This window comes from Nycticebus coucang, chromosome X, assembly GCF_027406575.1.
Source record: "Nycticebus coucang isolate mNycCou1 chromosome X, mNycCou1.pri, whole genome shotgun sequence".
NCBI lineage: Eukaryota > Metazoa > Chordata > Mammalia > Primates > Lorisidae > Nycticebus > Nycticebus coucang.
In genome coordinates this window covers 145135676-145207764 of record NC_069804.1, presented here as the reverse complement: position 1 = coordinate 145207764, position 72089 = coordinate 145135676, and the positions used below count along the sequence as shown (strand labels likewise).

At 41.1% G+C, this 72089-nt stretch overlaps 2 protein-coding genes across 3 annotated transcripts in view; one reads left to right on the top strand and one right to left on the bottom strand.

The window, feature by feature from the left end:
• Positions 1 to 3592, top strand: part of LAMP2 (lysosomal associated membrane protein 2) — a 50828-nt gene extending 47236 nt beyond the window's left edge. Inside the window, exon 9 of the mRNA XM_053580087.1 lies at positions 1 to 3592. This exon is cut by the window's left edge and continues 2654 nt beyond it. The gene's annotated coding sequence lies outside the window, so the exon portion shown is untranslated.
• A 41983-nt stretch (positions 3593 to 45575) lies between these two features.
• Positions 45576 to 65479, bottom strand: ATP1B4 (ATPase Na+/K+ transporting family member beta 4). 2 transcript variants are annotated; one of them, XM_053581074.1, is made up of 8 exons: positions 65240 to 65479; positions 60884 to 61133; positions 56736 to 56864; positions 56369 to 56473; positions 53233 to 53429; positions 52550 to 52606; positions 49800 to 49895; positions 45576 to 49096 (listed from the first exon to the last, which is right to left on the bottom strand). In XM_053581074.1, the coding sequence occupies exons 1-8, from the start codon at positions 65300 to 65302 to the stop codon at positions 48935 to 48937; spliced, it is 1059 nt and encodes a 352-aa protein (XP_053437049.1). In that variant the 5' UTR covers positions 65303 to 65479; the 3' UTR covers positions 45576 to 48934. The 2 variants fall into 2 exon arrangements, with proteins under 2 accessions (XP_053437049.1, XP_053437051.1); XM_053581076.1 differs by having other exon boundaries at positions 60896 to 61133.
• Positions 65480 to 72089: the final 6610 nt, after the last annotated feature.

Sequence of the window (72089 nt, the reverse complement as noted above, 5' to 3'; positions counted from 1 at the left end):
TCAACTAAAAATAGTTATAAACTAATAGCTACCTGATGCCTGTGTGAAAAAAACTGTACCATGGGCGGTGCTGGTGGCTCAAGGAGTAGGGTGCCGGTCCCATATGCCAGAGGTGGCGGGTTCAAACCCAGCCCTGGCCAAAAAAAAAACCGTACCACATTTTCTTGATCCTGAGTCTTTTTTGACTTAAATTTTATTACTTATATAGAATTCTTGTCTATACTTTAATGGTAGATGTGCAAAAGGGGAAACGGAGTGGTGGGGAAATAGGCAGTAGTTTTAAGGGTAGATAACAGCTCCTTGATAACAGCTCCTTTCCCCATGTCATTAGACAATCAAACCTAAAATCTTCCCATTCTGTATTTTGGACCCTTCCTCATTTCACCCTTAACTTCTGCTTTTTGTATTGAGAAATTCAGTGCGATTTTAGATGAGGTGGTAATGAGAGATGTAGGATGATCAGTTTCTTAGGAATATTTAGGTAGATATTGAGAAAATAAGAAAATAGGAGTAATGCTACAAAAGACTAACCTATGTACACTTTCAGAATGCTTGTTTCTTGTTTGCTTATTTCTACTTAATTGCATTCTTTTTGTTTTGTTTTTATTAATATTAAATCATAGCTGTGTACATTAATGCGATCATGGGGCACCATACATTGGTTTTATAAACAGTTTGACACATTTTCATCACACTGGTTAACATAGCCTTCCTGGCATTTTCTTAGTTATTGTGTTAAGACATTTATATTCTACATTTACTAAGTTTCCCATTCTTTACTAATTTCCTTTCCTTGCTCTTTGTCTGTTCTTTTCTAGCAGCTGAAGAATGTTCTGCTGACTCTGACCTCAACTTTCTTATTCCTGTTGCAGTGGGTGTGGCCTTGGGCTTCCTTATAATTGTTGTTTTTATCTCTTACATGATTGGAAGAAGGAAAAGTCGTACCGGTTATCAGTCTGTGTAATCTATTAAATCTAGTGCTTTTTTTTTGCAATCAGAAGTTACGTTTCCATTGGCTAAAAGCCAGGAGATTCTGTGCAATAGATTGTTTGAGATACACAGACTAACCTCAGTGAGTTTGCTAGCTAACTTGGGCATGAGTAGCACTTAATTAAGAAAAAAGAATGTATTAGGACCAATTACATTTTTCCTATTTTTCCTTCTTTGTTAAACTGTAATTAAAGAAAAATTGTGGCTCAGAAGTTTTTTAAGTAAATAATTATTTTAAGCCTCTGGATCCAATTATGAATGCATTTCTACTGAAGTAAAATTTTATATGTTGCAGTTACTCGTATTTTAGTACTTTGATGTTATTTGCAAAATCAAACCTTTTAGTGAATTTAACTTGCTTCAGGAAATAAATTTAAGAACATAATGAATTCATTTTCATTGGTAGCAAACATAAAATTAGGTTCATCATAAGACTTCCTTTACCCACCTACTGATCAGCATTATTTAAATTTGTCTTTTTCTGTTAATTCAAAAAAAGAAAGAAATGGCTTTATGATGTTGTATTTAATAGCAAAAGTCTGACTATTTTCTCCAATATTATTAGTGACTACTGTATTTTTAAAAGGATGTCTTTTTTTTTGGCTTTCTAGAGTCTGGAATATATTGATTATCTTAGACCTGACATTTATGCTGAATGACGAAGTATCAGTTTTTATGTAAAGTGTTGTTGATTTAGAAAGGGTCATTTTTTTTAAAGGTTATGATTTAGAACGTTTTTTATTTTTCTCTCAGAGCCTTAACTTGTTAAGAAAGTTAATTCATCCTGCACTAAAAAGAAAAAAATCTGAGGCCTGGCACGGTGGCTCACGCCTATAATCCTAGCTCTGTGGGAGGCCGAGGAGAGTGGATTGCTTGAGCTCAGGAGTTCTAGACCAGTCTGAGCAAGAGTGAGACCCCATCTCTACTAAAAAATAGTAAAATGAATCGGGCGTTGTGGCAGGCACCTGTAGTCCCAGCTACTCAGGAGGCTGAGGCAAGAGGATCACTGGAGCCCAAGAGTTTGAAGTTGCTGTAAGCTGTGATGGCACAACACTCTAACCAAGGCAACAAAGTGAGACTCTCCCTCACAAAAAAAATAGAAAAATATTTATATACTTTTTGTGCCTCCTGCACTTTCTCATTCCCTGAATTAAGTTCTAATTGATATTTTTAATGTATTGATTTCTTTTTTTTCCCACAGCAGCAAGTCCTAACTCTAAAGGCTTGTGGGCCCTGAGGTGCCATCAGTCAGATGGCTGCCTAGCTGAACCGAGATTATTCTGTAAATTTGTTGATCTTGATATAGACTTACATTTCTTTAGGGACTGTCTGATAGCTCTGGCTTCTGGAGTAAAGTACTAGAGACCACTCATCCCTGTGTCTGCTTGATTGGTTTAGCTGTTGAATTGCCCTTTTATTTGGAAACACACTGTTGTGGTTGTCTAGGGCCTAAATGGCTGCTTTGCACACATATCATTAACATGAGGCAGATGTTTACTTTATCAAGCTATTTTATCTACATGTAACAAAAAACAAAAGTTCCCAAAGATCTGTCTTCACATCATAAATTTTCCGTGGATTAAAAAATTAAGCTCAAACCTTAAATAAGTTAGTTTGTTATTAAATCCAAGGATTAAGTCCCAATCTACCTCTTCACACAATGCAGATGCTCACCACTGTATCGCTGCCATGAACCAATGACAGAACTCTTTGCTAATAACTGGAATTACAAAATTTTGTTAAAAAGAAAGAAAATTCAACATCTTTCTTTACTCTCTTAATCTATATGTCCGTACCAAAAATGTATATTCTAAACTAGAGTAGAATGCGAGGTTACTCAATTGCACCTCCTTTAGATTTCTATAACTCTGACTTGCAGATTCAGGTCAGATTCTCCTCCATCTGCTAAGTATGTTAAAGAATGTTTTCTTTTAAAACGTTCTCCTTTGAGAAAAACTGCTTACTTGTTATTTGATAAAAAGGCATTTGGTGCAAATGATGGTAACATAAAGATTAGTGGCTTCATTTCAATATATATTTTTGAGATGGTTGTCTAAGAGCTAGATTACTTAAGTCAGTGTGTGACCTTCCTAGGTAAATGAATTGGAAATACAGATACATTCAAAATTATAGGTTCCTTTTAAAGTTTTCTACCTTTTGGCGAGGAGATTAATATCACTGATTTTTCATTAGCTATCGTAACTCTATCTTAGATAAGTAGCAAACGTGTTTAATTCTTTGAGAATTAAAATACAAAATATTAACAGAGGGTTAAAAGCTGCTTCAACTCCAGTAAAATATAGGAAGCTGACAATGTAGAAACTGAGTGTTCAATTAGCTTTGCTTACTGAGTTCATTTTTATGTCAATATAAGAGTGGCTCTGACAGTAGGACTTTGAACTCATGAATATAAAGAATTGTTTTTCACCTAATCTACTTTGAAAGAACTGATGCTTGCTGCTACCTAAAGTTTTGGATATATCCATGTAGAGACCTAATTAATACCTGCAAAATAAAGCATACTGTGGTACTGCTGTTTGATCTGATATGTGTGATTTTAGATTGATGGATTAAAAATAATAAAGATCATACATTCTATGCCTTGATGGAGAACTTCATTTTTATTCCATATGCTCAGCCTTAAGAGGTTAGATTGATTCATATAACCTAAGTTCCTTATGTTCTAGTTTCCTGAATCGTCAACACAAAACATAATTTCATAGGTCTGCAACTTAAGTCTCATTATTAGGAAAGCATTAGAACTTTTCGTATAGACACTTCAAATAGGGGGACCTACATAGTTATGAAAATTCCAAGAAAACACTGTAAACAAAATATGGAAATGTAGCAAAAGTAAGAGCATCTTAATAAATATACATCAGCACATGTCTGTCAGTATTAACAGACTGTACTTATTGTTGAAGTTCATCATTGAAGTTCATTCCATTCTGAGCAAGATATACCTCAGGGATATGACAAGGGCAGGGAAGGAGTTATCCACTTTCTGAAAATTCCTTTAATTTCCATTCAACCCAGTTAAATGCTCACTCGTTATATGATTGGATTAAGTGACAACACATACATAAACATACTCCTTTTTACATAAGGGGCATTTTTGGTGGGAAAAGGAGTTGAACATTGGTTTCCTCCATACTTTTTTTTTTTTTTTTTTTGAGACAGCCTCAAGCTGTCGCCCTGGGTAGAGTGCTATAGCATCAAAGCTCACAGCAACCTCCAACTCCTGGGCTCAAGTGATTCTCTTGCCTCAGCCTCCCAAGTAGCTGGGACTACAGGCGCCCACCACAAGGCCCAGCTATTTTTTGGTTGTAGTTATTGTTGTTTGGCAGGCCCAGGCTGGATTCGATCCTGCCAGCTCTGGTGTATGTGGCTGGCACCTTAGCCACTTGAGTTACAGGAGCCAACCCCTGCCATACTTCTTGAATAATAGGATTTCATTTTCTGGTTGTTAGACATTTAATCACTTTTAATTAAGTCCAAAAATGGCCTTGTCTTGTATTTGCAGGACTGATGAGAGGGTCTCAGTAGAACCTCTCTTTCTTGTCTCAGCTCCTTCATTGACTATACTTCACAGCTCTGCACCTCACAAGTCACTTTAAGATTACTGATAGCGGGGCGGTGCCTGTGGCTCAAGGAGTAGGGCACCGGTCCCATATGCCGGAGGTGGCGGGTTCAAACCTAGCCCCAGCCAAAAACCAAAAACAACATAAGATTACTGATAGCGGCTCGGTGCCTATAGCTTAGTGGTTAGGGCGAGAGCCACATACACCAGGGCTGGTGGGCCTGCTAAACAACGACAGCTACAACAACAACAAAAATAGCTGAGCATTGTGGCAGGCTCTTGTAGTCCCAGCTACTTGGGAGGCTGAAACAAGAGAATAGCAAGCTCAAGAATTTGAGGTTGCTGTGAGCTGTGACGGCACAGCACTCTATTGAGGGTGACATAGGGAGATTGTCTCAAAAAAAAGATTACTGATAGCAAGAAGAGTGGCTCTATATGTGTTGCTGTGAGGGTTAGTGTGTATTTAAAAAGTCAATTTGGAAGATCTTTTTTTTTTTTTTTGTAGAGACAGAGTTTCACTTTATCGCCCACAGTAGAGTGCCATGGTGTCACACAGCTCACAGCAACTTCCAACTCCTGGGCTTAGGGGAGTCCCTTGCCTCAGCCTCCAGAGTAGCTGGGACTACAGGCGCCCACAACAACGCCCAGCTATTTTTTTGTTGCAGTTTGGCCGGGGTCGGGTTTGAACCCGCTACCCTCGCTATATGGGGCCGGTGCCCTGCCCACTGAGCCACAGGCACCACCCGGAAGGTCATCTCTTTAAGTTCAGCGTGTATGAATTCTAGAACTGCCTTTAATTCTAAGGAAATGTTTTTCTCTTCCTTTTTTTTTTTTTACTGTCTATGTATTTTGATGCTGGTGTAAATTTGGGTCCCTTAATTTCAAGAGGCATGCATAATAAACAGCAGAAATCTTTGTATAAAATGAATTCTTAGTAGGACAGAGCAGCTATAGTTTTATTGAGCAGTTCCAGTGCTATGCACTTTACACAAGTTATTTTATGTAACACAGCAACTTTCTGAGGTTGAGGGTCTCATTCTCAGTTTACACATGAGGTAACTGATCCTTGAGTTGGTTACTTAACTAAAGGCACACGGGAGTAAATGGCAAAACAAACAGCCCAGTTCTGTCCGCCTCCAAAGACCATGCTCTTAACCAGTACACATCCTGTCCTTCTAAGAAACGATAGATTTTTTTTTTTAAAGCATGCCTTACATTAAGTAGTTGCAGAATTCTGACTTCTGTGTGTAGTTACCTTATAAATGTTCTTCGGTATTCTTAAAGTTAATTTTGAGTTTTGTCCAGCATATTTGAGGGGCAGACAGATGTGGCAGCATGCCTTTTGAAAGATCAAAACCAAGGCCAGTTTGCACTATGTAAGCCCGAATGTCACTTTTTTCAGGGTAGCCTCATCTAGTTATTCTGATCACATGTCATTATCATTCTGACCTCAAACTCTGCTGCACCATGACTGTGCATTAGTGTGTTTAAGAGAAAAAGCAACTTTCTCCTCACTTTCCTTAAATTAATGCCATCTCTCCAACCCTCCATCACTTGACTTTAAGGGTGGTATAGCCATGACAGTCAGCAATTCTTGCTAAGTGGTTTTGAACCCCTATGCACAGTTCATATTCCCAAATCTAAAGCCTTTTGGAAAGGGTTTCAAGAAATCCTTACCCGTATTTAAAGTTTCTAGCCAACACCTTCTATCCCCACCTCATCTATTACTTTCCTGTATTCACTCCACTCCAGCCATACTAGCTATCTTGCTACTCCTCAAACACCCTAAAGGTGCACTTACCAAAAGACCCTTGTATTTGCTCTGCCTTCCACCTGAAAAGCTTAACCCCCAACTATCTCCATGGCTCATACTCTTACCCCAATCACCTTTGTCAGTGAAGCATTCCCTAACCACCTTATTTAATATAGGGTGTTCCAAGGGTCACCATACATACATATATACATACATAGGAAACATGGGAAATTGTAGCTAAATGTACCTTTATTTGCAAAATATTCATTACAGACTGGGCGCCTGTAGCTCAGCGGCTAGGGCACCAGCCACGTACACCAGAACTGGCGGGTTCAAATCCAGCCTGGGCCTGCCAAACAACAGTAACAACTGCAGGCAAAATATAGCCAGACATTGTGGCAGGTGCCTGTAGTCCCAGGTACTAGGGAGGCTGAGGCAAGAGAATCACTTAAGCCCAAGAATTTGAGGTTGTTGTGAGCTGTGATGCCATGGCACTCTACTCAGGAAGAAATGGTGAGAATCTGTCTCAAAAAAAAAAAAATATATATATATATATATTTATTTATTTATTACATAATCTTCCAAAATATTTCCCTATGTGTTTATAAAAATATAAAATATTCAAAATACAAAACATAGAGTTTGTTAATTTGCCTATTTATGGTGAACTTGGGGACACACTGTAGTACCTGCCACCACATTCCATCTCCCTAATCTTATTTCCCTTATTACTTACAATCATCTGAATACTATATATTTCACTTGTTAGTCATGTGTATGTCCCATGAAAGCAGGAATTATTACTGTGTTTACTACTCTGTCCCGATCCCTAGAAGAGTGCCTGGCATGTAATTATTAACATGAAATATATATTTGCTGAATGAATGAGTGGTCATCTTGTGTAATAGCTAAACATTTATTAGGCATTTAAGACTTTATCAAATCTAAGATGCCATCAATTTTAAGATAAATATTGCCAATTAAACTGTGATCATGAATAGCCTACTGATTTCTTTTTCTTTTCTTTCTTTTTTTTTGAGACAGAATCTTACTTTGTTGCCCTCAGTAGAGTGCTGTGGCGTCACAGCTCACAGCAACCTCCAACTCTTGGGCTTAAGCAATTCTCTTGCCTCAGCCTCCCAAGTAGTTGGGACTACATGCACCTGCCGCAACGCCCAGCCATTTTTTGTTACAATTCTCATTGCTCATTGCTGTTTTATACCACCCTCGGTATATGGGGCCAGCGCCCTACCCACTGAGCCACAGGTGCCACCCACAGCCTACTGATTTCAAAGATACTAAAATGAGAAACACAGGCTTGGTGCCTATAGCACAGTGATTGTGGTGCCAGCCACATACACTGAGGGTGGCGGGTTTGAATCCAGCCCGGGCCATCTAAATAACAAGGACAACTGCAAGAAAAAATAGCCAGGCTTTGTGGTGGGTGCCTATAGTCCCAGCTACTTGGGAGACTGAGGCAAGAGAATCACTTAAGCCCAAGAGTTTGAGGTTGCTGTGAGCCGTGATGCCATAGCACTCTACTGAGGGTGACATAGTGAGACTCTGTCTCAAAAAAAAAATAAAAATAAAAAAATAAAGTGAGAAAAACAATACATCTTGGATTGACATGTTAAGGGCATTGTGGAGAGTGCTGTATGTGGATATTATGTAGCCTTAATCATTAATTGCTGATTAATTAACAACTTACCATATTTCATTTAATTTTATCATCTAATGATCTGAGCCAGGTCAGACAGCCAAAAAAAAAAAAGAGAGAGAGAATTAGGTTAGATAATGCCACTAAGTACATAGTAAGCAATAAATGTTAGCTTTTTTATGATGTCAATTTGGACTTTCTAAAGATGATAGATGTCAGATATTCATTTATTTTTTATTTCTGAGACAGAATCTCACTTTGTCCACCTTGGCAGGGTGCTGTGGTGTCATAGCTCACAGCAACCTCAAACTCTTGGGCTCAAGTGATTCTCTTGCCTCAGCCTCCCAAGTAGCTGGGCCTACAGGCGCCTACCACAATTCGCAGTTGTTTTTTAGAGATGGGGACTTGCTCTTGCTCAGGCTGGTCTCGAACTCCTGAGCTTAGGCAGTCCACCCACTTCAGCCTCCCAGAGTGCTAGGATTACAGGCCTGAGCTGCAGCACCAGATAGATGTCAGATAAGATCACAGAAGGAGGAAGTAAAGAGAATAGAGCTGAGAAAAAAACTTATACTCATACTTTAAAAAAAAAAAAAAAACAACTTAAAACTAGGTTAGAAAAAGAATGAATTGTGAAGTTATTCCATAAGTCCCATGGAATCCAATTGAAAGAAGTACGTCTGTGACTCAAAGAAATACAGGATTTTATTATAAAGCTTCAACTGAGAGAATATGCAACAAGTGATGACTACCAAGAAAGTTTAGAAAAATGAATAATGAGCAATAACTTGCATTGCATTTATTAAAATGCTGGAATGAAATATCAGGTGGGTACAAGAACAGTTCAAAGGACAAGACACACTATACGCACATATATACCAGTATGCATGTGTATATATATATATGTACATTATGTATTATGCGTGTATATATAGTGTATGTATATCTGTATATTTGATATTTGATAAAAATGTTCTTTTCAGATGAGTGGGGAAAGAACAGAACATTGGAAAATGATGTCGAGATACGAAGAAGCTAGGTTAATTATTTGGGGGGAGGGAAATATATTTAGATAATTACAACACCAAAATAAATTCAAGAATAATTAGAATTAAATTTTTTAAATTTTAATCTGTGGGATTATGACTGAACGCCTCTAAATCAGAATCCGGCCCAGGTGGAATGATAGGGCAGCGCCTAAGCAGCCTCGGTTTGCCTCGGATAGCTGGTCCCCCGCCGTCCCCGCCGTCCCCGCCCGCGGCCGTCGCGCGCGCCCCTGCGCGCTGGTGGGCCCCCGCCACACACCGCGGACCAGGGTCCGGTGCGGAGCACCCTTCTTCCTGGGAAATGGGGCGCGGCCGGAAAGGCGGCTGCCCCCTCGCCCGTCACACAGCGCACGTGGGGAACCTGGTGCAAAACCATTCGTACACAACCTGCTTCTGGTCCGGGTTTCCTACGTAGCAGAGCAGCTCCCTCGCTGCGATCTATTGAAAGTAAAGCCCTCCACACAAGGGTTTATTTATTTTATGTAAAAAAAAATCAAACACTGGAGCAGGCCATGGGAAAAAAAATTCAAAACTTTAAGTGATTTTTAAAAACCTGTAAAGCTATAGAATCAAATATACATGGCTGTTTACCTTATCTCAAAATAAAGAAGACCTGCCTGGGAATAAAAGAAAAAGAGAGAATGACAGTGGAAAATATTTCAATATATAAAAATTTAATGCTTCTGACCATTAAAATGCAACCAGTCACAAATTTAAACTACAAACAAGGGAAAATACTTTTGACAAATGGTTAAGTTCATATCCTTACTATCGAATAAATACAAAAGTATGACAAATGGTTAAGTTCATATCCTTAGTATCAAATAAATACCAAACAAGGTGACCATCCCATGAGTAAGCCAGAATAAGGCCATAAAGGGTAAATCATGACAGAAGCAATACATATACATAAGCAACTTGAACAAATGTTCCATCTTCCTAGTAAACAAAGAAGTACAAGTTGAGTCTCCCTTATCTGGAATGCTTAGGACCAGAAGTGTTTTGGATTTCAGATTGTTTTCAGACTCTGGAATACTTGCATCATACTTATTAGTTGAGCATTCCTAATCTGAAATACTCATCAGAGCATTCCTTTGAAAATCAAAGGAAAAAAGTTTAGGATTTTGGAACAGTTCGGATTTCAGATTTTTGAATTAGGGATGCTCAACCTGTATAAATGAAAACCAGACGCTTTTCAAACTGGCTAAGATGTTTCTAATGGTAATATTCACTCGGCCAGAGTACAGAAAACTGCACACTAACATTGTTGAGAGTGAGAATAAAAATTTGAAAACATCAGCCCAAAAAGATAGAACTAGTTAAGTATATTGCAAAACACTGGCATGACAGAATGTACAAAGCCATTTAAAAATCACAATCTCAAATAATATGAGGCTATGTTTGTGTCTTACTGTTAAGTGAAAAATGAATGTTGAAAAGAAATATGTACCATTCTGTTTCGGTAAGTAAATCTCACTATGTAACTGCTTCTCTGCCACCTAGAAAGTGCTTTCTATTCCTATAGCCTTCTACATGCTGGGTGCAGAGTCCACCACAAGATTGGAGCCACAACTTCTATATTTGAGGAGGCCACAAAAGAATATGTACTGTATCCTGTCTTGGTGTGTGTGTGAAGTAAATACATCAAATTATAAACGGCAGTCGCCTCCAGATTTGGGGACTATGGAGGTTTTAAATTGCCTTTTATAGATTAGTTTTGGTGAATTCAGTTTACATCAATAATCATAAGGGCCTTAGGAAAACGTTTTCCCAAGAGTGTGGGCTTTGAATCTCCTTGGTTCTTTGTGTGTGTTTCTTGATTTCTAGTATTGCTGCTAGAAAAAAAAGGTGATAGGAGAGGATTGGGGACATGGCTCCTAGGGGTGTTGGCCTGATTCTTTCTTTCATTCTACACATAAGTGAGAGCTGGTCCCATGAGATGATAAAGCCTTCACTTCTACCAGATATCAGGGCACTCTCCTCATTTGAAACATTTTTTAATCAAAAATTCATTTATTTTACATTGTTCATTAGTCCAGTCCCCTGGCCTTGATCATAGGGATACAGAAGCACACTTATTAGTTTCTCCCGTGACATCTGAAAGTTGCCTCTCCCCATTCCTATGTGCTGTCTGCAGAGGTTATCACAGGAAAAGTCCAGGTTGGAGCCACTGCCTGCAGTTGAGTGATATGAATGAGAGTAGAAGTGTTGATGGCAATGGTCTTGTTGGGGATAGAGGTGGAGGACACGCCGACCACTGCATGCTGCTTTGTCCCCTGCATCTCTGACTCCGCAGGTGTCACCAGGCCAACACCCCAGGAGCCATGGCCTCAATTCTCTCCTTCTACCACCTCCCATTTCTAGCACCCACACTAGCCACAGCAGCTAAGCCTGGCTCTTTTGCCATCATCTTCTCACTTTCCTCTCCACCAGACTGCCTCTAGATTCAAATTCCCTCCATTATTGTTCAATGCTATGTGTCAAGGTATTGGTAGATCCTATTAAGTGGTATTAACTGGTAAGGGTAAAAGGTTAAGGCCACTGTGCTATAGTAGAAAGAGCATGGAATGTAGTGCCAAAGTGGGTTTGAACTCTGGCTTCACCAACTCCCACCTTTAGGTGATCGAGTTGCTACATCTATAAAATGGAGTAGAACTATTAACAAGCATATCTATTATACCTATACCTTATAGAGCTATGACAGTCATCAACAGAATAATGGCCAAAAAGTCTCACAAGTAGGCCTATACTCCTTACCACAGCATCATAGAGCAGAACCCCAAGGGTAGGGGAAAGGAGCCAACACATTTTGGAGCTTGGAGTAATTCAGAATCTTGTTCAAGGTCGCACAGCTAGTGAAAAGTAGAGTAGGATTTGAACTCAGTTCTCTCTGGTGCCAAAGCTTAGGCTTTTCCCACAAACACTCCCTTTACCTGCATGTGCCCAGCCCCAAACAAAGGGAGAATTGCCGGCCAACTTCTGTGATTTTAGCCAAAGATTCAGGTAGGTTTCTGTGAAAAAGTCAGGACCAAAATATTGGGTAATCATATTGAGGTATATAAAAACTATGCACACATTCCAATGGACATCAGAGTATTTTATGAAACCCTAAATAAACCAACCATAATGAAATCTAGGGTGATTTGTTCACATTACACAATGGATTAAAACAAAGGTTCTCAAACTTTGGCATGTATCAGAATCATCTGTTAGGCTCCACTTCTAGAAGGGCTGGGGTCAGGCGGTCTGAGGTGTGGCCTGAGAATTTGCATTTGTAACAAGTTTCCATGTGATCCTGCTGCTGGTGGTCCAGAACCACATTGAGTACCACACTAAAATGTGCTATGACACTCCGAAGTCTAATCTGTGTCTCATATTCCTAAAATTCCAAGGAGCTATCAGCACACATATCACAAACCCAGCCCCTAATCCAGAAAACCTAGCTTTGCGTTTGCCACCCCTGATGGATCCCTTCCTCTCCAGGGCTGCCTTCCTAAGTAACCAAAGCTCTCTCAGAAATGACTGAGGGAAGTGAGAATGCTAGCAGACAGGGTCACTTTTGTTTCTGACCCTGTACCAAGCAGGTAGCTGGCCTTCACTCCCCTCCACCTCATGGAACATTTATCTTGTGAGCAAACAGTCCATGACCTGGCTGCTTCCCAGAATCCCTAAGGACCTTGATGGGATTATACATGGGAGGAGGGGATAGTGCCTTGGAAGGAAGAAATGCAGGAGGGAAATGTCTGCTCATAGGATATCAGGGGACCTTAGGGTGACAGGATCTTAGGGAAATGGCTTCTTGGTACACAGAGGGAGCCTGGACCCCAGGCATTAGGTCTCCTAGCCTAGGCAGAAATATCCACTTACACACTTTGTACCCCACCAGCCCTTGAAGGAACCACAGATGTGTCCACCACATGGACTTGGATAGTGAGGATAGCAGGGACAGTCGCCATGGATTGAAGGCCCCACACAGGTTAGGGAACTATGTTTAGGGAACTCAGAAGAGAAGGGAGTTTATGGTAGTGAATGAGATGGAACATTCCTTCACCTCAGTGGGACAGAGAGAAAATGAAGATTGAAGGTACCATCCTGAGCAGACCTGCCCCGAGTTACACACTACACAAAAGACACAGAAGGAAAGTGCACACTCTTTATTACAAGTTAGGAACAGAAAGCCCCTGACAAAGGTTGAGCTTGGCAGTATTCCATGGGAGAACTCAAGGACAAGTTTAGTTCAGCCTGGAGGCAGATAGAACCCCCCACCCCTGGGCCACTCTGGCTCCCTCTTGCCTTTACAGCAGCTTCCTTGGGGGGGAGCAGAGCCTGCAGAGAACACACCAAGAGGAAGAAAAGGGGTCTGAGGCATCCTTAAGAGTTCTCATCCCAAGAGATGAAAGCATGTGGCCACAAGCCAGGGAATGCTGGCACCTACCAGGAATTAGAAGAGGCAGGGCATGGATTCTCCCTTAAACTTCCAGAAAGAGCCAGCCCCTACTGACATTTTGTACTACAGCAACAAATGGAAACTAATACAAAACCCTAGCAAGAATAATTAAGAGAGGAAGAACACATCAATTACCAGTATCAGAATGAAAAGAGGGTTTATGACTACAGATTCTATAGGCACTAACCAAATAAAGGGATATTCAAAATAATTTATACTTATCAACAACTAAGATGAAATGGACAAATTCCTTAAAAATAACAAGTACCAAAACAAACTGCAGAAGGAGAAATAGGAAAGCAGAGCAATCTTATATTTATTATGGTAATTAAAATATTCATTTACAATTTTCATGCCAAGAAAAAAAATAAGGCAAGGATGGCTTTTACCAAACATGAAAGAAAACAAATAAAACATTTTCAGAGAAGAAGAAAGATTGCTTAAATCATGTTATGAGGCCAATAACATCTCGATGAAAATCAAAAAACTATAGGCCAATATCTCTTGAACAACACAAAATTCTTTGTGTTGGCCACTGTTTTGTAAAATTTTGTGATGAACATTTTGCAAATAAAGATACATTTAGGTAAAAAAAAAAAAAAAAAAGAGTTCTCACCCCAGTCCAGTTCTATTTTTTAACCCAATTAGTCCTCCCTAGAGAAGCGCCATCCATTACTCTGGTGGCCCTGATGTTTGTTCCTGAAATCTGCCTGCACTTTTGTGAGGCCACTTTCTCTCAATATTTGCAGTTCAGTTACTCAAGGATTTTCGTGAAAGTCTCTTTGATGTTCACCCCAGAATCACAGAAATGGATCTTAATATTATTTCAATAATTCAGTTGTGTTTATACAAAGGCCACACTACATGCAAGGCTCAGAAGATAACTGCTGATCTATACAGTATTTCAGTATTTACAGTATTTTAGTATTTCGCCTTGTCATCTAACAAAACTCATCCAATTGGATTATAATGTGTGTAGCAGATAATAACATACAATTGTAATTCCTAACACATATTAGGCCATCAATTACTATTAAAATAATAAATGAAATTGAACAAACTTGTTATAATCTCTAAAATTTAACACCACCTTCCCACCCCACCCCCTTTTGAACTCGGCTATGTCAATCCCTTTTTTACAACAGAAGTATTAAGTTCTAACAAAACATGTCTACTTTCCCTTGTTCCAAAATATATGCCAGAATGTCTCTTCCTCCCTGATTTCTTTGCACTCTTTTTAGCTCCAGCCGGTTGAGGTCTCACTGAGGGGAAGTCTGCTAAGATCCAGGATTGTCAGGTTTCACACACCAGGAGCTGGGTCTTCTTCACCCTCCTGCAGTGTTCCTGGAGCTTGGAGACACAAAGAATAGGTTTTCATCTATAAGTGTTATAAAAATAAATCAAGAAACAAACATGAACAGTAGTTTACAGTATAACAATAGCATTCTCAAGGAAAAAGCAGTGCTCCCGAACATAATATATCTTACGTTCTAAAAGCTTTGCTATTCTCAGCCAAAGACCTGGTGTTATGGAAGAGAGGAGGTCAAAGAGAATACAGAAGGAGAAAAAGAATGTTCCATAACATCAGCTTCTCCAGGCTGTTGACCAATTGGTAGCAGCTATCCAGAGTGTACCACTTACGAACTTACATGAAACTGGAGAAATTTTCCTTTTAAAGATTGACATATTCAATACAATCTCATCTTTCTTAAAAACAATATATATACATACATATATATGTATAACATCAAACTGGGGAAAGAGATCCATATGTAGAAACAGATATATTAATATGTTGAAATGGTATTACTGGATGGTGGGATAACGAAAATTTTTGTTTGCTGGGTTTGCAAATTTTCTATAATATAAACAAGTTTTTTCTTAAGAGATGGGGTCTTGCTAAGTTGCCCAGGCTGGAGTGCAGGGGTTATTTACAGGCACCAACATGGAACACTGCAGCCTTGAACTTCTGAGTTCAAATGATCCTTCTGCCTCAGCCAACCAGGCAGGTGGGATTATAGGTGCATGCCATCATGCCAGACTAAGAGGTTTTTTTTTTTTTTTTTTTCCTTCTTACTAGAAAGGAGTCTCCTTTCTTATTAGAATATGTCTCTATTATATTTCTACCTCTCTGAATTTAGTGAGGAACTTATTATTCCCACATCAAGTGGTACCTAGATTTTCTTGCATTTGTAGCAAGTATCAAGAAAAATGAATCACAAAAACCGAATCTCTGAAGCCACACTTTACACCATGGGCAAACTCAGTCTGTCCTTGTGTGATGAGGGGCAAGTTTCTCTTCTTGCTGAGATTCAAAGGCTTTCTTACCTTTTGGCAGGCTGGCCACCTGTCCCTCAGGTTGTTGCTTCCTTGCATCTCCTTGGTTCCAGCTATGCTCAGAGAGGTTTCTGGAACGGGGCTTCACAAGACCTTCCTCCTGGTCTTGGCTCCTGCTGTCACCACTGGTGGCCATCCCCCGAGCCCTCTCAGGACATTGCCCCTGGCTTTGGCTCCTGTGGGCCCACCGGAAGGGTCTTTCACCCTGGGACTCTGCTGCAACCACGTGCATGCCAGCTGGGTAGAAGTGCTCAGGGGGCATCTGGGATGAAACACCAGCCACCATCTCCCTTTCCGAGATTACTCTCGGTGGAGAAGGTGGTAAGTATGGGAATATCATTGGTAATTGTGAGGGTAACGGCATTGATACAGGGGGTTGAACAACCTGCGCCCAGGGACTAGGAGGTACAGGTTGGTACATCACATCTGTCACAGACGCTATCTGGGCCCCTTCCCTCTGAGACTCTACATCCAGCCCACCGTGTGCCCCTGTGGCCCGGGCCTCACTCTGGTCCTCTACACCCAGGCACCATGCCTCAGTCTCGGGCCGCTGGGTTCGAGGCCTAGGTACGACTTCCTGGACCAGCGTGCAGGTCTGAGAGAACCTCTCTGCCTGGAACAGCTGCTGGTACAGCCTGTCACGATGGCTCAGAGCCTGCTGCAGGTCGTTTCGTGAGCAACGCAACTGCCAGAGTAATCCCTCATGCTCCTGGCGCACCAGCTGCACCTCTGAGGCCAAAGCCCGGGTGGCCTCTACTTGTGCCTCCACCTGGCTCTGAAGCCACTGGATCTGGGCCGCCTGCTCCTCAGGCTGCCTCAAGACCTCTCGCGGGCTCAAGGCCAGAGCACTCCAGGCACAGGCCCGCTTGAAGGCACGCGGCACTTGTGAGTCGATTACAATGGTGCGCAAAGAATCCTCTATCTCATGCCAGGGCCGCGAGCAGAAGGACAAATAGAAGTCTGGGCCACCGCCATTACTAACCACCTCTTCATTAATGAACCTGACCACCTCTCTGTGACTGAACCCGCTTCCGGGATCCCCAAAGTTCACAGCCATGGCTGCAGCGGCCTAGTCAGCAGGCCCACAGACGCTACGGTTAGAAACAGTGGGCAGTCGACTAGTCCACCCCTCACCTCCCTCGCTTAGTCCTATTACAATCCTTGCCCAACCTTGGCCTCCACCTCAGTCTCCTTCCCCCCTTGTACCCTTTTCCTCACAAAAACCGAATCTCTGAAGCCGAAGCCTCGCCACAACCAAACTGAGGTATCGCAGCAAAAACCCGCCTCTGAGGTTTGCCGCAAGGCCTGGTGGGACCAACCTTCTACCACAGAGTTCCTGGTGCTAGATGGGCAAGTTGAGCCGCTCTTTGGGCCTTGGGACGTCGTTTCCGTGTCACAGCGCCCCCTACAGGGAAGGCTAACCGGGCGACTTTGCAGAAGACCTCAGTAAACCTACAGAGTTTAGAAGAGGTTTTGAGTGACAACAGGAATTTCTGCTCTGAAGTGAGGTAAGTGGACATAGGAAGGGTTTTTATGGGGGCTCAGCTTCCCCCCTCTCTCATAACTCTCAATCGCTATATCAAACCTTCAGTAGCCTCAAGCTGTCTGCCTTTCCTCCCTTCACCTTAAGCAGATGACCCTGGAGTCCCACTCATCAAGCAAATCAAGTTATTGAGCCATGAAGTCCCTCCGCTTTCCTTGCTAAACCTTATCTTCAAGCTCCAGATTCCAGTACTTCCTATTCCATTTCCTTGAACACTTTGATACATTTTATTACCCCTATCTTTCCTGCGTATCTCCCATCTTCTGTGCTACTGGATATTTTTCTCCCATACAGCAAACCTGTTCACATTCCTTCCATACTTAAAATTTTATTTCCTCCTCTACCCTATGTCTTGCCCTTCTCAACACCATCAAAATAGTCCTACACTATGTTCACTTCTTTGTGCTCCCTTCACCACTCAACCTGCTACGTTTTTGGTTTCACCCCTAAAACTTTAGTGAACATTCTCTGATAAGGTCTCCAGCAGTCCCTGCCTTAGTACAAGAACTAGTGGAGTTTTTGAAAGTTAGTTCTGGGTGGGACGTGGTGTCTGACGACTATAATCCTAGCACTTTGGGAAGCTGAGTTGTTATAATTGGTTGAGGCCACGAGTTTGAGGTTTCAGTGAGCTAGGATGGGATGGCACCATGGCACTCTACCCCATGTGACAGACAAAAGAGTTTTCCTTCCCCACACAAAAGAGTTTCCCCACACAAAAGAGTTTTTTTCACATGGTCTTTCAGTAGGGTTTGATTCTTTTGATTCTGTTGAACATTGTCTCACTGGCACTCCATTTTATCTTAGTTTTTATGACATCAAATTCTACTGATGTTCCTCCTATCTCTTTGGCTTATATTTCTCAGTTTCTTTGAACTGCTTATTCTTCTTCTGCCCAAGGCCCCAAAGTTGATGTTTGCCAAGTTTTTTCCCCCAGAACCCTTCTCTTTTCATTTTATATGCTCTCCTTGGATTTACTTATTTGCTCCATTATTTTGTTTTATTTTATTTTATTTTATTTTATTTTTTGAGACAGAGTCTCCCTATGTCACCCTTGGTAGAGTGCCTTGGCATTACAACTCACTGTAACCTTAAACTCTTGGGTTTAAGAGATTCTCTTGCCTCAAACTCCCAAGTAGGTGGGACTACAGGTGCCTGCCACAACACCCAGCTATTTTTTTTTGTTGTAGTTGTCATTGTTTAGCTGGCCCAGGCCATAACCACTGTACTATAGGCACCGAACCATGCTCTGTAATTTTAAATACTGTCTCTCTATCACAACTCTGTATTTCCAACTTAGACTTCTCTCTTGATTATCAGATCTATAATTTTTTATTCCATTGGCAGATAATATTGACTGCACAGTAAGTTCACTTAACAAAAAAGAGGTGAAAAATATTGAGAAGTTTATGATCTTCATGCTGCTTATACCCCATTGGTGGAATAATAATAAGATGTAAATAAATAAAGGAATTATAATATGTGCTATCAAACTATTTTTTTTTTTTTTTGAGACAGAGTCTCACTGTGTCACTCTGGGTAGAGTGCCGTGGCGTCACAGCTCACAGAAACCTCAAACTCTTGGGCTTAAGTGATTCTCTTGCCTCAGCCTCCCAAGTAGCTGGGACTACAGGCACCCACCACAATGCCGGCTCTTTTTTGGTTGCAGTTGTCATTGTATAGCAGGCCCCGGTCGTGCTCAAACCCACTAGCTTCAGTGTATGTGGCTAGCGCCCTGCTCACTGAGCTACAGGTGCTGAGCCTGTGCTATCAAATTATTAATAATATATAAGTTGTTGTGAGAGATAGGGCTTCTACAAGGGTCTAAGATTGTCCCCTGTATATAAAGAGTTTACAGGGCGAGGGTGGCGCCTGTGGGCTCAAAGGAGTAGGCCGCCGACCCCATATGCCAGAGGTGGTGGGTTCGAACCCAGCCCCGGCCAAAAACTGCAAACAAAAAAAAAGAGTTTAGAGACGGACTCTTTGAGAAGACGACATTTAAGTTGAGATCTAGAATTCCAGTGGCAAAAGTCTTGATGTGGAGAGTTTCAAATTTCCAAAGGATAGAAAAGTGTTTGGTGTGACCAGAGCATGATAAGGGAGAGAGTGGAATGAAATGATGTTGAGAACATAGACAAAGGTGTCACATTGTATGGCCTCAGAGCAATATTAGGAAGATTAAATTTATTCTAGATGTGAAGGGGTGACACTGAAGTGTTGCTAGTGGCAGTATCATTCATCAGATCTAAAATGTTTTACTCTGGATGTTGCATGGAATAGAGATTATAAGAAGATAAAGAATAAAAATATGGATAACAGTTTGGAAGCTGTTGCGATTAACTAAGCAAGAAATGATTGAAACTAATGGCTTAGTCTAAAGTGGTATTACTGGAGATGAACACAAGAGAAGATATTGAGAATATATTTTGAAAATAAAATTTTATAGGTTGTTTGAATAGGGTGTATATTGAGGAAAGAAAGGAAACAAGGATGTCCCTTAGTTTTTAAGTCTGAGGAAGTGAATGAATGGTGGTGCCATTTATGAGGTGGGAAAAAACTTGGGAAAGAATATGTATACCATGGAATACTATTCAGCCATTAAAAAAAATGGAGACTTTACATCCTTCGTATTAACCTGGATGGAAGTGGAAGACATTATTCTTAGTAAAGCATCACAAGAATGGAGAAGCATGAATCCTATGTACTCAATTTTGATATGAGGACAATTAATGACAATTAAGGTTATGGGGGGGAAAGCAGAAAGAGGGACGGAGGGAGGGGGGTGGGGCCTTGGTGTGTGTCACACTTTATGGGGGCAAGACATGATTGCAGGAGGGACTTTGCCTAACAATTGCAATCAGTGTAACCTGGCTTATTGTACCCTCAATGAATCCCCAACAATAAAAAAAAATAAAAAACTTGGGAAAGAAAGGAAAATGCAAGACTGGTAATTTCAGAAATGTGGTTTGTGATGTCTCTTAGCAACCAGAATGTTGGGAGATACCAAGTAAGCCCCCATACAGGGGAGAAATTGAGTTGGAAATATAAATTTGGAAATCAACAGTGAATTTATGGTATTTAACAACCATGGACCTCAACGAGATCCCCTAGGGAGAAAAGACTCATACAGAGATGAATTAAAAAACAGTGGACTGAGTCCTGGGGCATCTCAAAAAATTTTTTTGAGACTGAGTTTCATCATGTCACCCTCAGTAGAGTGTCGTGGCATCATAGGTCACAGTGACCTCAAACTCTTGGGCTTAAGCAATTCTCTTGCCTCAGCCTCCCAAGTAGCAGGGGACTACAGGTGCCTGCCACAATGCCTGGCTATTTTTTGTTGCAGTTGTCATTGTTGTTCAGCTGGCCCAGGCTGGGTTCGAACCTGCCATCCTCGGTGTGTGTGGCTGTTGCCATAACCACTGTGCTACAGGCACCGAGCCTCAGATTTTAACAACATAGTTAGAATATAGTCACTCATTAAAAGTGTGAAAATTAGACCGTCTATCGCAGCTCAATTTAGAATCACCAAATTGTGGAAACAACCTAAATGCCCACCAAACTAGAGATGGATTAACAAGCGGTGGTATATGTATACCATGGAATACTTTTCAGCCATTAAAAAAGATGGAGACTTTACATCTTTTGTATTAACCTGAATGGAAGCGAAACACATTCTTCTTAGTGAAGTATCACAAGAATGGAGAAGCAAGAACCCAATGTACTCAATTCTAATATGAAGGCAGTAGGTGAGCTAATATAAGAAGGTAGGGGAATGAGGAAACGGGTATAGGAAAGGAAGGAGGGGTATGGGGGTCACAGTGTATGGCACACCTCTTGTGGGAGGGACACAATTATAAGAGGGACTTTACCTAACAAAAAAATGTGTGAAAATGATTTCATGTTAATTTCCATTTAACCTTTAAAATTAGATAATTATGAAAAGAAAATAGTGACTAATTCTCACATAAATTGGATTTAATTTTGACCAAAGTACATTACTTAAACGTTAATTTTTAATTCAACGTGTTAATATGTTGTTTAGGATATTGCATCCTCATTTATAAGTGCAATATGTTTGTAATTTCCTTTTATAATAAATTTTTTTTTCCAATTTTAGTATTAGGTGTATCCAGATGAAGTAGAATGATTTTGAAGTATTTCTTCTTTTTCTGTTGTCTATAAGATTTGGCATGATCTGTTTTTTGAAATTATCTTTTATTTTTATTTATAAATTTTAGTTGTCTATTTTTTGAGACTTTGGGAAAAAAATAAGAAGTTAACTGATGACTCCATACTGAACCTCAGAGTCAAAGCATTCTATAATAGACATACTCTTATTTGACAATGTGAAGGTTACTTTTTTTGCATTATTATTATTATTGCTCAATATTTTGTTGCAGCAATCGTCTGATTTCTTTTCTGAATGTATTTATCTTCGTTCGTTCTTTATGAGGTTTTTGTTTCTAGTCCTTGTCTTAAACATTGTTATTGTTATTAAATTTTAGTCCTTTTTAATTTTGTGAAGGCAAAAAGTAGAAACCAAATAAACACATGTATGTGTAAAATAAAATAAAATAAAAATGATGATATATGCTTTTTCAGCTACAGAAAAAATATAAAAAAGATCCCTAGATCATTTTGTGTAGACATCACAATACCCAAAGAGAAAAACAAATTACCAAAAAGAATTCCATTGACCCATATCATTTGTAAATATACCTCTGAAGAGATTGCACCAACATTTTATGTTACTTTTGATTCATATTCCAAGAGCAATTCCTTGTTGTGATATTCTTGCATTATATAGGAAGTAGTAGAACTTATGAAGGTATATTATGACAAGTTAAAGATGCATATTATAAGTTAAAGATGTATATGCCACACCAAAGAAAAAGATGGTGAAATCCCAAATTCATTTTGTGAATCCAACAAAACTTTAATAGCCAATCAGAAAAATAGTGTACAAAATAATACCATTATACTGACATAGCTGCAAAAATTCTACATGAAGTATGTGAAAAGTGACCGTATCAACACTCACGTGGCAGATATTCTTTGTTAATAACCAACAGCAGGCTCGGGCTGGTAACAGTGGTTACGGCGCCAGTCACGTACACGGAGGCTGGTGGATTCGAACCCGGCCCGGGCCAGCTAAACAACAATGATGACAACCTCAACAAAAAATGGCCAAGCATTGTGGCGGGCGTCTGTATTCCCAGCTACTGGGAGGCTGAGGCAAGAGAATGGCTTAAGCTCAAGGTTGCTGTGAGTTGTGATGCTCCTGCACTCTACTGAGGGCGACGAAGTAAGACTCTGTCTCAAAAAAAAAAAAAAAAAATACCGGCAAAGCCCACTCTCTTGCTAACAGAACTTTCCATTGCTCAGACCATGTTTTGGAAAGCCCTGGGTATTCTCATGATTGCTTTCAGCCACTGTTATTCCCTGTTGTTGGTGATTGGTTTGGGGGTGGAAATTGTACTAGTTAATGCGTGATATCAAGAAATTTGTTGGGATTTTCAGGAAAAGGTTGTCCTTTGTGATAAGATAAGAGGACCAAGAAAGCGAAATCCTGTCACCATGAGTCCCCATTTTTTTATGTTTGGGTTGCAGGTATGAGAATTGTTGTTTTGAACTGCAGTGTTTATCTTAAGAACATGAGAAGGGACATGGCACATGTATGTTGAGACCGTCATGCAGAAAGAGGATGAACCCTCACCCATAATTTGGTCCAGAGGTCAAGAAAGATGATACCACACACTCACTTCAAAGGGTATTACAATACTTACCTATGAGCTTTGTGAGGAGAGCAGCTAGGCCTCCCAGGTTGGTCCAAAAATGGCTTGAGAGAGCAAGGAAAAGAGGCTATCTTGGGATTTACTTGTTATTAGGGGATTAGGAGTGAGGCTCAGGTGGGGCTCAGGTGAGGCCGGCCTTCCTTCTTTCCTTCCTTCCTTCCTTCCTTCCTTCCTTCCTTCCTTCCTTCCTTCCTTCCTTCCTTCCTTCCTTCCTTCCTTCCTTCCTTCCTTCCTCCCTTCCCTCCCTCCTTCCCTCCCTCCCTTTTCTTTCTTTCTTTCTTTCTTTCTTTTTTTTTTTTTTTTGCCCAGGGCTAGAGTGCAATGGGGTCAGCCTAGCTCACAGCAACCTCAACTCCTTGGTTCAAGCTATCCTCCTGCCTCAGCCTCCCAAGTAGCTGGGACTATGGGCACGCACCACGGAGGCCAGATAAGTTTTCTATTTTTGGCAGAGATCTTGCTCAGGCTCATCTCAAACTCCTGAGCTCAAGTGATTCTCCTGCCTTGGTCTTGCAGAGAACTAGGATAATAGGTGTGAGCCACTACCCCCAGCCATGGGTGAGGGTTTCTGTATGTGGGCAGGGGCTTGTATAGTTTGAAACTCCCAGCATCAAAGGCAGAAGCATGTGGTTTCTTATCAGCTTGCCCAGATGTGGGACATAAGGGGAGAAGCTTAAAAGGGGGAGGCTTAAAAGCTGTCAGCACTCAAACATCAAAAAATGGCATCAGGCTCTTTATTATAATTCACTCCTGATGTTTGAGTGACAACAAAAATGTGACATGCTTCATTTAATTGACTTTGAACTTGTTTAAATAAGCGATAATGACACTCTATGGAGCCTGAAGCCTGTAGCCTGAAAAAAAAGGTGAAATTTCTTTCTTTTTTTTTTTTTTCCTGCAGTTTTTGGCTGGAGCTGGGTTTGAACCCACCACCTTCGGCATATGGGGCTGGCACAGGCACTGCCCCAGAAAGGTGAAATTTCTATTGAATTTTTTTTTTTTTTTAGACAGAGCCTCAAGCTGTCCCCCTGGGTAGAGTGCTGTTGCATCACAGGTCACAGCAACCTCCAACTCCTGGGCTCAAGCGATTCTCCTGCCTCTGCCTCCCAAGTAGCTGGGACTACAGGCGCCTGCCACAACCCCCGGCTATTTTTTGGTTGCAGTTGTCATTGTTGTTTGACGGGCCTGGGCTGGATTGCCTTAGCCACTTGAGCCACAGATGCCGAGCCGTGAATTTTTTTCTTTTATCTTTTATCTTTTTTTTTGAGACCGAGTCTTACTTTATTACCCTCGGTAGAGTGCCGTGGCGTCACAGCTCACAGCAACCTCCAATTCCTGGGTTTAGGCGATTCTCTTGCCTCAGCCTCCCAAGTAGCTGGGACTACAGGCATCCACCACAATGCCCGGCTATTTTTTTGTTGCAGTTTGACCAGGGCTGGGTTTGAACACACCACCCTCACTATGTGGGGCTGGCGCTCTACTCACTGAGCCACAGGCGCTGCCCGGCTACAGGCGCTGCCCTGTTTTTTTTTTTTTGTAGAGACAGAGTCTCACTTTACTGCCCTCGGTAGAGTGCTGTGGCGTCACACGGCTCACAGCAACCTCCAGCTCTTGAGCTTACGTGATTCTCTTGCCTCAGCCTCCCGAGCAGCTGGGACTACAGGCGCCCACCACAACGCCCGGCTATTTTTTTGTTGCAGTTTGGCCGGGGCTGGGTCTGAACCCGCCACCCTTGGCATATGGGGCTGGCACCCTACTCACTGAGCCACAGGCGCCGCCCTCCTATCCTTTTTTTTTTTTAAGATTGAGTCTCAAGCTGTCACCCTGGGTAGAGTGCCGTGGTGTCAAGCTCACAGCAACCTCAAACTCTTGGGCATAAGCAATTCTCTTGCCTCAGCCTCCCAAGTAGCTGGAACTACAGGTGCCCGCCACAACAGCTGGCTATTTTTTGTTGTTGTTGTTTTGTCGCAGTTGTCATTGTTGTTTTAGCTGGCCTGGGCTGGGTTCGAACCTGCCAGCCTTGGTGTATGTGGCTGTCGCCCTACCCACTGAATGTGTTTTTTGAGCCCAATATTGTGTATCCTAAGAAGTGAAATAAGTGCCTTGGTCACTATCAGTAATGTCTAGAACTCCAAAAGGAGTAAGGAATGTCTTGGTGAGTCCTTATATTTGTATATGTACAGGCATGTGTGACCTTGGTTTTTATTTTGGTATCTATGAGGCAATAGATTACCAGAGTTCTTTAACCCAAAGGAGATCTTGGGTGAAGAATTATTACTGCTGCTATTGGCCAGACCAGAGAGCCAGACCATTGACAATGGCCCAGGAATCTATAAAATGGTGCAGATGGGGCTGATTTTTGGCCAGGGAAAACAGTGCTAAAATGCCTGCTTGAAGTTTGGCCAGTTGTGTTAGCCCTTGGATCCCATCCTGTATCAGGATGTTTTGGTTAAAGGAAGAAAAGCAGTAGCTCTCCAGTGAGCTACAATCTCATGTAATGGTGAAATATGTCATCTCTAAAGTATATGAACTCCCATCACTTTTCAATTAGTTGACCCCAGTGGACTCTCCAGGTAGCCAAGGGGTCTTTTATATGGTGATCTCTTCCAGCACCATGACATCTGTCAAGGAACTGAGGACTGGAGAGGCCACCCCCTTCTGCAGGTAGAATATGCCACAGGGCTGGGGTTGGTTCCATTCTGTAGTAAGGAAGGCTTGGTAGCCATGGCAAACTTGTGGTGTACTATTTCCATGATCCAGTCCATAGTGGGTTTGTGACTATGGAGGGCATGTAGGACCTCTATTTCTATGAAATTCCAGGAAAGTCTAGTATGTAGACATAAATTTCTGCTCTAATGATATACAGTACTGAAAAAGGCAGATTTTTGCATCAGAAGCCCATAGGCAACTTATGGTCATTAGGCTGGTCCAGAGACTCCACGAGGTATAAGAGGGAGTTACTAATACTGCTACCATGACTGATGGAGAGGAACTAAAAGGAGGGGCCATTATATTGCAATTTGAACAGAATGTAGAGCCATTTGTTGGAGGGTAGCTTATTCAAGGTGGGCTGATTTGCGAATAACCACACAATTAGCCTTAAGTGAATTCTGTGAAGAAGAGATGGATATATTGCCTCCTGAACCCAAAAGGTCTAAAAGATTGTGAGCTTGTTTTAACATTGCCAGAGCTCAGAGAGTCAATAGCTATTTCTCAACAGTGTCAGGTTTGAGGCAGCCCATGGTTTGGCAAATAATTTTCATGAATTTACAGAATTGGTGGAGCCTTGCACTTTGAGTAAGGAAATATTGCCCATCCATTCTTTTGAGTTCCTTTGTGAGTATTTATATGTCCTGAATGAGTATGTCAAATTAATATCCTCAAAAGAGGATGTCAAGAATGTATTATCGGGCGGCGCCTGTGGCTCAGTAATATACTGAGGGTGGTGGATTCAAACCCAGCCCTGGCCAAACTGCAACAAAAAATAGCTAGGGGTTGTGGCGGGCGCCTGTGGTCCCAGCTACTTGGGAGGCTGAGGCAAGAGAATTGCCGAAGCCCAAGATCTGGATGTTGCTGTGAGCTGTGACGCTACGGCACTCTACTGAGGGCAACAAAAAAAAAGAAAGAAAAGAAAAAGAATGTATTATCATACTTGTGCCCCGGAAGAAAATTGTCTGCAAAAATAGTTTGTAATGGCAAGTCTGTTGAAGTACTCTATGGATAGCTGGGTAAAAATGTGTCACGTCTCTTAGGAGGTGAGGGAAAACTAGACCAGTCATTGAATGGAGAATATTAGTCAAATCTATGGCAACAAAATATTTATCAGTTGCTGATTGGATTGAGTCAGTAATTTCAATAATTTTGGATATAGGCCCTCAATAGATGGGGCCACAGCATTGAAGTTGAAGGAATCTACTGTGAGGCATCATTCATTCTTTCCAAGTTTAAGAACAGGCCAAATTGTGTGGTTAAATGGAGGAGCAGTGGTGACACCACTCTTTTGGTAAACAGGTCTTGTATAATGGATTTCTGAAAAGCCTATTTTAATTTATATTTGACCTTATTAAATATTTTAGTGTAGGTAGGGGAAGATGGAAAGGTTCATGTGCTCCTGTTTTTTAAAGACAGTTTGTAAGTGCTCAAAACTTTAAATTTATTATTGACTGGGTCAAAGCATCTGTGTTCACTGTGGGATATTTTAGGGCAGTAGGTACTTCTATCATGAAGAATTTAAGCTAGGCAATTATCCTGATGGTTAAAGTGAGGCATAACTGTTTGTCCTCTATTTTGTACTCAGTAACTCCCCTAAGATTATAGGGAGTGTGTTGTTCAAATTTAGGATTCCCCAAGTATTGCTGTAACATGAGCCTAAGTATTGATTAAGGCCATGAAGGTTTGCCAATTGATGCATTTCAGCAGATATTAAAGTTAATCCAGAAGCTGTGTTGTAGAGGTGCAAAAGCAACTTAGCACACATTTATCTTTGTATTTTACATAAATTCTTTAAGCAAATTTTGGATTTCTTTTTTTTTTGGAGAGACTGAGTTTCACTTTATGGCCCTGGGTAGAGTGCCGTGGCATCACACGGCTCACAGCAACCTCCAACTCCTGGGCCAAATTTTGGATTTCTAATTGGGCCAAATTGCGGACCTCTGTTTCAATATTTTGTTTCCTCTCCTGTATCCAGATTCTTTCCTTCCTTCCTTTTTGTCTTCCTGCCTTTCTGTCTTTTCTTACCTTTTCCTGTGACTTCTGAATACACTCCAGGGATGTTCTCTGTGCCTTGATTGTATTTATATACTTTATTTTTCCAGAGAGTCTCAAATAACTATAATTAGTGTTAGGGACTCCCCCATAACAATGTAGCTTAAGGACCTTCGGCTATAATCAGGTTTGAATTTATTCCCTTGCTGTGTCATAGGAGTGCTATGGGTAATTTTCTCAATAACCCTGAGGATCAGGATCTTTGATGTGGCATAGGCACTAGCAGCAATGGCAACAAAGACATTTTGTAGTGTCTTAGTGAGGCCTTTGCCTTCAGGAATGTGGACTCAATACTTAAAATCTTCAAAGAGTAACTGCTCTGCAAACAACAATCCCTCTTTCTCCACATGAACAACCACCCAGTAGATCTGTATATTGCACGGGGTACAGTATTTCCCATGAGCACTCCCTAGAATGGTGGTCAGTGCTCAGTTAAGACACACAACCAGGCTCAGGTTTAGACTGTTGCCATTGAGCCTAGCATCAGTCACAGTTTATGCTAAAATCAAGGCAGATGATTCATTCCAAGACACACAGACAGGACTGGCCCAAGACACACAACCCAGGGTCACTTTAAGGAGATCCCTAACCCCATACTCCTTCCTAAAGTTCAGTTAATGATTGAAACTTTTGACTTAGGTCAGTTAAATCCATAACAGAAGCTCAGTAGAACTCAGCAAATGTAGCACAATTCAGGGCAACTGAAAGTAAGCTGGCTAGGAGGCACTACTCAAAGAGCATGCTTACCATCAGGCAGCAGAGTCAGTTAGCAAGTCAAAGCAAGAGAAGAAAGATACTTGGCAGTGGTGGTCATTGCCTTAGCCTCCTGCTCATAGTACCAATTATGGGACACCTTACAGAAATAGGATAGATTCCCAGCCATAATTTGGTTTTGATGTCAAGACTGATTACACCATAAATACATCAAAAGGATGTAAAAAGTTTATTACTTACGTAATGAGTCTTTCTGGGACAACCAGGGAAGGCATCATGAGACGATACGAAAATGGCTTGTGAGAGTAAGGAAAGGAGACTGGAGGTTAGGGTGTGAGCTGAGGTGAAGTTTCCTATGCATGGGTTAGGGCCTGCATGGTTTGAATCTATGGCTGGTACCAAAGGAAAGAGGTCCAAGGCTTTCTTATCAGTTTGTCAAGATGTGAGGCACAAAGGGAAGAGGTAGGAAAGAGGCTTAATGGAGGTCAGAAATCAAACATTGCAAAATGGAATCAGACATGGTTCTTTTTTTTTTTGAGATAGAGTCTTACTATGTCGCCCTCGGTAGAGTGCTGTGGCGTCACAGCTCACAGCAACCTCAAACTCTTGGGCTTAAGAGATTCTCTTGCCTTAGCCTCCCAAGTAGCTGGGACTACAGGCACCTGCCATAACGCCCGGCTATTTTTTTGTTGTAGTTGTCATTGTTGTTTGGCAGACCTGGGCAGGGTTCGAACCCACCAGCCTCAGTGTATGTGGCCAGCACCCTAGCTGCTGAGCTACAGGCACCGAGCCTACAACATAATTCTGATGACTCTCTCCCAAAAGTAAGAGAGTTTGGGTCCTTGATAATGCTATTCAGCCTCTAAAATGAACTTGGAACCACCTGCTCCAGACTTCTAATGCTCCTGAATATTTCAATGTCTGTATGGTTGAGAATGTTTTTAGCTAGGCTCTCTGTTACTTGCAGCCAAACGAATTCTGAACTGATACAATGTCAAAGATATAATCAATTATTACCATGCTGGATATATTCAGGAATACACAGGTTGTTAAATATAAGTAAATATATTTTCTATCAATGTAATTCAACAAAATTACATAGAATTAAAGAAGAATAAACACAGGGTCATATCAATAACATGCTTGAAAGGCTTTCATAAAATCCACCAACTATCCCTTATAAAAAATATAAGGTGGGCGGCGCCTGTGGCTCAGTGAGTAGGCGCCAGCCCCATATACCCAGGGTGGTGGGTTCAAACCCAGCCTCGGCCAAATTGCAACAAAAAAATAGCTGGGCGTTGCGGCAGGTGCCTGTAGTCCCAGCTACTCAGGAGGCTGAGGCAAGAGAATCGCCTAAACCCAGGAGTTGGAGATTTCTGTGAGCTGTAATGCCATGGCACTCTACCGAGGGTGATAAAGTGAGACTCTGTCTCTAAAAAAAAAAAAAAAAGCATAAGGTAAAAGAAATGTAGAAAGCACCTACCTAAAAATCCCTTACTAAAAACTAACAGAAAATATCATTCTAAAGAGTAAAACACTGAAAATGTTTTCAAGATAATCAAATATTACACAAAAATGCTATTACACTTATTATTACACATATTCTTTGAGATTCCAATAAATACAATAAAGAAAGAAAGTGATATAGCATAATAAATACCATAAAAAGAGTTATAACTCTTTTGGGTGTGAGTCTATACCCAGGAAATGCAAAATACACTACTCAATCCTAATACAGTTAGAATTGTCAAGATTTCTGGACACAAGATAGACATTAAAATGTGTTTTCTGTATAGTAGGAATAAGTGAGGATAAATAAAAGTAGGAGAAATATTTCATTCAGCAAAATGACTTAAATTATAAAATATTTCATGTGGTAGGGTCATCATGGGTAAACTTCTTTAGGTTCAGCTACATTTCCCAGAATTCCCTTTCCTCTATGTTTCCAGTTAGGGCGAGCTACAAAGGAGATTATTGCGGGAAACATGAAGGACAGAAGTGATGGAGTAGCCATTTTGGAGCTCTAACACATTGCCTCTGTTCTGCTGGCTCACCACTGGCACAAGACAGCAGCTAGGTTTGGAACTATTCCACCTTCCTCTGGATCCTCCTTTAGTTTCTCTGACTCCTGGGCCCGGCGTGTGAGTTTAGCTGTGTGTTGAAGTGTCTTGGCTTGTACAGGGTACTCATACCATTAAGATTAGAGGGAACAAGAACTGACATAGGCTTCAGTGCATCCTTGGGGACTGTCAGCTTGTGCTCGTGTTTTCCACTTTGTTCTTGTCCTCTCCCACTTTATGTCTATGTTATCCCGCCTTGTTAACTATCTGCACCTCTGGACTTCAAGTGCCAGCATCATATGCGAAGACAACAACCTTACGGACACTGCTTAACCAGCTTCCATGATTGTAAAGGTAAAATATTTTTACCATTTGTCTTAAAAAGTTAGACACACAAACACACACATATACACAATAATTCTGCTACTCTCATCAAAGCCTAACACACTTGGAAATAAATAAAAAAAGGAAGCTATGATGATGCCATTGCACGCCAGCTATTCTAGCCAGGGAGACAGGGCAAGACTCTGCTTCAAAAAACAAAAAGAAAGGGCGGTGCCTGTAGCTCAGAGACTAGGGCACCAGCCACATACATCAAGGCTGGCAGGTTCGAACCCGGCCCTGGCCAGTTAAGACAACAGTGACAACTGCAACAAAAAAATAGCCAGGCACTGTGGCAGGCACCTGTAGCTACTTGGGAGGCAGAGGCAAGAGAATTGCTTAAGCCCAAGAGTTTGAGGTTGCTGTGAGCTATGATGCCATAGCACTCAACCCAGGGTGACAGCTTGAGACTCTGTCTCAAAAAAAAAAAAAAAAAATAGAAGGCGGCAGGCAAGGCAGGCAGATTTCTACTACTGGCCAACATGATATAGACTGAATTTATTCTCCCACAAGAAAAAAAAAGCCTTTTAAAATGGATAAAAGAGAAAAAAAAATAAAATGGATAAAAGATATGAAATAGTGTCACTGGGCATCAAGTGTGAAGGACAGTGATTCCTGAGAAATGAGAAACAAGTGAGATAAGCCCCATGTTTGCTGAGTATACTGTCTGGAAGGAGTTTTCAGGCCATGGCATAGGGAGAGGAAACCCAAGGCAAAACTGGAAATCTCCATAAGTTGAGGTAGAGTGAAGAATCGGGAGACCAAGGTTGCTAGGAGTTTGCCAGAGTGCCAAAAAGAGGAAGCACATAGATAGGACTTCCGAGACCTGCAGAGGGTCCCCTTGAGTACTGATAATCCCTTTAAGCATTGATGGGCACACATGTAAAAGAAACTACTCAAGGCCAAGGAATCAACCACACAAAAAATTAACACATTTATTATCTGCCTATTCCCTTTAGCCAGACAAGTAAAACTTCATAATTCATGGAACATTGGGTACTGACAAGGCCCTTGCCTCAGTGGTAGAGAATATTTAGGATATTTAAGAGGAAATTCTTTAAAAATAGAGTGTGTTTTGTTTTTTGCAGTTTTTGGCCGGGGCTGGGTTTGAACCCGCCACTTCCGGCATATGGGGCTGGCACCCTACTCTTTTGAACCACAGGTGCCGCCCTGAAAAATAAAGGTTTTCTTATTACTTAAATCTCTTTAAAATATAACCGACTGCTAAAATGTAGCAATAAGGCCTATAATATACGTAAAAGTAAAATTTATGAAAATAATAGGAGAAAATATTTCTGAATCATATGCAGTATCTGATAAGGGGTTAATACATGGAATATATATAACTCAATGACAAAACAAAAAATCCAATTAAAAATCAGCAAAGGCACCTGTAATCCCAGCACTCTGGGAGGCTGAGGTAGGTGGATTGCCTGAGCACGGGCAAGACCCTGTCTCTAAAAATAGTTGGGCATTATCATGGGCATCTGTAGTCCCAGCTACTCAGGAGGCTGAGGCAAGAGGATTGCTTGAGCCAAAGAGTTTGAGGTTGCTATGAGCTATGACACCATGGCACTCTACTGGGGGTAACAAACTGAGACTCTGTCTAAAAATAAATAAATAAAATAAAAATAACATAAAAATCAGTAAAGGACTTAAATAGAATTTCTCCAAATATAGAGAAAGGGCCAACAGGCATACAGAAAGCTGCTCAACATCACTAATCATCAGAGAAATAAACTGAAAATCAAGTCACAGTGAGGTGTTACCTCACACTCACCAGAATAGTTACCATCACAAAAGCAGAAAATAATAGTGATAGTGAGGATGAAGAGAAATTGGAATCCTGGTGCACTGTTGTGTGACTATACAAATGATATAACTGGCTCAGCGCTTGTAGCTCAAGTGGCTAAGGCGCCAGCCACATACCCAAGAGCTGGCGGGTTTGAATCCAGCCCAGGCCTGTCAAACAACAATGACAACTATAACTAAAAAATAGCTGGGCGTTGTGGTGGGCACCTATAGTCCCAGCTACTTGGGAGGCTGAGACAAGAGAATCGCTTAAGCCCAGGAGTTAGAGGTTGCTGTGAGCTGTGATGCCACAGCACTCTACCCAGGGCAATAGCTTGAGGCTCTGTCTCAAAAAAAAAAAAAATGATATAACCATTATGGAAAACAACGTGGATGTCCCTGAAAAAATTAAAAATATAACCACTATATGATCAGCAATTTCACTTCTGGGTGTATACCCAAAAGAATTGAAAGTAGGGATGATAACAGATATCTGCATACTCTTGTTTATAGCAGTGCTATGCACAAGCCAATAGGTGGAAGCAACCTAAATGTTTGTCAATAGATGAATGGATAAATAAAATGTGTTACATACATACAGTGAAATATTATTCAGCCTTAAAAGGAAAGAAATCTTATTACATGCTACAACATAGATGAACTGTAAGGAAATTATGCTAATGAAATAATCTAGTCACAAAAAGCAAACACTATAATGATTACACTTATATTAGGTATCTAAAGTAGTCAAATTAATAGAAACAGAAATTAGAATTGTTGTTACCAGGAGTTGGAAGGAGAGGGAAAGGGAAGTTGTTGTTTAATGGTTTTAGGATTTCAAATTGGCAAATAAGTTTTGGATATCTTACTTCATAACAATGTGAATATATTGAACACTATTTAACTATACACTTGAAATGGTCAAGATGGTAAATTTATGTACAATAAACATGACATAAAGAAATAAACTACAATACATATGACATAAAGAAATAAACAGAAGTATGAACAAAATTTTTGCATGAGAATGTTTATTGCTAAATCATTTGTAATAATAAGGAAAAATAGGCAATAAGTTTAATGTACAATTTGGAATGGGTTAAATAAATTTTGATCATCTATACTTTAAAATCTATGTGTCTATTAAAATTTGTGTAAAAGAAAAAGTATCAGTTAAAGTAAACAGCACGGTATTTATAACATGTAGGAGAAAAATGTATGACAACAGTAGCACAAAGATGAAAATAGAAGTATGTTGTTTTAAAGTTCCTATAGTATACGAGATTTGAATGTAGACAGTGATAAGTTACAGATATCTACTATGAACTTTAGAGTAATGTCTAAAATATACAAAGCAACATAGGTAATATCTCATTATGGGGGATAAAGTCAAATTATTGATTTTTTTATTCAATCCCTCTTGACTCCTCTCTCCTTTCCTTCCTCCCTCTCCCCCCAATTGAATCTACTTGTGTTTTTCTCTCATATGGGTATGTAGTTGTTTTTCTATTGGATTCATATTAGTATTGAGTACATTGGATACTTGCATTTCCATTCTTGTGATCCTTTACTAAGAAGAATGTGTTTTAACTCCATCCAAGTAAATACAAAAGATGTAAGGTCACCATCTTTTTTACAGCTGAATAGTACTCCATGGTATACATATACCACATTCATGGGTTGATAGGCATTTGGCTTATTTCCATATTTTGCCAATTGTGAATTGAGCAGAAATAAACATTCTAATGCAAATGTCCTTGTGCTAAAATGATTTGTTTTCTTCTGGGTAGATGCTTGGTAATGGAATTGTGGGAAAAATTATTAATATTTTATTTATTTATTTATTTATTTATTTAGCAGGGTTTTTTTTTTTTCGTTTGTTTGTTTTTTTGTTTTGTTTTGTTTTGTTTAGCTGGGGCCGGGTTTGAACCCGCCATCTCCAGTATATGGGGCTGGCACCCTACTCCTTGAGCCACAGGCACCGCCCAATATTTTAAAACTCAATTAATTCAATAGAAGTCAGAAAAAGAAGAAAGGGGGACAATGAATAGATGAGACCAACAGAAAACAAATATCAAAATGGTAGATTGAAATAGAACCATATCAATGATCACATTATATGTAAATTATCTAAACAAGTCAAGTAAAAAGTACAGATTGTCAAGATAAAAAAGACAAGACCCAGACCCATGGTTATTTTAGGATATCAATGACACTGATAAATACTCTACCAGATACATTAGGAGAAAAAAGAGAAAAGACACAAATGAACATAGAACCCTACTCCTTGAGCCACAGGCACCGCCCAATTTTTTAAAACTCAATTAATTCAATAGAAGTCAGAAAAAGAAGAAAGGGGGACAATGAACAGATGAGACCAACAGAAAACAAATGGCAAAATGGTAGATTGGAATAGAACCATATCAATGATCACATTATATGTAAATTATCTAAGCAAGTCAAGTAAAAAGTACAGATTGTCAAGATAAAAAAGACAAGACCCAGACCCATGGTTATTTTAGGATATCAATGACACTGATAAATACTCTACCAGATACATTAGGAGAAAAAAGAGAAAAGACACAAATTACCATACAAGGAATGAGAGAAGAGATATAACTACAGATTCATCCTGACATTAAGAGGATTATAAGGGGATATTAAGAACAACTTTATGTCAGTAAAAATTACAGTGTAGAATATAATTTGATATACTAAGGTATACTATTTTCTCTAAATCTGGGTCTGCTATGGTTTGAATTTATGTGTCCTCACAAAATTCATACATCAGCAATTTTTTAAATATGACACCAAAAGCACAAACAATAAAGGAAAAAGGATAATATGAACTACATCCAAATTAAAAACTGTTTTTTGAGATAGAGTCTCAAGCTGTTGTCCTGGGTAGAGTGCTGTAGCATCACAGCTCACAGCAACCTCAAACTCTTGGGCTTAAGTGATTCTCTTGCCTCAGCCCTCCAAGTAGCTGGGACCACAGGTGCCTGCCACAATGCCTGGCTATTTTTTTGTTGTTGTTATTGGAGTTGTCATTGTTGTTTTAGCAGGCCCAAGCCAGGTTAGAACCCGCCAGCCTCAGTGTGTGTGGCTGGTGCCCTAACCCATTGAAACGGGTGCAGCTGAATTAAAAGCGTTTGTGCTTCAGAGGATAATATCAAGAAATAGAAAGGACAACACATAAAATGGTAGAAAATTTTTGCAAATCTTATATTTGACAAGGGTCTAGAACATATAAATAATTCTAACAAGTAAATGGTAAAAAGATAATCCAATTTAAAAATGAGCAGAGGATTTGAATAGACACTTCTCCAAAGAACACACAAATGGCCAATGAAGAAATTTTTTAAATGCTCAACATATTAGTCATTACAGAAACACAAATCAAAAACACAATGAGCCAGGCTTGGCGCCTGTAGCTCAGTGAGTAGGGCGCCAGTCACATACACCAAGGCTGGTGAGTTCGAGCCTGGCCCAGGCGTGCTAAAACAATGATGACAACTGCAACCAAAAAATAGCCAGGCGTTGTGGCTGGCGCCTATAGTCCCAGCTAGTTGGGAGGCTCTTGCTTAAGCTGGAGAGTTGGAGGTTGCTGTGAGCTATGATGCCACAGCACTCTACCGAGGGCAACACAGTGAGACTGTGTCTCAAAAAACAAACAAACCAACAAAAACACACAATGAGCCAGAGATAGTGGTGCATGGCTATTATCCCAGCTAGTTGGGAGGCTGAGGCAAGAGGATCTCTGGAGGCCAGGAGTTTAAGTGCAGCCTGGACAACAGAGCAAGACCCCATTTTGAGTAAACAAAAACATTGAGATGCCACACTACACCCAGTGGCTATAAAAAAAAAAAAAAGAGACTAATAACAAGTGTTGGCAAACATGTGGAAAATTTTGAAACCTCATACAATATTAGTGGGAATGTAAAATGGTATAGCTACTTAAGAAAACAGTTTGGCTCATACAAAAACATGGACGTTAAATAACCTTATGCTGAATGATATCTGGGTCATAGATGAGATTAAGAAGGAAATTGCCAAATTTTTGGAACAAAACAACAATGAAGACATGAATTATCAGAACCTCTGGGACACCGCAAAGGCAGTCCTAAGAGGGAAATTTATAGCACTGCAAGCCTTCCTCAAGAGAATGGAAAGAGAGGAAGTTAACAACTTAATGGGACATCTCAAGCAACTGGAAAAGGAAGAACATTCCAACCCCAAACCCAGTAGAAGAAAAGAAATAACCACAATTAGAGCAGAATTAAATGAAATTGAAAACAAAAGAATTATACAACGGACCAATAAATCAAAAAGTTGGTTTTTTGAAAAGGTCAATAAAATAGATAAACCTTTGGCTAACCTAACAAGGAAAAAAAGAGTAAATCTCTAATTTCATCAATCAGAAATGACAAAGAAATAACAGACTCCTCAGAAATTCAAAAAATCCTTTATGAATATTACAAGAAACTTCATTCTCAGAAATATAAAAATCTGAAGGAAATTGACCAATACTTGGAAGCACGTCACCTTCCAAAACTTAGCCAGAATCAAGTGGAAATGTTGAACAGGCCTATATCAAGCTCTGAAATAGCATCAACCATACAAAATCTCCCTAAAAATAAAAGCATGGGACCAGATGGCTTCACGTCAGAATTCTACCAAACCTTTAAAGAGGAACTAGTACCTATATTACTCAACCTATTCCAAAATATAGAAAAAAAAGGAAGACTACCCAACACGTTCTATGAAGCAAACATCACCCTGATCCCCAAACCAGGAAAAGACCCAACAAGAAAAGAAAATTATAGACCAATATCACTAATGAATATAGATGTAAAAATATTCAACAAGATCCTAACAAACAGGATCCAGCAACACATCAAACAAATTATACATCATGACCAAGTAGGTTTTATCCCAGGGTCTCAAGGCTGGTTCAATATACGTAAATCTATAAGTATAATTCAGCACATAAACAAATTAAAAAACAAAGACCATATGATTCTCTCAATTGATGCAGAAAAAGCTTTTGATAATATCCAGCATCACTTCATGATCAGAACACTTAAGAAAATTGGTATAGAAGGGACATTTCTTAAACTGATAGAGGCCATCTAGAGCAAACCCACAGCCAATATCGTATTGAATGGAGTTAAATTGAAATCATTTCCACTCAGATCAGGAACCAGACAAGGCTGCCCATTATCTCCACTGCTCTTTAACATTGTAATGGAAGTTTTAGCCACTGCAATTAGGGAAGAAAAGGCGATCAAGGGTATCCATATAGGGTTAGAAGAGATCAAACTTTCACTCTTTCACAGATGATATGATTGTATATCTGGAAAACACCAGGGATTCTACTACAAAACTCTTAGAAGTGATCAAGGAATACAGCAGCGTCTCAGGTTACAAAATCAACATTCATAAATCAGTAGCCTTTATATATACCAACAACAGTCAAGTTGAAAAATCAGTTAAGGACTTTATTCCATTCACAGTAGTGCCAAAGAAGATGAAATATTTGGGAATTTATCTAACAAAGGACGTGAAAGATCTCTATAAAGAAAACTATGAAACTCTAGGAAAAGAAATAGCTGAAAATGTTAACAAATGGAAAAACATACCATGCTCATGGCTGGGAAGAATCAACATTGTGAAATTGTCCATATTACCCAAAGCAATATACAATTTTAATGCAATCCCTATTAAAGCTCCACTGTCATACTTTAAAGATTTTGAAAAAAATAATACTTCATTTTATATGGAATCAGAAAAAACCTCAAATAGCCAAGACATTACTCAGAAATAAAAACAAAGCAGGAGGAATCACACTACCAGACCTCAGACTATACTATAAATTGATAGTGATCAAAACAGCATGGTACTGGCACAAAAACAGAGAGGTAGATGTCTGGAACAGAATAGAGAACCAAGAGATGAACCCAGCTACTTACTGTTATTTGATCTTTAACAAGCTAATTAAAAACATTCAGTGGGGAAAAGATTCCCTATTTAACAAATGGTGCTGGGTGAACTGGCTGGCAACCTGTAGAAGATTGAAACTGGACACACACCTTTCACCATTAACTAAGATAGACTCTCACTAGATTAAAGATTTAAACTTAAGACATGAAACCACAAAAATACTAGAAGAGAGTGCAGGGAAAGCTCTTGTAGAAATTGATCTGGGCGAGTATTTTATGAGGAGGACCCCCCGGGAAATTGAAGCAGCTTCAAAAATACACTACTGGGTCCTGATCAAACTAAAAAGCTACTGCACAGCCAAGAACACAGTAAGTAAAGCAAGCAAACAGTCCTCAGAATGGGAGAAGATATTTTCAGGTTATGTCTCTGACAAAGGTTTAATAACCAGAATCCACAGAGAACTCAAACGTATAAGCAAGAAAAGAACAAGTGATCCCATCACAGGCTGGGCAAGGGATTTGAAGAGAAACTTCTCTGAAGAAGACAGGCTCACGGCCCACAGACATATGAAAAAATGCTCATCATCTTTAATCATCAGAGAAATGCAAATCAAAACTACTTTGAGATATCATCTAACTCCAGTAAGATTAGCCCGTATCACAAAATCCCAAGACCAGAAATGTTGGCGTGGATGTCGAGAAAAGGGAACACTTCTGCACTGCTGGTGGGAATGCAAATTAATACATTCCTTTTGGAAAGATGTTTGGAGAACACTTAGAGATCTAAAAATAGATCTGCCATTCAATCCTATAATTCCTCTACTAGGTATATACCCAGAAGACCAAAAATCACATTATAACAAAGATATTTGTGCCAGAATGTTTATTGCAGTCCAATTCATAATTGCTAAGTCATGGAAAAAGCCCAAGTGCCCATCGATCCACAAATGGATTAATAAACCGTGATATATGTACACCATGGAATATTATGCAGCCTTAAAGAAAGATGGAGACTTTACCTCTTTCATGTTTACATGGATGGAGCTGGAACATATTCTTCTTAGTAAAGTATCTCAAGAATGGAAGAAAAAGTATCCAATGTACTCAGCCCTACTGTGAAACTAATTTATGGCTTTCATATGAAAGCTATAACCCAGTTATAACCTAAGAATGGGGGAAGGGGGAAAGGGAGGGGAGGGAGGGGGGAGGATGGGCAGAGGGAGGGTGATTGGTGGGATTCCAAGGGTACATGTGAAGCTTAGTAAATGTAGAATATAAATGTCTTAACACAATAACTAAGAAAATGCCAAGAAGGCTATGTTAACCAGTGTGATGAAAATGTGTCAAATGGTCTATAAAACCAGTGTATGGTGCCCCATAATTGCATTAATGTACACATGTGATTAATTGATTTAATAATAATAAAAAAAGAAAACAGCTTGGCAGTTTCTTAAAAAGTTAAACATAAACTTGCCATATAACTGAGAAATTTCTCTCCCCTTCCCATATTCTCTCTGTCTTAGATCATTTGTGCTGCTATAACAGAATACCACAGACTGGATAATTTATAAAGACTAGAAATGTATTTCTCACAGTTATGGAGGCTGAGAAGCACAAGATCAAAGCATTGGCAACTGGTCTAATGAAGGCCTTCCTGCTGCATCCTCACATGGCAGAAGGCAGAAAGGCAAGCTAACCACATGCTGCAAGGCCTCTGTTGTAAGGGCCTTAATCCCATTAATGAGGGTGCAGCCTTATGGCCTGATGACTTCTTAAAGGCCCCTCCTCTCATATATACATAGTATATAAACCTCCTCCCCATTAGCACTCCCTATTTTCCTCCCTCTAACTCCTGGTAACCACTGATCTACTTTGTGTATTTATGGATTTGCCTATTCTAGACACATAATTTAAATGGAATGCTACAACATGCAGTTTTTGTTCCTGGTTCCTTTTACTTATCATCATGTTTTGAGTTTCATCCATGCTGTAGCATGAATCAGTATTTTATTCCTTTTATTGCTTAATAATAGACTACATTTTGTTTATCCATTCATCAGTTTATGTTTATTTCAGTTGTTTCTACTGTTGGTTATTATGAATGTTGCTGCTGTGAACACAACTACACATGTTTTTGCATGGACATACATTTTCAGTTCTCTTCGATGCACATGTAGGAGTGAAATTGCTGGTTCCTGTGGTAACTCTATGTTTAGCCTTTTGAAGAGATCCCAAACCATTATTTCCAAGTGGCGTCTTCATTTTACATTCCCTCCAGCAGTGTATGAGTTTCTAATTTCTCCGTATCTTCAATAGCATTTGCTATTGTTTTTCATAATAAATTATTGCCATCACAGTGGGTGTGAAATGATATCTTTTTTCTAGTTCTACTGAGGCATGACTGACACATAAAAATGGTATACATTTGCAGTGTACAGTGTAATGTTTTGATATACATATACATTGTGAAATCAAGTTAATTAATATATCTATCACCTCACACCATTACCTTTTGTACGTATGTGTGATGGGAACACTTGAAATCTACTCTATTAGCAAATTTCAAGTATGCAATATATTATTACTAGCTACAGTTGCAATGCTGTACATTTGGTCTCCAGCACTTTCTCATAACCAAAGGTTATATCCTTTCATCTCCTATGCTCTAGCCCTTGGTAACTATCCTTCTACTCTTTGTTACTATGGGTTCAACTTTTTTTTTTAGATTCTGCCTATAATTGTATATTTTGCTTACTATAATGTCCTCAAGATTCATCCATGTTGTTGCAAACGGCAGGAGTTCTTTTTAAAGTCTGAATAATATCCCATTGCATGTGTGTGAGTATTATAGATATACATATATACACACACGTATACATAGATATGACATGTATATATAAAATATTTTTCTTTATTCATTCATCTATTAATGAACACTTAGGTTGTTTCCATATCTTGGCTATTGTAATAATGCTGAAATGAACATGAGAGGGTATATATCTCCTCAAGATAATGATTTTCTTTCCTTTTGATATATATACAGAAGTGGGATTGCTGGATCATGTGGTGATTCTAATTTTAATTTTTTGAGAAACTTCTACACTGTTTTTCGCATTAGTCATACCATCTTACATTCCTACCAATGGTGTACAAGGGTTTCCCTTTCTCCATATCCCTGGAAAAATTTGTTATATTTTGACTTTTTTTTTTTTTTTGAGACAGAGTCTCACTATGTCACCCTCGGTCGAGTGCCGTGGCATCACAACACACAGCAACCTCCAGCTCCTGGGCTTAAGAGATTCTCTTGCCTCAGAGTAGCTGAGACTACAGGCGCCCGTCACAATGCCCGGCTGTTTTCTATTGCAGTTGTCATTTTTGCTGTTGTTTTTAGCTTGCCCAGGCTGGGTTCAAAACCACGACCCTCAGTGTATGTGACTGGAGCCATAACCACTGTGCTACAGGCGCCGAGCCATATTTTGACCTTTTTAATAGAAAAAAAAAATCCTAAAATTTCTGTTAAATTACAAAAGACCCTGAATAGCTAAAGCAATTTTGAGCAATAAGAGCAAAACTGGAAGAATCAAACTTCCTGGTTTCAAACTGTATTACAAAGCTATAGTAATAAAAACAGTGTACTGGCATAAAAACAGACACGTAGACCAATGGAACAGAATAGAGAACCCAGAAATAAACCCACACATATATAGTCGACTAATTTTCAACAGAGCCACCAAGAATATACAATGGGGAACAGACAGGCTCTTCCGTGAATGGCTTTAGGAAAGCTGGATCTCCATATGCAAAAAATAAAGTTGAACCCTTCTCTTACATTATACACAAAAATCAGTTCAATAAGAATTAACGACTTAATGCAAGGCATTTCCCTAAGGCATAATGATGTTCAGCATCTCTTCATGTACTTATGGGCTACTTGTATATATTTTTGGAGAAATATCTATTTATGTTCTTTGCACATCTTAATTGAGTTATTTGTATTTTTATTGTCAGATTGTAAGAATTCTTTATATGTTCTGGATAGTAGTCCCTTAGCAAATATACAATTTGCAAATATTTTTCCCATTCTATAAATTTTATTCTTACTTTTTTGATACATAGTAGTGTCCTTTGAAGCACTAAAGCTTTTAATTTTAATTAAATCCAATTTAATATTTTTTGTCAATTGTGCTTTTGGTGTCATGTTTAAGAAATTGTGGCTTGGTGCTGGTAGCTCAGTGGTTAGGGTGACAGCCATATACACAGAGGCAGATGGGTTTGAACTCGGCTGGGCCTGTTGAACAACAATGACAACTGCAACAAAAAAAAATAGCTGAGTGTTGTGGCGGGTGCCTGTAGTCCCAGCTACTTGGGAGGCTGAGGCAAGAGAATCTCTTAGGTCCAAGAGTTAGAGGTTGCTATGAACTGTGATGGCACAGCACTCTACAGAGGGAGATATAGTGAGACTCTACCTCAAAAAAAAAAAATCAGAAATCGTTGTTTAATCTAAGGTCACAAATACTTTTGTTAATTTTTTTCTCTAAGAGTTTTATAGTTTTAAAAACCTCTCCATTTAGAGCTTTGGTCTATTTTGGGGTTAATTTTTGTATATAGTGAAAGGAAGACATCCAAATTCATTCTTTTGCATGGTGATTGTCCCAGTACCATTTGTTGACGAGACTCTTCTTTGACTATTGAATGGTCTTAGCATCTTTTACAAAAATCAATTTGCCATAGGTATTTGGGTTTATTTCTGGAGTCTCAATTCTATTCCATTGATCTATATGTATCCTATGACAGTACGACAGTGTTTTTATTACTCTAGCTTTAGTAAATTTTTATTTATTTACTTTTTTTTTGAGACAGAGTCTCACTATGTTACCCTCGGTAGAGTACCGTGGTGTCACAGCTCACAGCAACCTCTAATTCTTGGGCTTAAGCGATTCTCTTGCCTCAGCCTCTCAAGTAGCTGGGACTATAGGCGCCTGCCACAATGCCTGGCTGTTTTTTGCTGGAGTTGTCATTGTTGATTAGCTGGCCCAGGGCCGGGTTTGAACCTGCCAGCCTTGGTGTATGTGGCTGGCACCATAACCACTGTGCTACGGGCGCCAAGCCTATAGTAGTTTTCAAATTGGAAATTGTGTCTTCCAGCTTTGTTCTTCTTTTTCAAGATTGTTTTGCTTATTCTTTTCTTTTTTTTTTTTTGGCTGGGGCTGGGTTTGAACCTACCACCTCCAGTATATGGGGCTGGCACCCTACTCCTTGAGCCACAGGCACCGCCCTTTGTTTTGAGACAAAGTCTCACTTTGTTATCCTGGGTGGAGTGTTGTGGTATCATAGTTCACAGCAACCTCAAACTCCTGGGCTCAAGTGATCCTCTTGCCTCAGCCTCCCAAGTAGCTAGGCCTGAAGCAAACTATACCTGAAATTTTCAGTTATGTGATTTTACAAATTCTCTTTTATCCCTAAGTCAATTTGAGTTTTTGTGTTCATTTGTTTGCATGGTCACTTGCAAGCAAAAGAATTCTAAACAATGTACCAAAGGATACCAGATTAAGAAAGTATTTTCTCCCCTTTTCCTCTCCCTACAAGGTCACCTTGGACTAACTTAGTCTTTATCACTCCTCTCAAGTCAGTTAACTGTACATGACTTATTCTTTCTGGGTTCTAGCAACCACTTCTTGCCCCTGAATCTTAGGGTCAATGGATGGTAACAAGTCAGCTCCTACTAGGCTAGGTTACTGTGCTGTTCATGGTCCCCTACATCTATCATTTTATAAGTAATCCCATTGTAAATAAACCCTCCTATAATGATTGTATTTCGCCAAGTGTGCCATCTATTTATGGTGGGACCTTGACTGTTATAGGAGTCTAAGAGCCTTAAGGAAGTTCATTCTGGACAATAATCTGTCAGACTTAGAGAGCCTTTTATACCCTCCTTAAACCTTTCTTGAAACCCTATCATCCCCTTTTTTCTTCTAACCTGCCATTAAGAACTTTGTGAAGTAGTCTTTCAACTTCCTTGCCTCGCCTTTGCCTCCATCAGTCCTTACAAATACCCAAACCTCCATCTTCAGTCTGGATAAAAATCACAATGTAAATAACACTTTTGTATGATTTGCTTAAATTACTCTATTACATATGAATATTTTAAGAGGAAATCAGTAAAAAAAAAATTACTCTGATGAAGATTTTAGATAAGGGGAAATATACTGGGAGCCTTAGGCCAGGACAGCTTCGAAGGAAAAAAAGGGATTCCTGCTGCAGCGTAGCCTCTGAGTTGAATAAGTAACAGAAATATTTTTGTCTTTAATTGCAATGGCCACTAGAGATTTGCTCTGGGAGCTACTTTGTGGCCAGATGTGCCCTAAGGTCACTTAGTCAGATTTACATTAAACATTCGCAGAGTTTCTCTGGATTTGGGTTCCATTCCCCCACCTCAAAGTTTCTCTTAGTGTTCTTTTCCTATACAAACAAACAACAATTTATACCAGGACTCAACCCTGATGAAAAAAGGCTGCTCTGACAAAACAGTCTTCTGAGAAACCAAGCATGGAGACTGGAAAAGGAAAAATACCCAGAAATAAAACAGCTTTTAGTTTCACCTTCCTATGGCTAAACCCCAAGAGTCGAAAACAGTGGGCGTGGGAGAGAGGAAGAAAAACAGTCTTCAACAAATAGGTTGTCAATTGTCAAGTGTTCCACCCACATGGCTGCCCAATATTCCTGTGGGAAAAGAGTGATACAGTCTAGAAGGAGGAAATCATACATTTCTTTTTTATTTCAATTTATTGTTGTCAACAACCCAAGACAATATAAATGTTTTCTACATCCCCAGTAAAAGGTTGCTTAAGAAAGGTAACTTTAGGAAAAAATCTCAAAGGGGTAGAAGGTAAAAAATCATAACCAAATCTAGCATGGACAAAACTATGAAGACATTTGGAAGTAGTATTTCTTATCGACAGTCAAGTAAAACCAAATGCATTGCAACAGATGGTATACAAATCAAATCCTGACACAGCACAGTATGGGTATTATTTAAATTAATCTACTAGAAGTTTATTGAACAGTTAGAATCTAACTTTAACGACTATGTTATATCCAGTTCTGTACAGTAAAGCTATTTTTTCGTGTCCTAGCTGACAACCCAAACTTAGTACTCCTCAATACTGCTTTGAAATTGTGGACACAGTAGATTCCATTGAATGAGAAATATCGTTTCACAAAAGATTCATAATTCCTTGTCTAATAGTCAACACATTTAACAGGATAATGTATTACGTATAAAATATAGCACCAGTAGTTGAATTCCTGTGAAATGTTAACTATTTTAACTCAGATTTGACATATGTTTCAAATGTTTGGGATAACATTCATTGATTTTTAAAAAGATGGTACTTCCTGGTAAGCAGCAGCTCAGAGTAGAAAGAGCACTGGACCTGGAGTCAGATGCAATGCAGGCTGTTTTCTCTAAATGCGCTCTAATATCCTTTCCAGATCTAATGTCCTATTATCATTTACTACTGAATTTTGAAAGTTTGATTGGTTGAGGTAATTAAAATTGTTTAAAAGTTATTGTATTTTTCATTTTGTCCTTTACCTTTTCAAAGGTTAGTTTTAAAATTGAGACAATTTTTTTTTTGAGACAGTGCCTCAAGCTGTTGCCCTGGGTAGAGTGCTGTGGCATCACAGCTCACAGCAACCTCTAACTCCTGGGCTCAAGCAATTCTCCTGCCTCTGCCTCCCAAGTAGCTGGGACTACAGGTGCCCACCACAATGCCCGGCTATTTTTTGGTTGCAGCCGTCATTGTTGTTTGGCGGGCCCAGGCTGGATTCGAACCCGCCAGCTCAGGTGTATGTGGCTGGCGCCTTAGCCGCTTGAGCCACAGGTGCCGAGCCAAAATTGAGACAATTTTTAAATGGATTTAAAGTTGTTGTCTTTTTCATGTTGTTCTTTTTCTTTCTAATGGTTAGTTTTGAAAAGTGAATTTGCTAATAGGCAAGCAGGAGACAGTTTCATTTTTTTATATTTCCCATAGACCTGCTGTCCTATACCTTCTATCACTTGTTAATAGTGGTCAGCCCCCCCTCTACTCTGGTGATAAGACTTGGAAGGTATCTGGGAAGGAGATTCTGAAGAAGAACAGCAGTCCTTTCTGCCACAAAGCCAAGAGAAAAAAAACACTGCTACAGACTAGATTGGTGTAGTGTGTTTACTTAATTGGCTTCAATTCCCAAGATTAAATAGCTTAAAATTTCTTAAGCGAGTTTACATAATCAAATGTGACTTTTGTTTTCATCTGTCCTTCTTCTCAGCCCTACATGTGTTAACATCTCCACATCAATATCTAACCAGTAGAAAATCACAAGCCAAATGTCCAGAACTGATCTCAGCATCTTTTTCAGCAAACCTGCTTTTCTCTTGTATTCCCAGTCTTAATCAACAGTATCACCATCTCACTGGTTCTAGCCAAGCTTAAAACCTTGGAGTTATTCTTGACTCGTCCTTCTTCTTCATTCCCCATTTCTGCAGTCTCGTCTCTCTCCAATCCACTCTTCACACTGTGGTTGCCAAAGTGCTCTTTCTAAGATGCGAATGTGATCACAGGGCTTCCCTGGTTAAAATGTTTTAATGACTTCTTTTCACCTACTGGATAAAACTCAAAGATCTTAAATACCTCTCTTAGCCTAAATCTTTGCCACTCCCTGCCATTCTTCTGAGTCTTTACACTGCAGTTACATGAACAGTTCACAGTTACCCAAACACATAATTGTGGTTTTGCATATGAAATTTCCTCTGCTACTTTCTCAGTTCAAGCTAGTTATTTTTCCTCATGTTCCCATAGCATTTCCACATACTAGTTTTATACCTCACATCACACTATATCAGAGTTACTTCTCCACTTGTTTATCTTCACTACCAGACTGTCAATTCCCTGTTTTAGGAGAAAGTAAACATTGTAGAGGAGATTCAGACTCCGGATGCTTCTAGGTGACATTTAAAGTTGCTGAGGCACTATGCTAGTCCCTGGTGCTTGCCTTTTCTCCTTGTCCCAGCCCTCCCCCTACTGGAGGTGTTAAGAAGCAGCGGAATGATCACATGGCCAAAGGTAAGACAAAGCGACCTGGCTGATCCACAACATGGATAAACATCTGCCTCACATCATTTTGAAAGTAAATGCAAAACTGGCTAATGAGCCTTGGCTTTTACGGTGGCCTGGCAAGAGCTTTCTTTCTTGTCATGCATTAGTTGGCAGACCCTGATTTCAATCCCCAGAGTTGTAGCTGGGGGTCAACACACCCATTCCTGATGGTCTCAAAGAACATCACACTACTGTCAAACAAAGAGCTCAAGAATAATTAGCTGGTGGAGATCTTCTCCCATGGTTTCTTCTCTGCTTGAACCTGTTTTCAGGAATGTTTGCCTTTGGATGATTTTATCATAGAACAAGGGACCAAACACCAATTACATCCATATGATAAGTGGATTCTACCTCTTAAGAAAGTCATAGAATGTGTCTTCATCTCTATCCCAGAACCATATCCAGTGAGCACTGCTTTCTGTCCCAGTTGAAGATAACTTAGTCTTCAGATCGGTATTTAATTGCATGTGGGAGGGAGCCAGTTTCTCAAGCACTCCTGGATATGGAATTCTACAGGTATAGCAGCCCTAAGTGTTGTCTGGATTTTTCTGAGTGGTGATTCCCAGGGAACTACCTTGCCAGGAAGGTTTTGAACAGGGGGGTTAGATTATCAGCCTGGTTGGGAGGAATCGCACCTCTAAAACCCTCACAATTTTAGAGAACATGATGAATTTCTAATCATCATAGAAATTCTTCATGGCCATTGTGAATTTTATGAAATACTATGTTTACACTACAGCGAAATTTCTAGCAGCAAGAATAGGTTTTAGTTTTAAATGGAGGGAAAGGAAATCAATCTGTTTGTCATCAGGAGAGACTACCTTTAAAAAATCAAACAGCTCCCACAATGTCACTTTAGACACATGTCAAAGGCAAGGAAAGATGATTTGCTGTCTTATGTGGCCACCTGGCTGTGTCCGAATTAAAGGAAAAGAATTCAGGTGCTAACAGGGCTAGCGTGAGACAAAACAGAAACAGAACTGGTGGGGTTGGCCACCTGAAGTTCTTACGTTTCTATGTTCAGGGTAAAGATTACCCTACCCACAAAACGATCATTGATGACATCATTTATGATGCCTTTGCCCTTCAGTTGGCACTGCACGGGCACTGCTTGGTTCTTCACCACATCTGTAAAGTGCATTGCCACCAGGGGAGAGGTGTAGTTAACCTGCAGGGGGAAGAACAATGAATTCTAAGAGTGCAGAAATAGCAGGAAGGAAGTGATCAGATAATCAGTGCAGGATGAGATAACCTCCACAGAGGGAACTGAATAAATCCCATGATGCCAAGTCACAAATGGTCAAAGCAACTGACATGCTCTTCCTGCCTTGAGAAAGTGTGCGGAAATCACACATTTTTCTCATAAGTCACTATCAAATATTTGATTGTCCTCTATGGAAAAAGAATTCTGCCTCAGTGTAATATGATTTACTGGATATCAAACCATGAATCAAAATAAAACTATTATCTATCAAGTCTATGCTGGAGATGAAGTCTTCATTGGCCCAAAGCTACAAATGAGGGAAACAGGGAAGTGCAATTATTTGGTATGTTTAAGTGCAATGGTAGTAATTTGCTCCTGACTCGGCCACTGATTAGCTATGTGACCTTGGGTAAGTCATTTCCTCTCTCTGAACCCCAATTTCCCCATCTATAAATGGAAGGGCTTAGACCACACCATATATGAGATTCTTCCAGATGCAGAAAGGAGTGTGGTTGTGATAGGAATTGGTAGAGAAAGCTCCTAGTTGTGGTCAGCAGTTGTTCAGGCCTCTGCTACTACCTACTGCTCCCTAACTCTCATAGATTCCAGCCAGCCCTTCGTCTCTGAACCCTTTCTCACAGCAGTGACTGAAGGGGATACAGCTTACGTGAGTCAGTTTGCCATAGTAAGGATAGTAGCGGAGGTCAAAGGAAGCCGACTCTGGGTAGTAATTGATGGATCGGATGTTGTTCTCATCACCTCTCTGTAAGCAAAAGTAAGTATATGTGGGGTGCTTGGTCATACAGTGAGTTAAAGTGTAAGCTAAACAGACTTGTGCCCCAGGTGAAATCACTGTGTGACCCACAACCAACTGTCCCAGGACAACCACAAAAGCAGAACAGGGCAAAGCTCAGCCTTTACCAATCCCAGGGAAGTGTTTCCAGGGAGTGACTCTTCCTTGGCTTTTTATTTCAAGGAATTCTAAGTAGGCCTGGGCTGAGGAAGCCAAAGGTGCTCCGTATGGCTCTCTGTTGGCTTCTAGAGGACCCAGACAGAAGAGATCCAAAGAGCTTGCAGCACCTGGTGCTGCTCTGGAAAGAGGTCCTACCACTCCCATCCTTTCCCAAAGAATCATACTGGGCCTGGCACCCAGTCTCGGACTTTGAAGCTGAGGCAGGTGTAAGTTAGAACATGTTTAGTAAATCCACTCCACAACTTGCACACTGCAGGCTCGGTTCTATTGGAAGTGAGATCAAGTGCACAGGGACCATATGTATAGACACACAGCCTACAGCTGGATCACCTAAACTCATGTCTCTGACCACATTCTTTGTAGTGCTTGATTACAGTAGGTGGAGTCAGGAGTATATGTAAGTGGAACACAGGTAATGGAAATGATTAAAGTAAACAGGTCTACCCTCATCACATCAATGTTAGGTAGGGGGCTGCCCATTCTGCCTATGGATTAGGCTTGCCCTCAACAGCCAAGGCCTGGGGCTACTAAGGATGAATAGTGTATAGCTACTAGCAAATTATTCACTAGGGTCATGTGACTATTTCCGTCAATACACTATAGTTCTTCTTGCTACAAACTAAGTTCTTAATTTATTTTAGTCATTAACTCATTCTGCACAATTTCTACAAATGGGTGTAGATTTGACCATTTGATTATTTTACAATGTATATAGAGACACTTAATATTTCTTTTTTTAAAAAGAATAGTTCTCAGGCGGCGCCTGTGATTCAATGGGTAGGGCACTGGCCCCATATACCGAGGGTGCTGGGTTCAAACCCGGCCCCGGCCAAACTGCAACAAAAAAATAGCCGGGCGTTGTGGCGGGCGCCTGTAGTCCCAGCTACTCGGGAGACTGAGGCAAGAATCGCCTAAGCCCAGGAGTTGGAGGTTGCTGTGCGCTGTGTGACGCCACCGCCACGGCACTCTACCGAAGGCAATAAAGCAAGACTCTGTATCTACCAAAAAAAGAGATAGTTTTCAGCAAGGTTGATGTAAATTGAAAAAATGAACACCTTCCATTAGGGAACTAAAAGCAGAACTCAGGCCAATTAATATGCTAGTTTAAGACTGAGTTGGTCTTTCTGTTTTATTTATATATTTTAAAAAGCAATGAAATTTTTTTTTTCAAGCGTTCGCTGCTTTTATTTTTTTATTTTTATTTTTGCAGTTTTGGGCCGGGGCTGGGTTTGAACCCACCACCTCCGCCATATGGGGCTGGCGCCCTACTCCTTTGAGTCACAGGCGCCACCCCGAAATTTTTTTTTTTTGAGAATCGCCTGTGGAATCAGTTCTGCTAGTTTGTATCACGTCTCACGTGAGTGAATATTTACACATACACACATGCATGTGAACAGAGTGAATGTCCCTCCTATCTTGTTCACCTGGCAAATACAACCTGACTTTTTTTTTTTTTTACAGCCTGACTTTTTTAAGTTTATTTTCCGTGTCAACACTTCCCACATGGAACCAACCTCTCTCTCTTCAATGTCCCCATTACAGTTTTCATAGCACCTGTAATACTTGATTGGCCTGATTTCAGAGACAGAGTCATATTTATCTCAGCATTCCTACCACCTAGTTAGCAAAGGACCTGGTATGTAGCAAGTGACCAGTAAATGGTTGCTGAATGCGGGATATTGACTGGATAAATGTTGCCTTTTGCTGTCTTCTGATCTGCCACAGCAAAGACTGAAGTTTTCAGCTGTATTTTTAGTACGGACAATGGGATTGCCTGGCCTCCCACCTTTGCAAGACAACCGTCCAGGGGTGGTGTGCACAGTTGATGGTCATCCAACCAGAGGGAGCTACTGCCTGTTTAAGAAGCAAACCCAAGATCTAGGGCTTCCTCCTACAAAGGAACTAATTGGCACAGATGAGACAGGAGTTAATGGCCCCTCAAAGGACAGTTAATTAGCATATTAATGGAGTTCTGTTTATACTTCCCTTGTAGTCATTTGTTATTGCAACACCCGGTGCTACCCGGTCATTGCTGCAAAATGTGAAATTCAGTTTTAAAACTGGGGACTAATGACTCTAATGAAAGCTGTTTGTTTAGTTCAAAGAAACAAGTAATTAGAGCTAAAATCAAAAGTGTAAACAGAATCCCAATTAATGACGTGGCATATCCTTGTTCCCTGCTGTGGCCCTCAGCTGAGGTTCAGTCTTTGGCTTTTGCAGGTATAAATTATGACACACTGACACAATACACACAACTACACACACAAACATGTATGGATGCTTCCTGGAAAGAGGAGGGCCTGAGGCACTGAAGGGAGGTGTAGTTATAAAAAGATTAACCCTTAACCTAACCTATGGTCTGTGTCTAAGTCCTTGGCAAGGATGAACTACCTTTTTGCATGAAACAGATGTGCTAACAATGCTTACTCAAAAGGGCACTTTACCTGAACTTTGCAGGAAACCTTCACAGGATCTCCAAGCTCAGGACGAAAGCCTACAATCTATCAAAAGAAAACCAATGTTGTTGTTGTTAACAAAACAGATTGGACAGTAAAAAATGTGGGTTTTCTACCTCCCCCCACCCCATGAGTTATCCTTCCTGAGGCACAAGCTTCATCTATTTTGCCTTCTCAGAAACATTCCAAACAGCAGATACGAAAAACATCTTCAGAGCTATGCAGCTCAGCTTATTCCTTGTATTCGTGCCTGATTAAGGGAAATTGCAGTAAGATAACCCTAAGGTTGTAAAGAACTTTCTGGTTTCAAGAGGGGTGGGCCTGATCAGGCTCTGCGATACCTAAGTCATGACAGGAGAGAAGAAAAATGCATTTTCCATGATATAAGAACTATCTCCCATCCCACCCTATCCCCTCTTCCAAATAGCTCAGGACCTCATTCTTGACAGAGTCAATCAGGGGGCAAGCCTGGGGGTGGAGGAGAGAATAATAATAGGAAGTGTTCAGGGAGAAAAAGGATTTGATAGGTTTGTCTGGTTGTTTGTATTTCTAATGTTGTCAGTAAAAATGGCCAAACCTGTAGTGTGTGAGGACGGAGTGGCCAGAGCCCTCCTACTCAGCTCATCCACTTTCATCACCAGATATCCACCAGATATCAAGAGCTGATATACCCGGTTCATCTTTAGAAGAATACAGGGCTGTCCTGTAGAATATCCAAAAGTAGGGTCCTCCAGACCAGAGCAGTTCTTCAGGAAGGAACGCTTAAATTGACAGGCCTTCTTGTCCTCCTCTTCATCACCATCTTGGATGAAGTACTGTCCCGGGGGACAATCTACATTCATTTCCTCTTGAAGACTGTCATTATAACCTAAAGCATGTATGGGTGGCAAAGTGTTGTTAGGCAGGTGCTACAGGGGAAGGCCATGTGTTCTGCAGTCCTCCCTCCCACGTTTCCTTTCTCCAGCTTGCTTGTGCTCCTCTGAAAGCCCACGCGATCTACCTGAAGCCCTAGGACCTGGGGTGGCCTTCATCAGCAACATCCCTCCAGAAAGCCTTCCTGGCTCCTCACCTCTGCCCACTTTTATTGCCTATCCCTGCTTATTTCCTCAGAACTTCTGGATATCTGTTTCTGGGTAATATGTTTTTCACTTTATAACTTCTCTTTTCCCATTATATCTTTTTAGATATGGTAAACTGTAAACTTGGAGAGCTTCCTCTTCTGCTTCTGGAAGAGGAATAGGCAGACAGTTGGTAGATTTTGGAAGAGGGACTGACTGAATCATGTTGAGGCATGAGGAGGCTAAGTTCCTAGATTAAATCTCTTTAAGTTCATTTTAGGAAATGTCTCCCTTCGAGTTCAATGAAAGGCACGTGATTGTAAGAGGGTGTGAAGTATGTGTTGTGGAACAGAAGGAAAGTGGAAGAAGAGGAAGAGGAGAAGAGGGAGGAGGAGGAGGGAATAAACCAATTCCTCATCTTTTCTAGAGGGAAGTTAGCACTACCGCAAAATAGAAGCTTAGGTTAAAAGATAGAAACCAAGGACAATCAACCACAGGGTAGCCGCTTAGAGGGTGATATCTTGTCTACTCAGGCCTAAACCATTTGGGGATTAGCGTCCTTTTACATTGGATGGAATGTAACATGTGTCCAGGGTACACATATCAGGGAGAGATCGGAAAGGTGAGGTGACTCTTTGGGCTACCAGAGTAGCCCATAAAACTGGCTTTGGAAATAGCTGCGTTATTTCCAATTTGATTCTAAATGATAGAGCCCAATTAGTCCTGTTGGCCCTAGTCCTCATGTATTCATGTGCTGCATAGCTCAGGATTTCAGAGGTGATTGTGCACGTATGATTCACCAGAAGCAAAAGTTGAAATATACTGCTGGATCCTCAGCTACACAAGCTATGACTTGGGTTTGATATTCTTAAGTGGCTACTGGGAATTTTAAATCTATTTCAATTATAGCTATGCCTTTTTTTTTCCTTTGACAAAACTACACTTAATTCAAGGCTTTAAATTTTTTTTTTAGAACAAGAGCTATGCTCAATACCTTTCTAAATAGAAGCTGCAACCACGTGCTCATTGTTTCTCTTGAGGTAGTTCCGTTAAAAATAATGTGACATGAGTATGACCCTTATTACAAAATCCCAGTCCTCATGGGAATGAAACTGATACTCTTGGATGCCTATTTCAGAGATGTGTTTCTTTTTAGCAGGACATATTATCTGCTCTTAGGAGCTAAAAACTCAGCGCTTCTCCTAGCATTCCTTGTCTCTGTTATCAGGTCAGAATTGGTATTTCTCCACTTACTAGCTTCTCAGAGGGATTTCCTCAGCAGAGATTCTGGCAATATATTTTCAATAGCTCCCAAGCATTTTGAAAGAAAAGAAGAGATCGTGTTGGCTATGATGTCCAAAATATTTTTGTGGCCAAAAATGGAACTACATGGACTCAGAAAGAATCCAGCCTCCCTTCATTTGACAGGTGAGGACTCTTCAACTCAAGTTTAATCAAAATAACACCAAGCATTACTGAGGTAAACCTGAGTTTCTAACTCCTGATCATACGGCAGCATAGAATTAGGGGAAAGCAGCACTTCTCAAACTTGAAGGTTTATATAAATCACCTGTGGATTTTGTAAAAATACAGATTCTGATCCAACAGGTCTGGGGTGGGGCCTGAGATTCTGCCCTTCTTTTTCTAACAAATTCCCAGGTGTGATGTTCATGATGTTGGTCGCTGGATGACGCCTTGAATAGCAAAGGTATCTGAAACATGAATGTGGGTTCAAATACTGGTTCTGCTGATGGGAGACTTGATCAAGTTATTTCCCCTTTGAGAGCCTCAGTTTCCCTCCTCTGTAAAATGGGGACAACCAACTAAGTCTATTATGCACAGCTAAAGCTAAATGACAAAATTTATGTGGTTAAATAACACTTCCTGGCACATGATAAGTGATTGGTCTCCTCCTAATTCAGTGTGCATTCTACTAGCTACCCCACCCCTCAGCTTCAACGAGGCCAGGACAACCAAGCAAGACTAATTGGATTTTTTTCCCCATGCAGATTAGATGAAGCAATGTAAACCCCACTAGAGCTCTCCTATGATAGCTGGATAAATACAGAACCTGTGTGCTCTGTTTTTAACCTTAACCAAGCTGCTACCTCAACTTAAACCATGTGGAAGGGCCTCCACGAACTCATTCATTTGTCCCTGAAAATTTACCTGATGATGCTACAGAGATAGGCATCTTGAAAATATTTGGGATCAAAATTTGGAGTTGACTGCCACCCAGAGATTCTTCTTCTAACTTTCTGGAATATTGTTAAATAAAGACATTTGTTCTCTCCCTTCAAGATAGCCTATCTCCAGGAAATTAATTATCTTAACTTAAAAACGTATAGAAGGCAGGAATCTTCCAGCTCTGGAGAACATTCTCCTTTTCTCACCACTATCTCCCCCCAGAATTATCTTTTATAAATGATCATTATTGAGCCATCCACATGTGCTAGGGACTTTATTAGCTGCTGTAGGATGTTCAAGAAAAGAAAACAAGCTCTCTACCTCAAGGAGCTTATGGTCTTACTGGAGAGTTGCTCTGTATGCTTTCAAGGCAACATTCTATCATACATTAGAGCAGTTTTAATTGTATCTACAGGTGCTGAGTGGGATGAACAGTAAGGAAAGACCATGATGGGCTGGGGTTAGGAAGATTGGGATGTCTGGGCCAGGTGAATTTTGAATTTTGAATTCCCACCCATCACCTTTCAAAAGAGCTTTCCACTATCCAGAGGAACTTACTTACCCTGGAGAAAGCCATTTAGGCTAATCACATAATGCTGCCAAGTGTCAGGTTCAGAAACGTTGAAGTTGAAGTTAAGGCTATGGGCGAAGGGTCTGATCATAACTCCTGGCAATGAAAACAGGTCTTGGATATATTAACCCATTCGTGGGATCATTTTTTGGTATTGATTCCCATGAAACCATTTCCCCCCAGGCAATCAAAATGAAAAGGACCATAATTTGCCAAGTACCATTTTACTTTTACTCTTAATAATTGAATCTCTAAGTCATTACCGGGAAGAGCCAAAGTTAATTGAGGCTGAACCTGCTGTGCAAGCAGATTTCTGTCCAGCAAGTTCTGACAACATAGGGCCTTTGGGCACACTCACCAGGAGGCTTCACCCGCTCAGTGAAGGTCGGCATGTAAGGACTGATAGTCAGAAACAGTGTGTATATGCAGAGGGTGATCACAGCAGCCAGGGAGGCATAGAAGAAGAAGTAGATGACTAAGATCAGGCCTGCAGAGTAATCAAAGATGAGAGTGGTCAGTGCTTGCCAACAAGCCCCACCTCCCCAGTTGAAACCGTGAACCAGACCCAACCCATACAAGAGATGGCTTTTAAAGAAATTCCCCAGGTTCAGTGTGTCCTTGCTTATTCAGATTTCACCAATTTAGAATCAGTGAGGATTGTGTCAGGAGTCTGATTGCAGTTTACCTTTACAGCATCTCCGATGGAAGGGCTTGCTGAGCAAATGACGATCATGAACAAGATTACAGGGGAGTGGAGTTTAAAGTACTGCAGAGGGCAAAGTGCTTGAGAGTCTTCTGGGCAATGTTGATGTCCTAAGTACAAATCATTCTTCTCTATTCATTAAAGCAGGTGCCCTGAAGAGTCCTAGCAGCTTGGTTCCAGTGATTATATGTATTTGCAAGTGATGAAAACAGCATCTCTTTTCACATAGTCTATAATTCAAACTTTTGATTAATTTCCACTGGACTTGCCTCTAATCAAGGCAAAGTGAGATTTTGTCCTACTTATTTCAAATCTTACTCATCTTTAGCACAAGTTTAAGTGGCTCTGCTTTTCAAAAAGAACACGAACAGGGTGGGGAAGGGAGGAGGAGGAAATGGTTCTTAATCACTGACACTTTCACTTACTGCCTGTGAACTTGGGCAAGTTATAGAACTTCTCTGCACCTCTGATTCCTCACAGGAAAGTGGGGGAAAGTTTAGTATTTACTTCATATTCTGATCTATATCCCTAAGAATATCTGAAATTCAGCCTTTTCTTACATTTTATCCTGACTATACCACTTCCTAGCTGTTTAATCTTGGACATGCTATTTGCCCCTCTGGTTTTGATTTTCTTATCTATAAAGTAAGGACTACAAAATAATAGCACTCACTTCATAGCATTGAATAATGCATATAAAAGCATAGCACAGAACTTGGCAGATACTGAGTGCTTGCCAACAAGCCCCACCTTGTAAATGTCAGTCATTGTCATTGTTATCATTAACATTATTATTATTGCAATAGAACCAGAAGCACAGTTGTGTGAATTTTCCCTCTGTGGGCTGTATTAAGACTGTGTTTTCCCCCAGATGAATGAACGTGAGATTGCTGAGAAACTTTTCAAGTCTTCCTCAGGGTTCTCTCAGGCAACAGTACTTGGCTCTGCTCACAGCAGTGACATGATGTTGGAACTACAGATTTGAACTGAATCATGAACCAGAAACTGGAACAAACCACATAACTTTGCTGTACCCCAAACTGAATCCAAATACTAATTTTTAAATTGAACCGTGAACTGAATAAAATTAACTAAAAACGGAGTGGGAGGGAAGGGGAAAACGCTATAGCAATCCAACTAGAAGTGGAACTGACCCTTTATGTTTTATTAGATGAACTAAAGCAGAACTGGGACTTGAACACAGTGATTCAGTTGGAATCCCTGGAGAAGAAACAACAGCACCTGTGTACCTGTGATGCCTGCCTGCTGCCCACTGGCTATCCTCGTGAGATTTTCTCTGTGCTTCCTCCTCCATTCCTCCACCCTTATCCCCATCCTGGGAAGGGATCAACACCCGGAGTCATCCTGAGGGACCAAAAGACTCAGTTTCATAGATGAAGAGAAAGCAATGAAGCACAGGTACCTTCCCTTGGAGTTATCTTCCTTCTTTCCTAGGGTGTGTGGCCAGGAAGCTGTAGCTAGGACAATGGCACTAGCAATAAGTCCCTTCGGCCTCACTCAGGAGTGGGTGCCCTGGAGTCATAGACTATTTCAACCACCCCCAGGCAAAACCAAGCAGGGCCCCCATCTGAACCCATTGATCCCTCTAATCTTTTCTGCCCCAGATGTTCAAGTATTACTTGGCCTCTCCCCTAGGAAATCTAGGGTTCTCTCTTGAATGCCCCTCCTAGGCTTGAATAGACCACTAAGTGCCCATGCTCCCAATTCTTCATTCCTCCCACAAAAGCACCTGACCAGATCCTGAGGCCCTACCCATTAGGGCTTTATTCATGATTAGAGTTCATGAAAATGGTGTAGTGTTCTGGCAAGAGAATAAACTCTGGTGTTCATCCAACCTGGGTTTGAATCCCAGCACTGTCACTTAGTAACTACATGACTTTAGACAAGTTACTTACCCTCTCTAAGCCTCAGTTTCTGCATCTGCAAAATGGGGATAATAATATTACTACCTCATATGGTTCTTGTCAGTATCCAATAAAATAACATATAGTTCCTAAAAATAGGGGTTGCCCAGCTACCAAAGGAAAAGCCCAGATTATAGTAACAGGCTGAGTATGTATGTTGGGCAGGTTGATGTTCAGATTGGAACAGAGTTAGTAAAGGCTTAAGGGGCACCTAGTTCTTAGGAAAGAAGGCAGCAAGGTACGTGTTTTATGGCTGAGGCATTAACATTACTGTTTGCCCTTTGCCCAGAGTAGCCCAACAGAAGAATTCCTGGGCTCTCCTGAGACCTGCAACCCAGAGGTCTGTCTATGGCCTACCATGCAGTGCTCCCACTGCTGTTCTTCCCTGGACACTTGAACCTTCCCCACTCATCCCCACTTGGTGGCCTAGGAATTGTCCTCCACAGGAGCAATTTGGATCAACTCATCTGGTGAAGTCCCAGGGGCTGGCTGTCTAAGGGTTAATGTATGACCCCTACTCCCAGAATCACACTTGCATTTTACAAGGTCTGGTTTTTCCAGACCTCTTTAGGCAAGAGAGAAACAGCTGTGCTGCCTTTGGAGCCCTCAAAGAGTGTCCAGCATTTGTCTGCAGTTTGCAGAATGTCGGAATGTCCCTTAAATTGTACATTTGTTCCAGTTGAGAGTTGGAGGGATGGGCAGGGGTGGGGCTGGGAACTGAGGAGGGATGAAGGGAGGTGGGTGTTGTTCAGAGCCCCACACCTGCTCTTCCTAATTCCAGGAAGCAGGACTGGCTGTTTCACCCTGACTGAGCTGAATTAACTAGCAGGGTGAAACTTTATGAGGGACAGAATTCTCAGCCAAAGGGGCCTTTAGAAGGCACAGCCATCAACTTCACCAACCTAGACCCTTGGCACTCGGGGACTGCTCTTTCATCCATAGCATCCTCTATTATTTGTCTTCTGTAGATTGACTGAGTTCCAAACCACCAGCTGCTCTTTTTCTGGACTATGCAGAGTGTGGCAAGTGTGAATTTTACCACTGACTAAATCTCCAGGGGGGGAAGGCTTAGCATTAATAGTTTAAGAGGTGGGTAGGACCCTGGAAGGGGGATGCTGGGGAAGTTATAAAGTGAGAATGGTGGCAGCACGTGGTCCAAGGAGGAAATGCTAAGGAATCCAATTCTGCCATTGATCAATCAACATGGAGGCTCAGCCTTAATCTCCAGGAACAATCCTCTTAACCCTACATTCTTCTCTGCCTACCACTGAGAGGAAAGCACCCACCAGCCAGGGCCAGGGGCAGGCCTCCTGGTTCTCCTTCTATGGCATTATACAATGAAATGATGAGGCCTTATAAAAACCCCTGGTCAGGTCGGCAGGGACTTGGGTCTCATATCTTAGAAATAGTTTTAGCATAGTTCTTTCAGCTTTACAATATTAACATTTTATTGGCGTTTCACTCTGATCCTGTGAGAGAGGCAGGGCATGGATCGTTGCCCTCAGGAAAGGTGAGGAAACTGAGGCTCAGAGAGGGTAAATGGCGGGTCCAAGATCACATGGATAGAAAATGACAGGACAGGAACTTAAAAAAAAAAAATCTCATGTTTTTTCAACTCCATCCTCAGTGTCTCTGTGCATTGCAACTGATATTGACCCCAGTGTATTTCAGTTACACGATCAAGTTGGTTCACCCATTTGGAGTTTGTTCTGATGGAATCTGTCCACAGTGCAGGTATTTCCCTAGGCATTGATTGGTGCTTTCACATGAAATACTAAGAGAAGTTTGCAGACAAGCCCGTTGCAGCGTATGGTAAAGGAGCCTTGGACACCATGCCAAAAGCAAAGGACACCAGGCTGGGGCGTTGGGACGACTTACTCCAACTCTGACCTGTTCGGGCCAGAGACATCCTTCTCTCTGGATCCCACAGGTATTCGTTCAGGATCTGCAATTTCTGCCACCAGGCATTGCCTGTTGACTGACCCTGACCCTCTTCCTCCTCCTTTTCCTCCTCTTCCTCCTCTTCTTTCTCCTCCTCCAATTTGGGCACCACCATCACCTGAGCCTCTTCTTCTGCTTCCTCCTCTTCATCTGCTAAGTAGTTCTGGTTCGCTTCATCCTGATCATCCTGGAACAGTAACAAAACACAATCCCCTTCTTGAAAAAAAAATTCCAATGGTGCGTCCCACCAACCAAAAATAAAAGGAAACAACTCAATATTTGGAGAAGCTTCAAATTTCCACTTCCTCGTACACATACCCATTGTTACGAGAGGATGATTTTCCTTCTCTCTGTTGTTTTGGAGAAAATACCCTTTCTATGACTCATTTTGATTCAGGATTCTTTCCTTAGAGGTAGAAGTTTTATTCTCAGCTTCAGGTACTTGGGCTTTTCCTCTAGGACTGTTCATGTCACTATTCTGTCCTGGGACCTTAGCCCCCTATTTGACTTTGGCCTGTCAGGAAAGACCTGAGCTCACACAGGAGGATGGAGAAGTCTTAGACGTCTGTGTCCATGATGGCAAATTCCCAGTCTAAGCCAACTTCATCCTGACACCCTGTGCACTTTCAGCTGCTCAACCTCACCATCCCAAGTAGTGTCTAAAAATAGCCTGGGACAGACATCAGGAGGAGAGGCCAATTGCGGTACCCCTTCTCAAAACTGACCCTGCTTTCCCAGCAACAAGCCGTGGCCAGTTATTTGCTGCTTCTCTGACTATTACCCTAGCTGGAACCTCTTCCTGCCTAAAGCTAGTGGGAAAGACCACCTGAGAGCTAAGACCCCAGGCTTCCTTAGACACTTAGTCACCCCCTATAACTTAGGCAAAAACCTAGGCACGTAGTAAGTGCTCAGCACATATTTGTTGATTGACTGATTGAAGCCATTACTTGAGATTTGAAACTGCAATCTTCTCTGAGTGGTTCTAAGAAAATTAAACCAAAAAGAGAGAGAGAGAGAAACCCAGACTTCACCAAGTGGTGTTTCGAATACCTCCAGCCACAGACTGTAGCATTGTATCTTTGCTCTTTGGGGGTTTGCCAAGGCTCACTGCAGCAGCAGAAAATGAGGCCACTCTCCCTTGCCTCTGCTGTCCAAGTCTGAAGAGCGGCAGGGCCTATGCACCTGTTGGAGTGGGATATGTCGAACACTAGAGGCCAGGGGCTCTGTGCTGCCCGCTCCCTGCCTGATTCCTCAGAGGCCACTTAGAGGGCACTCAGCTAAAAATGCTGCCTTTGTTTGGGGAGGAGAGTAGCAAATTGGATTTTTCAGAATGGGTAAAAGTGATACAGAATGACAAGGCTCATCTTTCAGCATTCAGCCTGCCCAGAACTATCTAGCTCTTGATTATAAGCACTCTTGAAATGCTCTCTAATTTGTTCCAATGTACAGCTCTTTATCACACATCCTATTAGAACTGACAAGGACCTTCAAGATTTGCTTGTCCATCTAAGGCCCAAAGAGGAGACAATATCTAAGCAAAGCCAGGCAGCAAGTTCGTGACAGAGTTGACAGTTTCAGAGGCTGTGTCTCTTGATACCTTGGACAATGATGTTTCTCTTCTATCACACTGAGCACAAGTGCCTAGAGGTAGCTTAGCAGATTTATGAAGCACAACAATGTCTCAGGTTCTGTGTTCCTAAAAGATTGCAGGCATTTATAAGCAAGGACTTCTGATTAATATGGACTTACAATGTAAAGATTAGGAAAACAAACTTCATCCAACCTCTTCATCCATGTTGAATGGATTATCATTTGTTCTTAAATCTCTTTCACTTACGTGAGGACCTGTGTACATATTTGACCTCCCAATTTACATTCTGAGCACCCAGGGGGCAGGGTGCATGTTTTCTTACCTCTTGATGGCCTCCATAGTATAAAGCCCAGAGCAAAGTACCCAGTGAGTCCTGACTAAATAACAATGATACATGCCTGCCTTAAAACTCCTGATGCAGGACTCTGGAGGAGTGCTCTCACAGAGCTGGTCATCCTAAACTGGCGGTCATATGTGCTGGAGAGGGAAGTCATCACACCCCCAGAGAATCTACTGTACCTCAGAATCTCAGAGAATTTTAAATATAGCATTTTATCAAGGAAGAATTTATGTTCCTTTTCTATTTTCTGAATAAATTTCTTTTCTCCCCTCATTGCCTATGACTGCCTTTTACCTCTGCTCCACAGAGGAGGTGGTTAACATTGGCCTTGGCCCGATCTTATTTGTAGATATAAACTCTTGTGATAATCCCATTAAAGATGGCTTGTCATTAAAGTTTTACCCTCATGGGAAGAATTGATTGTCTCAGAGCTAATTTCCCTCCACAGCTTTCCTACCACCTGAGCCTTACTTTGAGAACCTTAAATCTTTTCTCCTCTCCCATTTCTAGGTACAGAGGAACACCACAGTGTTCATGGGAGGCCTTCCCAAAAAGTTTCTCATTAAATTAAATCCTGTGTAAAATGCACTTCCGTGCAACTATTTAACAAAATGCAGTGAGGAATCCTTTGGTGATGAGAATGCTTATCCCCAAGATTCTGTTTTTGTCAGTTTCCTAAAGTGGCACTACCTTTCCGTGACTTTATGTGTGTGTGTGAACGCATGCACACACACTAGAATATGGTAGTGGGTGTGTACTGGGGCCATCATGTTTCCCTAAAAGGGAAGAATCTGAAGGGCAGATCGTGGCTCCATTTTGAGCAATCTAAATATATATATATATATATATAAACAAATATATAAAAAAAACAGTATGACCTAAAGGATAAATTTGTATCCCACATTGAGTAACACCCTTAAACATTTGAATTGCTGGTTAATTTTAAAAGAGATATTAGTGCATGATTGCATCAAATAATTTCCTTCTTAATTTTTGTCAAGTATTATAAAGAGCAAGATCTCGGCGGCGCCTGTGGCTCAACGGGTAGGGCGCCGGTCCCATATGCCGGAGGTGGCGGGTTCAAGCCCAGCCCCGGCCAAAAATAAAAAAAAAAAAAAAAAAAGAGCAAGATCTCCTGATGCATTTAAAATCCAAGCCACTTGACAAATAACTGAAATTATGCACAACACTTTAGCAATATTACATAGAAAAAGCAGCAGGTAAGGAATAGTTATATATGCCCCACAGCTTGTAACTACTCTGAGAGCTGGAAGGAACCTTGGGGAAGTCAAAAGAAAGATTCTACAAATTGTGGCCAGAGAGCTAAGGGAAGCCCTCTGTAAGTTGGTATGGGGTTAGAAGAATTTGTGTTTTCTTTTGCTGACTGTTGACAGTCTTCACTTAACTCCACGGTTATATAACTGGCCATACCCAAAGAAAAATGGCTTAGGGTTTGCTTCCTCCTGGGGCTCAGATCACAGTTCTCTCTGGGGAAGATTTCAGAATCCTCCTCACCAAAAAGTACTGCATGTCATGCATACTAATACATACTAATGATTTATAGCAAAGTAAATGGAAAGAAACTTTTAGATCAAATAATTTGTAATGCACCCTGGAGACAAATGGTGACACCAAAGGAGAATGTGTGTGTGTGTTAGGCAGTGTGGGGTGGCAGGTGGGGGTTAGGGAGCTGCAGACTGCACACACAATGGAAAGTGAGCACAAGATTAGAAGTGAGGAGACTTGTGTTCTCACTTTGGCTCCTTCACTAACTTGCAAGTTCCTCCCAAGCTCTTGAGCCCTGGCAGCCTCTTACCTAATGAGGGGTACTGGAGAGATGATGTCTAGGATTCCTCCCAGCTCCTATCAACGATTTTATGATTTTTAGCTTAAGTTTGAAATTTCTACTTCAGAAAAAGAGCAGCTGGGTTTTAAGAAACTACCACCCAAAGGCCCTGAGACAGCTGGGTGGGCAGTGCCTTTCATTTCCTCTTCCTCTTCCCTTCTCTCTTGGCTAAATTTCTTGCTATCAAAATGAAACCTCTACTCCCAGACTTCAAAAGGTCCGTTCAAATTCTAGACTCTCAAGAAAAAACTTTAGAAGTCCCCTTATTCTCTGGTCTCTTCCCAGTCCCTCGTATTCATTCCACAGGAAGAGGGGCTTCCTCCTTCCAGCCAGCAATTTAGGGTGCCCTGGGATTGCAGGAGTTAAATGCTCCTTTCTGAAACCCTGGGTTTCCCTAAACTTTGCTGTTTCTGCCCATCTGAAGGAGAGGTAGCCATAAACCAAGGACGACACAGTCCCCCACCCCTTCCCCATTACAGAATGGGGAAGCAAAATATTCTGCCCCCTGGGACTCACAAGTCTGTAGCGATAACCGTAAGCAAAGGCTGGAGCCCTTCTGGACCGGAGTTGCCGTCTCATGGCTATTCAGTGGGCAAAGACTGCAGAGTCAGGCAAGCGGGTGAGAGTTCTGGAGCTTCTACTGGTACAGGAGACACTGGTTGCCGGGGACACTTAGCGCCTGGTAAAAGTGAACCCTACTAGCATGAGCCCTTCCCCAAAATAATCTAACATGCCCCTCTCTCATTGGTTGGCCCCTTCCCCGAATGAAGGGAAAGCCCTTATGGAAAAGCAAGCTCATCATTACAGGGAGGGGGAGATATTCTGGGTCACGAGGATGAGTGGCTCACCCCTCCCTGCTTCATGTGTCTTTCCACCCCTTGCCCTTCTCCAGCACTTGAGAGGAGATACGATGGGCCCAATGAGAATCTTAAGTCATGTTCTTCTCAATTGAGAGTTGGATATCAGTTTATGCAGGGGGTGGGGCATGGGTGGGAGTTGGGGGTGAGGGGAGATGGCCAAGAATAACTTGCTTTTTTCATAAGGCTGACCTCATCCAAAGGATCTAGGGTGTCAGGAAAGATTCCCTTTTCTCCCCACCCCCCCCGCCCCACACACACTCTAAGCCACCTACAATATTCCTTATTTGTGTCAATCCCTGAGCTTCTTAAAATGTAGAGTATGCTTTCTCATTTTACAGGCCAGACTCCTGCTTTACCCCTCCCTGCTCCAAAGAAAGTCTTGGACATTAAAGAAGCCTTTTCCTAGGCCACATGTCAGAGTGGCCCCATCAGTCACTGCCCCTCAGACACACACCCCTTGGAATCCTGGCCAAATTTCTGTAGTGGTTTAGATCTATATTTATCCCTTAGCATCAGGGAAGGGAACAAGCCAGAACTTTGCAGTGTCAGTTTCCCAGACATATATAACTCCTGAAGCCAATGTGGGATCCAACAAAAGAAAAATTAGTAGAAACAGCCCAAAACACTATATGGCATTTTTGGCCTGTTTGGTCCACCCCACTGGAGCCTGGTGGTTAAAAGGCCTGGGTAGATTTTGTGATCCTTCCTTCACAAATCACCCCCCCTGCCATTATACCCAGGTGGCTGAGAATGTTGCAGATACTGAGATTCTGGGCATATTCATAACCAAGAAAAACAACACAATAACTTAGAGGAATTTAGTCATAAGTCCAAGTCTGGACTATTCTGATGAAAATGGCTTCAATTGTGGCTAATTTTTATTTTTATTTTATTTTTGAGACATAATCTCACTCTTTCAGGCTAAAGTGAGTGCAGCGACAACTCACTGCAACCTCAAACTCCTGGGCTCAAGCAATTATCCTGCCTAAACCTCCTGCATAGCTAGGGATAGGCAAACAACAGCACATCCACCTAATTTTTCTTATTTTTTTATAGAGATGGGGTCTTGCTATGTTGCTCAGGATGGTCTTGAACTTCTGGGCTCAAGTGATCTTCCTGCCTCAGCTTCCCAAAATGCTGGGATTACAGGCATGAGACACCATGCCCAGCCTCATATCAGCCTTTTGTGTGATTCCTGAGGCCTTTGGAAGCCTCAAAAACCAAACAAAGGATAGGTTAACTGGTCTTGTGTTAGTAAAGCAGAAAAGAGTACAGTGATTTTATTGACATTTTAAAAGCTGCAAGTGGAGAGACAAAAGAGGGTTGGAGCAACATGACCTCAGGTGACAAAATAGTTCATGCTCCAGAATCTCTCATTCCTTAGCATTCTGGGTAATTGGTGGTTTGATATATACTTTAATAGATTTGCTATGTATTTCAACTCCTGCCTTCTGGAATGCCAGCTGTTGGGTGGGGTAAAATAACCAAATCCCATAGGATGTCAAAGACAAAAATCTGTATGAGTTCACACTCAAAATACTCTAGTTAAAGGAGAAATCATTCCTTCCAATTTTGAAAACAAAAGCAATATGCTTAACAGTGTAGCACAACAGAGCAAGAAGTGGCCAGTGAGTGGCTAGTGAAGCAGTGGCTATAGAGGCAAGAGAGAAGAAAGGAGAGGCTTGGAGTAGAACAGCAGGTTCAAAGGCAAAATCATTCAAGTCTTGAAAACGGCATGCTCGTTCCTTAGACAAACGTGTTAGCAGCTGCTTCTGTAGTCCCTGAGTTACTGTTCCAGTAAAATCACATGACTGGTGACAATGGTAACTGGGAACAGAAATAAATTTATGGACTGGGTCTGCCTGTTCCCAAAGAAAGGAAGAGATCGCAGCACCCTTCAGAGAATCTTTGACTTGATCACAAGATGAGCTAGTAGTACATGGTATCTGTTTTTGTGGGCCATTTCCACAATTGTGTATGTGTGGTGGGGGAGGGCACAATGTGTCTCAGAGCCATCAAAGAACAATTGTGTATTTTCCCTACCCAGGGGTTGACTAGCTCTTCAGGGAGGTCAGGTGCCATGGAGCTTGAGAGCTGTTTGCCACTGGGGTCACACAGGCGTTTTCGAATGCTCTCTAGAACGCTGGTTCCTTCCAGCATTAGTGACCTATAGAATCTGAAGTAAGGCAGCTCCAGGACAAGCTAGGGCCTGAGGCGCACATGAATGTGCCCAGCATAGGATGTCCTTTTTGAAGTGCACAGAGGAGGGAGAACTTACTCAGGGCTACCACGATCAGGGAAGGCTTCCCGGAATAGGCGGGGTTTGGGCTGGACCTTGAAGGGCAGGCCTTCAATCTGGAACAGTTACTGCCAGACTTTGACAATGCCAATCTGGTCCCTGGTGCCCAAAGTCCCCCCTCCCGAACAGCTAGCCTCTGAGTAGTGGCCAGCAGGCATAGCCAGCAGGATCACTGGCTAAGGCCAGAGGGTTTCCTTGACCTGAATGGTCCAGATAATGGCCCCAGATCCCTCCTTCACTGGGTTCCAGGAAGAACCCTTAGCGCATCACATTCCTGAGCAGAGTTTCCATCTGTCGAGTACAGTTGTACAGTGAGAGATGCTTTCATTTCAAAGGATTGAAGGCTGTGGGTTTGTAACTCTATAAGCCTACCCCTGGGGGGGGGAATGAAGGTTTGGGAAATTGTGAGGTCCTTGTGGAGATTCAAGCCTATCTCCAGTGGCTAAAAGGCACTAATGAGTATAATGCAGACAAGAAACACTGGTTCAAACAAACAACTAATTGGAATTAAGAGAAGAAGTGTGCAGAGGCCCCTAATGAATGTATATGCTAATTGGTCTTCTTTGCTAGCCCCTTGGGCTTTGGCTGTGACATAGACTAGCCTATTAGATGCCTGCTCTGTAATAGCTGCTGAATGCTGGAGCCCTTTATTGCCATGGTAACATTGATGTCTAGAGTCTAGCTGAGCCCTGGATCTCTTAATTTACTACTCAGGCAGCTACAATTCTTTGGGTTTTATTATTCTTCGTGCCCCGGGTGCCAGAGTGGCAGTGAATCATGCTTATTCATCCTCTGCACCGCCCACGGTGTCTTTGAATAAGTCAGGGTGTCTCTTACCGTGTGTGATGAGCAGATTATTAAGTTAGAGCCTATCTCTGCCTTAGCTAGACTGGTGCCTCTCAGAAACTCAATGCACCTCTCCAACCACTTACCTGCTGCCTCAAATGGCGTTTGGCCAGCAGAGTGATGGCACTGCAGTGGGCCCACAGAGGCCCAGCCTCCGGGAAGCCTTTGCTTGCTTGGTGGGCAGGGAGAAGCAGCACAGTATAGGTAGGGCCACAATGACAGGGAAAATGAACCTTGGAAACAAATGCGATCAAAATGGAGCAGTCAGAGGAGACAAGAGTCATTGCAGAAAGGGTCCTGCTGGGAACTATGGAGCTAGAAGTTTCAGCCCCTGAAGGGCAAGGGGGTAGGGCCTGTATGGAGAAGAACATCCCTTGTTGAGTCACTCCAGAAGAAAGCAGTAGCCCCCAAAGGCTTTTGTAAGCTGAGAGCTTGGAAGTTGGTAAGCAACTTATTAATGGAGCTGCCCAGACTTCGCATCTCAGTATAAAGATACTCTAAGCATCCACTGCCAGGGAGTGCGAAGTAGGATGGATAGATGACCTCTTAGGATTCTTCCAACCTGGCAATCTTGTGTGTCTATATATGATGCTGTTTAATTTATCAGGACATATGCTAAACTTGGATGATGCTTTACATGTACATGTGTTTGATTCAACAGCACATATGCTAAAATTGGGATGATACTCTATATGTTGTGTGTCTGTGTCTGTCTCCAGCCATAAATGAAATGTTGCAACAGGTGCAGAGATGTTTTCCTGACATCTCTGTCGCTAAGAAATGAACAAGCCGAAACTGAAGATAAATTGTGCAGTAAATCCCCAAATTACAAATGACTCTTATGAGCAGCAGAGAGTCTTAGGGCTGTTGGTTTTTGTGGTTTGTTTGTTTTGTTTTGTCAGTTGACTGCAGCATTTCACTGGGCATTCTCTTGGGAGAATTGGCAGACTACAGGGAAAACTGTGGGGTGCACAAATTTGTAGCACATTTACAAGGCTTTCTTTCTGGTTTTGGGGAATGGAGGGTGGAGGGAGTGGGTAAGAGGTATTCTTGAACTAACTAGATTCTAAGAGGTAAAGATTTTTCCGATGCCAGGCTGTAAACCTAAGGACAGTCCATCAACTGTGCCAGCACAGAAGGAGCTGTTAGGCAACAGTGGTATTTTCTGCCAAACTCTGCAAACCTGTTTATTATCAAGCAGCAGCATTTCCCCACACAGAGGACAGTGACATTAATCCAACGCGAACCCACTCTGGATTCAGCAAGCACCAGTCAGAAATCATAGTGGCTCTCACCTGCCTCTTAAATCAAAGTCAAATTCATAAGCAAGAGCTTAAGTTCTCTCCATCAACAGCCCCGTTCAGTTACTCACTTGCTATAAGACCACAGGAATGCCAATTGATTTTCTTTGTTGCACCAACTCCCCACCTTGAAAGAAAATAAGTCCAGCATCCATTGCTCTCTGGAATGCTGGGAGCCTGGAACTCTTCAAAAGCAAATGGCAAAATAATCCTGAAATCAAGTAGAATTATTGCTTATTAGGGAATATAGCATAGTGTTTTAAATCATGGGCTCTGTAATCAGAACTGAGTTTGAATCTAGTACTCACTCTTAATAGCTGTGTGACCTTGGGAAAGTTATTTCGCCTCCCTAAGCCTCAATTTTCTCATCTGTAAAATCACTAGGTAGATATAAAGATGAAATAATTTATATAAAGTGCCTAACCTAGATCACTAGTATTATTATCATCAGTATTATCAGTATTATTAGTATGTGTCTTCCATGGATGCTGTTAGCAAAGTAGCTCCCAGAACACATGACTTCTCAGGGGCTATTCCCTGCCAAGACAGCAGATGAGTCAATGGAAAACCATTGATGAAAGTGATCAAATTTAGCATCACTAAAAACAAGGCAATGGGCCATGCCATATGTGCGTCCTGATGTGATGCCATGGGATATCAACAACATTACTTCTGTAGTATTCTTGTCAAAAATGTTTAATCTGAATGTAATCATGAGCAAACAAAGACTGTGTGCAAGACAGATGACCTGGACTCTTCAAAAATATCAGCATCATTGAGGAGAAAAAAAAGCCAAAGGTACTGTTTTGGCATCTACATCAAAAGAGATTAAAAAGAAAAGGCCATCAAATGAAATTCATGATTCTTGATTGAATCTTGCCAACACCAACAGCTAAGATACTTTGGGGGCAATTTGAGAAATTTTAATATAGACTCAATATCAGATAGTTATTAAAATGTTCAATGTCTTAGATGCGATAATGGTATCATAATTATATGAGAGAATGCTCTTTTTCTTAGGAGGTACATGCTGAAGTATTTAGTTGTAAAATGGCATGATTACAATTTGATTTTAAATGCTGTAACCAAATACACATGTATGTGTATCTCACATACATGTTTGTGAGACACAGCATGTGTGCAAATGTTGTAAAAGGTTAACAATTTCTAGGTGAAAGATATGCTGATATTCATCATAGTTTACCTTCAGTTTTTAACATTTTTCAAAATAAAAAGTTAGGGGCAAAATATAAATCTTTCCCTCCAGCTCTATCCTAGGCGTGCTTTCTCATGTTCCTTACCCTCATAAGCTGCATCTGAGACAGGAACAGGAGAGAGTTGGAGCTAAGGAGAAATGAAAGCAGGGAAAACTTCATAAAGGCACCTACAACTGAATTTGGTCCTTGGGGATGGGGTAGGATTTCAACCAAGCAGACAAGGAAGAGAAAGAACTTTCCAGACAGAGGCAATAGCTTATATGAAACTTAAATTTAGTGTGCACAGAGTTATATGAGGAACAGATTCCCTGATCTGTTCCAACTCCAAAATTCTTATTCTGCAAGTCTGAAGTAGGGCTCAGACATTTGAAGGTTTAACAAACACCAAGATGAATCTGATGTAGGGTTTAAGAACCACAATTTGGGAAATACTGGCATTGAGAGTTGCCTGTTCTGCATACACAGTGAAGTGTCCTTATCTCTCTCCTATTCAGCTGAATGTCTCATAGGTGGGTTGCTACCAAAGCTTGCCTACACCTACAGAGGGAAGTCCTCTGTACTGGACCTGTCAGTCATGGGGTCTGCCATGTCTAATACTCTACTGAACTGCTCGCTGCTCAGGGAAGCAAATCCAGCTGGTTGTGACATGAGAGTGATCTTGACTATCCCAGGAATGAGCCCCACGATTTTATGACAGGTAATGTAGCCAGGCACAAAAAGCTCTGCCCAATAGGCTTGATAGTAACAAGCTAAGAGAATCAGACTAACACACTGTGGAACTGTTCCTACTGTCTATGCAGAGAATTTTCCAGTTAGTGGCAAGAGGAAAATAGAGAAACTTAG

Excerpts from the sequence above, each read along its gene's own strand:
- ATP1B4 (XM_053581074.1), bottom strand. The coding sequence starts at position 65,302 with ATGAGACGGCAACTCCGGTCCAGAAGGGCTCCAGCCTTTGCTTACGGT. Across the intron at positions 56,474-56,735 it reads TGAGCGGGTGAAGCCTCCTG|GAGTTATGATCAGACCCTTC; the intron begins GTGAGTGTGCCC and ends TTTCATTGCCAG. Across the intron at positions 53,430-56,368 it reads CCTAAATGGCTTTCTCCAGG|GTTATAATGACAGTCTTCAA; the intron begins GTAAGTAAGTTC and ends TACATGCTTTAG.